Here is a 67624-nt window from a genome sequence, read left to right on the forward strand (position 1 = left end):
CCATGGTGTAGGGGGGCTGGATCTCCCTCCTCCCAATTCCCTGGACCGCTGAGGTCTACCCAGCAGAATGACAACTCCTCGAGGGCAGGGCCTGTCCTGTTGTTGCCATATCCCTGGGGCCATTTTGTATTTTCCCTGTTTTTGTGGGTTATCAAGAGCTGACCCTGGTGGGTTCCTGGGAGGACAAGAAGGGGACTTGGAGGCCGATAGGTCCCACCCCTTCATTTCGGAGACGAAGAAGCTGAGGTTCAGAGAAGTTAGGGGACTCGTCCAAGGCTTCAGAGATCATGGACGACAGCAACGTCCACAGGTCACTGGGCCACTGCTATGTCTGACCATGCCCCAGGCCAAGCACGTTCCTGGTAGGTTGCTCAGTGGAATGGAATTGGGAGAGGCCCCACACTTCTCCCTTCCTGGCCCGTCTTCCTGCTGCTTGACGTCACTGGGCTTTGAGATGAAGGCAACTAGAACACTCACTTGGGAATCCAAGGCTCTGGGTTCAAATCCTGAGTCTGCTACTTCCTCTTTATGTGATTTTGGGGCTGTTATTACTTCTCTAAAATGAGAGGAAATGGGGCCCAAAGGCTTCTCTTCTAGTGCCTGTGATTATCAGGGATCTGATTAACCCATTATTGCCCACAAGAGAGCCACCATTGGGAGCAGGGAAAGATTATTTTTCCCTCTGGGAAATGGATGGGGGGGGGGGCAAAAGAAAAAGGGGGCTGAACACCTAGAGCCCAGGTGGGTACTCTATGGGCAGACCATGATGGGCGAAGCCCAGAAATGTCATCCCTGGCTATCTTTGACAGCAGGTAGAGAGGGAGCAGGTAGAGAGGGAGCAGGACTGCTTATATACAAACCCCAAAAGGGGAAACTGTTGATTTACATCAGATTTTCACTCCTTTTCAGAAGGAGGGAGCCAGGGCAGGATTTCCTTGAAGAGTGACCATCTTAAGGTCCTTGACTCATACTCTTCTGCCCCATTTCCCAGGATGGATGGATGATCTTTCTCTTAATGAGAGTTCTCAGAGGCAACTAGGGGGTGCCACAGTGAACAGAATGTTGGATCTGGAGTCAGGAAGTCCCGAGTTCAAATCCAGCCTCCCACACTTAATAGTTGTGTGACCCTGTGTATAATTGGAAATCTGCTACCCTAAAAACTACATTTCCCAGGAGCCTACTGACTTCCTGTCATCACGTGCTGGCAGAGACAGGGAGATATATTGGGTGGGGTTCCTGGTCTCTCTCTCTTTGCCTCCTTTTGGCAACTGTGGTGGAGCATGGGGTTTTTGAACAGGTAGATTAGCCATGGGCACGTGGTTTTATTTTGTTACCTTATTATTCCTCTATTTCTAATGATTATTAATAAATCTTATAAAAATATAATGTTTTAAATTATTGTAGATTAATTTAAATTTTTACACCTGGGCAAGTCACTTCATTACCAGTTAATATGACTGACGTACCTACTAATCTGTAGAATGGGGATAATAACAGCATCTACCTCCCAGGGTTGTTTCAAGGATGAAATCAATAATATTTATAAAATGCTTTGCAAACCTTAAAAGGCTCTAATAATGGCAGCTCTTAGCTCAATGCTGCCCAAGATTGTGTTAGCTTTGGTGGCTACCCCCAATGACTCCTTTTTTAAAATCAAAATTTTAAATTTAAAATTTTAAATCTTTACCTTCTGCTTTAGAATCAATTCTTTGTATTGGTTCCAAGGCAGAAGAGCGGTAAGGGCTGGGCAATGGGTGTTAAATGACTTGCCCAGGGTCACCCAGCTAGGAAGTTTCTGAGGTCAGATTTGATCCCTTCTCCACCATGTTCTAAGTGTTAAACATGGTTAGTGGTTAGTGATTTTAAAAAACAAAGCTTCCAAGCATGAGAAAACATTTCTCTCTACTGAACTTCATCTTATTAAATTTGGCCTTAGATTCTAGTCTGAAGGTCTTCTCTATATTGGGAGTCCGTCCTGGCCCTTTCTCTCCTCTCCTCAAATGTGTCAAGCAAGCCATGTGTTGCAAGTTATAGATCAAACAGAAGATGGCTAAGGACAGATTCCTGAGACCTTCAAAGCTGACATCCTGTAATTGATGCTATTCCCAGTGCCTTGTTCAATGCCTGACAGGTACTAACTGGGTGCTTCATAAATGACTTGTTGACTGATTCATTTGGGTTCAACCATTCAGTGAATTCCAAATCCACTTCACTCTACTGTCTCACATGCTGTTCTGTCTGCAAGAATTTTAGGAGAAACCAAGTTGAATCCTTTCCTTGAATCCAAGCATAATCTCTAAGTGTCCTCCTCATCTGGTCTAGCCATACTGGACAGTGAAGTCCTACCGGCTCCTTGAAGTAACCGCTGCTGCTTTTCTAAATGCTCACTAGCCGTCCCTTTACTATTGTGCTCCAAAGCCTTGTCAGAAATTGAAGACAAGTTGGCCAGACTAGGATGTCGCTGTCAGACTCACTCTGTTCTCATTTTTGAAAACCAGGACAACCCCCTCATCTTGTTGGCTCCCATGCTACCAAGCCCTGGCTGTGCCCTGTATTGGAAAGAGCTAGTGAGACAGCTTGGCATCAGGCCTGGTTCTACCCCTGGTTTGCTGCATGAGGAGGCCTTTTTGCTTTCTGGGTTTTGTTTTTCCACTCTCTTTTGGGGCCTGAAGTCAGCATTGCTTTACCTGGCCCTCAAGAAGGCCTGGTTGGGTGCAGCAGGTGGGGAGTGGGGGTGGGAGCTGCTATAGGGAGAAGGTTCAGCTTCTGGGGAGGAATGCTGCCCGTTGGTGCCAGCTTGATGCAGCAGCTGAGTGAAGTTGTTTGTCACTGCAGACATCCTGAGTTGGCACGAGTTGCTTCCTTTCCTACTCAGAGCTATGCCTGGGGGAGCTCCTTTGAGGGTCCCAGATTCAAAATTCCAGAAGCAAGAACAGGAGCCTCACAGGCTTCCTGGCTTCCTCCTCCCATTCCTGCTCCTCTCTCTCCTTTCCCCACAAGACTTCCTTTTAGCTTCTCTTTCCTCTTTTGTTCTCTTTTTCTCTTTATTCCTGCCCTTTCTCTTCTTTCCTATTCATTTCTCTGTTGCTCTCTCTCCTACCCTTCCTTCCCTTTTCAGCCCCCTTCTACCCTCCTTTCTTTTTATCTCCTGTCTGTCTCTCTCCTGCTCTGTCCTTTCTCTTTTCCCCATCTCCCACTCATCCTCTTTCTCTCTCTCTTTCTCTCTCCCCTTCCTCTCTCTCTCCCCTTCCCCTGTCTCTCTCTCTCCCTTTCTCTTTCCCCCTCCTCTCTGTCTCTTTCTCTTTCTCTCCCTTTCTCTGTCTCTCTCCTCTTCCTCCCTCCCTCTTCTTCTTTCTCCCTCCTTCCCTCTCTCTCCCTTCCCCTCTCTCTGTCTTTGTATCTCCCTCTCTTCTCTCTCTCCCCCTCCCTCTCTCTTTCTTTCTCTTTCTCCCTCCTGTCTCTCTCTCCCTTTCTCTCTTTCCCCCTCTTCTCTGTCTCTTTCTCTCCCTTTCTCTCTCTACTCTTCCTCCCTCCTTCTTCTTCCTCCCTCCTTCCCTCTCCCCCCTCTCTGTCTTTGTCTCTCCCTCTCTTCTCTCTCTCCCCCTCCCTCCCTCTCTCTCTCTTTCTTCCTCCCACCTTTCCTTCCCTTTCCAGCCCCCTCTTACCCTCCTTTCTTCTTATCTCCTGTCTGTCTCTCTCCTGCTCTGTCCTTTCACTTTCCCCCATTTCCCACTCACCCTCTTTCTTTCTCTCTCCCCCTCCTCTCACTGTCTCTCTCCCTTTCTGTCTCTTCCCCCCCTCTCTGTCTTTCTCTCCTTCCCTCTCCCTCCCTCCCTCTCTCACTGTCTCTCTCTCTTCTCCCTTCCTCCCCCTCTCTTCCTCTCCCCCCTTTTTCTTCTTCCCTCCCTCCAGTTCACTATCCTTCTCTCTAGCCCTCTTGCCTGCTCTTCTCTCTGCCCTGTCTCCCTTTTCCTTCTCTTCCTTTCCTCCCCTCCCTTGTGGGCTTTCCTTCTCCCTCTCCCTTCTCCTCCTCCTCCTCCCCCTTTTGCTCTCCAGCTCTCATCCTGCTCATGTCTCCAGGGGCCGGGTTTGATTTACTCCACACTTGTTCTTCCCTGGCAGTGACAGAGTGGGCCAGGTGCCAAGGGCTTCCAGCTCTGCCCTCCTGGTGTCTGGGTTCCCACTGGTTTCACAGGCTGGGGGAATCCTGGTCCCAGATCTCTGCCTGAAGTGAGTGACTGAGTGTGGGGAGGAGACAAGGGACCTTCCCCTCTCCCTCCTGGGCCTCAGTCTGGCCCATCTCCCTGGTCCACCCTCAGAGGGTACCAGCTACACCGCTTTAACTCCCTCTCTTCCCTCAACCTGCACATCCTCAATGCAAGGCTCGGCTTAGGTACCCGTCCTCCCTTTTGGGTTCTGGATGCTCTGAACTCCCTCAGCCTCGATTCGCCCTAGAGCCTCTCCTGCTTCATGTGTTTGCTCAGGGCCCCAGCCAGAGCGGCAGCTCCCCAAGGGCCCTGCCTCAGCTTCTCCTCTCGTCTCGGGGTCCCTCAAAGCCCTCCTCTGGCTGCCAGGGTCTGAGGAGAAGTGGTACTGTCATTCAATGCCCAATTGTCCAAGTTCCTTGAGGAGTGACCTCCTCGGTGCCTTCTCCCAGTGCAGAGGACTACCCAGGCTTTGGGAGAAGCATCCCCTGCAGTCTCGGAAGAAATTTCTGAGTTTCTGGGAAGAGACTTTAGAAATGGGCTCTTGCAACACTATTTCACTCAAAGACTTTCACTTTACCAAGAGGCCCCAGCTCAAAGGCTATCCCAGTCCCCCTCCCCCTTAATGCCAGGGCCTTCCCATGGTCGATTCTCCCCTATTTATCCTAAATGGGGCTCACTTGTACAGAGTCTTCCCCCATGCTTGGGAGCTCCCAGAAGGCAGGGGCTCTTTTGCTTCTCTTTGTATCTCTAGCACTTAGCACCATGCCAGGCACTTAGTAGGTGATTAACAAATGATCATGGCTTCCTGACTGACTGTGAGACCTTGGTTAAAGTCACCTCCCTCTTTAGGCCTTGTTTCCTTTTTTATAAATCTCAGCCCTAGATCCCAGAATGCCTCGTGATCATGTGGTGAACTCATCCAGAGTCACAGAACTAGTAAGTGGTGGAGACTGGATTTGAACTCAAGCCAGCCCAACTCCAAGACCCACCCTCTGTCCATCTAGGCTCCCTAACTGCTTACCTGACCTTCACAGAGTATGATCTCAAGTCTCCTTATCATCCTAGCCATATTCCTCTGGACCCTCTTCAGTTTACCAACCTCCTGTCCAAAATATGGCGCCCAGAAAGAAATAGCCTAGTCTAGACTGATTGGAGGATAGCAGCTTTCTCACCTCCTTGGTCCTAGACCAGCAGCACAGGCCTTTGGGGCCACCACAGCAATAGGATTTTTGGCCCATTATTATCGTTGAGTCAATCTCCAAGTAGACTTGTCCAGCCATGCCTCCGCCATCTTGTAACTGAGAAATAACCAGGTTTGTTTTTTTTTTTATCCAGGGGTGAAACTTTCTCCCTTTTAAATTTGATCTAATTAGATTTGATCCAGTGCTTTACCCCATCAAAATCTTTTTGGATCTGGATGCCGCTAACCAATAGATATTTTTTAAATCTTTATCTTCTATCTTTAGAATCAATAATGTAAATTGGTTCCAAGGCAGAAGAGCCATCAGGGCTAGGCAATGGGGGTTCAGTGACTTGCCCAGGGTCACCCAGCTAGGAAGCATCCCCTCTTCAGACCTGGCTCTAACCATTTAGCCACCCAGCTTCCCCTGGTCAGTGTATTCTTGACCCCCTCAAGCTGCATTCCATTTGTAAATCTGATACGTAGGCTATCTGTGGTTTTACTGAAGGCACTGATAAGAAATATTAAACAGTATGCGGCCAAGGGCACTCCACTAGAGACGTTAAAAAAACTCATCCCAAACCCTTTGGGTGTCTAGTGAAGCCCCTGGACCCACCTTTTCTCAGAAGCCCATTTTCAAATCTATAAGATAAACTACAAAGGGAACTCATGAACTGGAAATAGAATTATCAAACCCTAACAGCATGTTCAGGCCCCCAGGTTCACTCTAGCGACTAGATGCGCTCTAGCCCTCCCTGGGTGCGCTCCATCCCTGGCCACAAGCCTGGAAACCCAAGAATTGTGCTCAGACGCCAGCCCTAACCAGCCCTTCATTTCCCAGATCTGCCTTTCTCACCCAAAGACCCTCCCGGCGTCCACCAGGAGCCACGGTGAAGAAGCCGCCTGCGGTCCTCGGTCCACAGTTCCTTGTTGGCACAGCTGCCCAGGTTCCTGCTGGCAGCGGCCTGGCTCGTGGGACCAGGTGGTGGTCAGCGGGTTTCAGTGTTAGCCCCACAAGCCAGGAGACCTTTCTTGGGGAGGCCAGCCAAACAGGAAACCATCTTGTGATGTCTTTGGATTGCTATTTCTCTCTGTCCTCTGACCTCACCTGGATGGTCCAAGGGGCAGTTATGAAGGCAAAGCTTCCTCCTCTGGAGGGCAAATAACTTTCCCCCAAAGGTCCTATCCTGGCATTAAGTCGTGGTCAGGGCTCCTGCCTGGGAGTCAGGAAGACCTGGCTTTTAATCTGGCCTCGGTCATTTTCTAGCTGTATGACCCTGGACAAGTCACTTCTTGCCTTAGTTTCCTCTTTGTAAAAAGAGGAGCTTAGGTTTGATGGCCCCTGGTGGCCCTTCCAGGTCTAGATCCCTATTGCCAGCATCCTTTCTCTTCAGAGAAAAGAGTCTTCTACGAGTTAGATGTCTACAGCTGATTTTAGACCTCTTGGGAGAGGACTTTGGGTTGTAGCTGGAGCAGGAGAGATCCTCCTTCCAGCTCTGAACTCTGGGATTCCTGGGCCCAGTCCTGACCCAGCGGGATGCTACGCTAGATTGTTTCCCAAAGAGCCACAGAAACGCTATGGATGTCCTGGAGAAAGGAAGGGGACGGAGGAGGCCCCCTCCAACCACTGCCCCCTCCTTCTGGGAGCTTCCTCCTGGGCAGTCTTTGGGCACCGGGTGCAGCACGAGGAGCTACAGGGGAGGAAGGGAGACCATGACCGGCAAGCAGGATCAATCGACCCCTGTGAGTCGAAATGAAGCAAAGACCAAGGTTTGTCCCGGAGCGAATAAATGCTGGTATGGACCAGAAGCCAAGCCCAGAGTCGGTCAATGAGTCTGGGTCACCGGCCGGGAATGAGGTGAAGCCTGCTGGGGCTCCTCCTGGAGCCAATAGACCCAAAGGTCAGGCCATAGGGCTGGCTCGCTCTCAGCGGACACCCCGGCATTCCCGGAGCCTCTGCGGAGAGGCGCGTGTGGGGTGTCACAGACCCAGGCTAGGCCCAGGAAGGCAGAAACGACGGCCACCTCCTTGTCTCTGGGGCTACTGAAGCCATATAGAAAGTCCATCTTTATTGAGATTGAACACCCCCAAACGGACAGGAACAAGGTGATGCTACATACAGGCTAGAGAACCAGCAATCACATCAGGACACAGACACACAGGAAGAAGGGGCGGGGACAAGACGGGGAAAGGGGCCTTTCTCCCCCAGAATCCCCCAGCCTCAACGGCTTGCCTCCTCCCCTGGAGAAGTGGAATGGAGGTGGGTGACTGGCTTCAGGGCCCTCCTGGGTGGTCACACCCAACCCCGTTCAGCCTCTCCAGTAGAGCGCCCACTGACCTCCCCACACCGAGCCCATTCCCTGAGAGGGTCCGTCTACCCATCTGCCTTCTCTGAGCCCTTTCCCTGGGTCCTCTTAGCAGGGCCTGGGAGGAGGGCCGGAGCCTCTGGCCAGCGCCAGAGTGAGTGTCTGCCTCTAGCCGTCATCCTCGGTCCATGCAAGGCCCATGGGTGAAAGAAGGGAAGGGAAGGGAGAGGAGGAAAAGGGATGGGAAGGGAAGGGAAGGGAAGGGAAGGGAAGGAAAGGGAAGGGAAGGGAAGGGAAGGGAAGGGAAGGGAAGGGAAGGGAAGGGAAGGGAAGGGAAGGGAAGGGAAGGGAAGGGAAGGGAAAGGAAGGGAAGGGAAGGGAGAGGAAAGGAGAAAAAGGGATGGGAAGGGAAGGGAAGGGATGGAAAGGGAAGGGAAGGGAAGGGAAGGGATGGGAAGGGAGAGGAGAAAAAGGGAAGGGAAAGGAAGGGAAGGGAGAAGAGGAAAAGGGATGGGAAGGGAAGGGAAGGGAAGGGAAGGGAAGGGAAGGGAAGGGAAGGGAAGGGAAGGGAAGGGATGGGAAGGGAGAGGAGAAAAAGGGAAGGGAAAGGAAGGGAAGGGAGAAGAGGAAAAGGGATGGGAAGGGAAGGGAAGGGAAGGGAAGGGAAGGGAAGGGAAGGGAAGGGAAGGGAAGGGAAGGGAAGGGAAGGGAAGGGAAGGGAAGGGAAGGGAAGGAAAGGGAAGGAAAGGGAAGGGAAGGGAAGGGAAGGGAAGGGAAGGGAAAGGAAGGGGGCTTGTATTGCTTCACAGATGGTTTTGGTGTTTTCTTTATCATAAATAGATATATAGAGAGATTATATTTTATGGTAGAATATATCCTATTGGCACACAGGATTGCATCACTCAGAGTTACACCGGGGAGGGGCCCCCCCATGCACTGACATGCGCTGGGCACCACAGCCATGCGTGGTAGGCCAGGGCCACATGCTCTGGCCAGCCATGGCCCTGGGCAGCCCCACGCACCGTCCTGTCCCAGGGGCCCGGCAGAAGGCCCCGGCCACTGTGCAGCTGGCTGGGCAGGGGGTCGGGGAGCGTGGCTGAGTCAGCCCCCCAGTCCCCCAGCCGTCAGCTACTTCATGCCGCTGCGCAGGACCTGGTTGGCCGCGATCAGCATGACGCTGATGATGAAGGCGATGGCGAAGGCGCAGATGAGACTCTTCCTGACGCACGTCTGGCGGATCTGCTGGTTGGAGCAGGCTGGTAGCCAGGCAGAGGATGGGCAGCAGCCAGGCACAGGACAGGAGGCAGAGAGGAAAAAGAAGAACAGAATGTCAGGGGGAAAAGCAGCCATGAGGGCCCCCCTGGCCCTTCTCCCCCGGGAGCGGCATCCCTCCACCCACCCCCAGCAAGGACTCGGTCTCTGAGTGGGGGTCCCCGGGAGCCCTTTCCTAAGCTGTTGGGGTAACCCAGAGGCCTCACTCCTGGCCTGGACATCCACAAGGGAGGGGGATTCCAGGCACCCTCTGGTGCCCATGCTAGCCCCTGGCCCCGGGACCTGGCTCTCGGCTGCCCTGCCCACGGGCACGGGGGACGCTCACTCTCCACTTCGACGGGACACTCCTCGGGAGTGCCCAGGTGACTCTCCTCCTCCGTCATGATGATATTTTCGATGTCCTTCATGGACAGGTGCTCACAGAAGGTGTCGTAGAGCAGACGTTTCAGCTCGTCCACGGTCAGCTTCTGCATATCACACTGTGGGGCCAGGCCCGGGGTCAGCCCAGCAAGGTCACCTGCTGGCTGCCCAGAGACCTGGGTTTCCCCTGAGGCCAAAGCCCTTATGGGCAGTGGGAGATTCCCCTGGAGAATCATCAGAGTGTTACAGGGCTTTCCCAGGGGGAGCTGGCCCATCACCAATGGCCCCCAAGGACCCTGCGTTTGGAGGAGTCTAGGAAGCTTTGCACAAGCTGGGCCAGCTTCCCTCAGCTTGCTGAGCCCACGGTCCGGGACTTGGATCCTGGGTCTGCTTGCCCCCCTTGGGAAAAGGACACATAGCTCCAAAAAGTCAACAGAAGAAGTGGGGTGGGAGGATCCTCCTTAGCCTCCTCCGTCCCCTGGCCCTGGGCCACAAGGGCTGGCCGCGCCAAGTTCTACACTGAGCCCTGGGATTACTGGGTGAACAGCCCTACTGACAAGGGAAGCTCCCCCTCACTCGTCTCTAACTCCCAACGTCTCCAGCCCAGTTCAGGGCCTGCTCTAGACTTCCCACAGGCCCGATCCCCCCTCCAAAGGCCAGAGAAGGTAGGGGGGGCTATAGAGTCCTACCTTCCAGAATACCGTGTCAAAGTCCGTCCCATGGAACTTTTCAGGAATCCCCGAGGTGGACAGCTTGGGCCCCAGTAAGGTCACAAATTCCTCAAAGTCCACTTGGCCATCACCTAGCCACACAGAACAGGGAGTCGGCAACAGCTCCAGCTGGGCCCAAAGTGGAAGGTCATCAAGGGGGAGGGGAGAGCAGGAAGATCTGAGTTCTACTCTTGCCTCTGTCAAACTTGGCCAAGTGGCTTCCCCTCTTTAGGCCCCAGTGTCTGCCATCTATAAAAGGGGCCTACAACACCACCAGATTGCCCCTAGCATTACATGAGATAATAGATGGGATTAAAAGTTTTGAATGAAAAAGCCAGAGAATTGAATGTGGGGCCGTGTACACAATAGGGGCTCAATATTTGTTGGATGAATGGATGGATGAATGGATGGCTAGATGAATGAACAGATATATAAATGGATGGATGGATGGATGGATGGATGAATAAATGAAGGGATAGATGGATAAATGAGGGGATAGATGGATGGATGGTTGAATAGATGGATGGATGGATGGATGGATGGATGGATGGATGGATGGATGGATGGATGGATAAATGAAGGGATGGATGGATATATGGTTGAATAAAGGGATGGATGGATGGATAAATGGGTGGCTGGATGAATGGATAGATACATAAATGGATAGATGGATATATAAATGGATAGATGGATGGATGGATGGTTGAATAGATGGATGGATAAATGAAGGGATGGAGAGATGGATGGTTGAATAAATGGATGGCTGGATGAATGGATAGATATATAAATGGATAGATGAATGGATGGATGGATGAATAAATGAAGGGATGATGGATATATAAATGGATAGATGGATGGATGAGTAAATGAAGGGATGGATAGATGGGTGAATGGACGGATAGATAAATGAAGGGATGGAGAGATGGGTGGTTGAATAAATGGATGGATGGGGAGAAGGAGGGAAGGGGGGTCAGGAGCCAGATACCCTCGCTTTCAGATATCAGGGATCTCAATTTGTCCAACAAATGAAGCTCTATCCAGGAAGGGCCTAGTTCCCTCCCAAGGCCTATATCTACTTTCCAAACTTTCAAGTGTTTTTTAAGTCAGTCAACAAGCGTTTATTAGATGTTTGCTATATGCTAGGCCCTATACTAAGCTGTGGGGGTACAAATACAAATGAAAAGGAAGCCAGTTCCCACCCTTAAGGAGCTTACTTACATTCTAATGGGGGAAGACAGTAAATATGAGGGGAAAAGGGTTTGGTGGTGAATCCAGGGGAGTCAGAAGCAGAGCCAGAGCTAGAGGAGTGAAGGCTGGAGGCCCTGGGGGGAACTCGCCCAGAGGAGATGGACTTAAAGTCCCTAAAAGGTGGGTGATTATGGTTATTCTCTCCTAACCCAAGCATGACCCTATTCTCCCAGGACCTGCAAATGCTCTCCCTCTCCCCTGCCTCTACCTCTTAGATCCCCTACAAAGCTCAGCTCCAGCTACTTCCTCCTTGATGGCTTCCCTGATTCTCACCCTCCCACAAAGTATTGGGTTCAGGAACAAAAAAGAATGTAAACTCCTTGAGGGCAGGGCCTACTGCCTTTTTGTCTTGACTTTCCAACACCCAGCACTTGGTAATGGTTGGTGATTGCTGTTTTCACCATCTAAAGAGCAAAGCCAGAGTTTGCTCTGAATTGCCACTGAGGCCACACTAACCTGGGCCATTTATTCTGAGACCTTGGCCTCAGTTTCCCCATCTATAAAGAGACAGTGTGGGATTAGATCATGTCTACAGCCATCTCTAAAGCCAGCTTTAAGTCCTTTGATCCTTTCCTCCTTCCCCAGTAAAATGGCTGCTTCATTTTACCACCAATGGAAGGGAAGAGAGTCAGAACCAGCCTCAGAGGATTGTCCAATCCAACTGTGAGCCTCTGACTCCAATGTGGCAGCACTTCCCAAGAGCTCCAAGCAGGAGGCTGGGCGGGCAGGGTGGGGGTAGGAACTGGCCAGGTTTCCCCAGGGGATGGCACACAAAAAGGATTCTGGGTCCCTGTTGGGGATCAAGCACTGCTGAGTCTGGGGGAGGGGATGAAGCACAATCCTAGCCCTTGGGAGTCCTACTGTGGGGAGGCGGGAAGACAGAGGCAGTGCTGCCTATGCTGGGTAGCCTTCAGGCAGCCCCGAGTGAGGCATGGGGACAACCGGGGCTCCGGGAGCTAAATGGGCTACGAAGATGCATCAAGGCCTAGAGAAGCCCAGAAGATTTAGAAAAGTGAGGAGGAAGGCAGAGCTGGCTCTCCCCAATGGAGTGGGAGCTCCCCGAGGGCAAGGGCCCCCAGCTTGTTTCTTATCTTGATAACTTCTGGCCTGAGACTGAGAAGGAACCTAGTAAATGTTCCTGGAGTGACTGAACGAGGGGGCTGAGATTTAGAGCTGGACGGGGCCTAATGGGGCCACTGAGTCCAACTTCCTCATTCTACAAAGAGCTAGGAAGTAATTTGCTGATGGGTCACCCAGCTAGCAAGAGTCAGTCAGGATTCAAACCCAAGGCTTCTAGTTCTAAACCCAGCACTTTTCCCAGAAAGCCCTTTGCAGTTCAGATGAGAAAACTAACTCTGGGAATTCTGGGGGATGGACCCCATGACTCCCAGGGGCTCCTCCTGCCCTACAATCACGCTTCATGCCTGTTCTAATATTTCTTCCTGGTTCTCAGACACTTATAGGCCTTAAGCTGCCCAGTCTGTCAATCTGGTTTGTCCTTTCCTCCTTTTTTATCATCTTTTCCCCTTTCTCCCTCCTTCATTCCTCTCTTCCTTCCTTCCTTCCTTCCTTCTCTCCTCCCTCCCTTCCTCCCTTCCTTCATTCCTTTTTTCCTTCCTTTGTTCCTTCTTTCCTTCCTTCCTCCCTCCTTCCCTTTCTTCCTTCCTTTTCTCCTCCCTCCCTTCCTTCCCTCCTTCTTCCCTCCCTCCCCCTTCCTTCCTTCTCTCCTCCCTTCCTCCCTCCCTCCTTCCTTTCCTCCTTTCCTTCCTTCTCTCCTCCCTCCCTTCCTTCCTTCCTGCCTCCCTTCATTCCCTCCTTTCATTCCTTCCTTCTCTCCTCCCTTCCTCTCTCCCTCCTTTCCTCCCTCCCTCCCTTCCTTCTCTTCTCCTTCTCTCCTGCCTCCCTTCCTTCCTTCTCCTGGGCCCATCCACCTGCCCAGTGCCTTGCACACGTTCCTTTAGTTTCTCCAAGTCCTCCTCCCCTCCTGACCCTCCATACCCCACCCCAGGGCAGGCAGGGTGATGAGCACCTCATTACGGGGCACTAGGGCTCTCTGGGGCTCAGTGTAATCTTCCTTGTGCCAGGGGGCTCCTCAGCAAACAGCGGGCAGGAGGCAGCCACGTTAATGATGAGGCATATTAATGAGCCCTGGTGGGCCATCCGGGCGGCCCAGACGCCCTACCACCCAATTACCATACGCTGCCTTCTCTGGGCAGCCTCAGCGGGCAGGGGAGGGGGACGAGGCGCCAAGGGGGAAGGGAGGAGGAGGAGGCCCAAGCAGAGGGAGGAGATGAAGGAGTCCTGAGTCTGAGCAGAGTCCTGGGCCATGGCAGGTCATCGGGCACGTGGCAAGAGCCAGAACCGCCCGCGGAGAGAAGCTGCACCCGAGAACCAGCCTCAGTTTCTGGCAATAAAAAACATTTTCACGCCCTCACATGGGGACGGTGAAGATCAAGAAAGATAAAATCTGTAAAATGCTTTGGGAGCCATAAAGCGATACACAAATGGAGGCAGCTGGGTGGTTCAGCAGACAGAAAGCCAGGCCTAGAGACGGGAGGTCCTGGGTTCCAATGTGGCCTCAGACACTTCCCAGCTGTGTGACCCTGGACAAGTCACTTGACCCCCATTGCCTAGCCCTAACCACTCTTTTGCCTTGGAGCCAATACACAGTATTGATGCTAAGATGGAAGGTGAGGGTTTAAAAAAGTGATATAGATGTATGTGTGTGTACGAATATTCATTACTGTAATTAAGTTCCGATGGAGGGAGGGGTCTGAAGGGAGTGAAACAGAAAAGGAAAGAGACGGAGATAAATGAGGAGGAAGCCTGAGAACGAGAGAAGCAGAAGGGAAGGGACTGGCCCAGGGCCAGGCAGGGGGCGAGATCAGAGCAAGGATTGGACCCCCCTCCCCGGCCCAGAGCTGCTGTGCTTTCCACAAGGGAGGAGAGACAGACAGACAGACAGATGGGGGGGCGCCTGGGGCAGGTAGGAAGGCTTGGCTTCCTGGGAGAGACAGACAGACAGACAGAGAGACAAAGACAGAGACAGAGACATAGACAGACAGAGACAGACAGATAGACAGAGACAGAGAGACAGAGACATAGAAAGAGATAGACAGACAGAGGGAGTGAGAGAGACAGACAGACAGACAGACAGACAGATGGGGGGCAGGGGCAGGTAGGAAGGTCTAGCTTCCTTAGAGAGACAGAGAGAGACAGACAGAGAGAGAGACAGACAGAGAAACAGAAAGGCAGAGAGAGACAGACAGACAGAGAGACAGACAGACAGACAGACAGAGAGACAGACAGAGAGACAGAAAGGCAGACAGAGAGAGAGACAGACAGACAGAGAGAGAGACAGACAGACAGAGAGAGAGACAGACAGAGAGAGAGACAGACAGAGAGACAGAAAGGCAGACAGAGAGAGAGACAGACAGACAGAGAGAGAGACAGACAGACAGAGAGAGAGACAGACAGACAGAGAGAGAGACAGACAGAGAGAGAGACAGACAGAGAGACAGAAAGGCAGACAGAGAGAGAGACAGACAGAGAGACAGACAGACAGACAGACAGAGAGACAGACAGAGAGACAGAGAGAGACAGACAGACAGACAGACAGAGAGAGACAGACAGAGAGACAGACAGACAGAGAGAGAGACAGACAGACAGACAGAGACAGACAGACAGACAGACAGACAGACAGACAGAGAGACAGACAGAGAGACAGACAGAGAGAGAGACAGACAGAGAGACAGACAGACAGACAGAGACAGACAGACAGAGACAGAGAGACAGACAGACAGAGAGAGAGACAGACAGAGAGACAGACAGACAGAGAGACAGACAGACAGACAGAGACAGACAGACAGAGACAGAGAGAGAGACAGACAGAGAGACAGACAGACAGAGAGAGAGACAGACAGACAGACAGACAGACGGGGAGTGGGCGGTAGGAAGGTCTGGCTTCCGGGCAAGGCTCCGGGGAAGGAGTTACCGTCCATGTCCAGCCGCTGGATGATGACCTCCAGCTCCACCTCGTTGGGCATGTACCCCAGGGAGCGCATGGCGGTGCCCAGCTCCTGCTTGGAGATGAAGCCGTTGCCGTCTCTGTCGAACACCTTGAAGGCCTCACGGATTTCTGTGGGGAGAAGCAGCCCGACTCGCCGAGGCCCAGAGGGCCGGCCGTGCCCCCTCCCCGGCCCGCAGCCTTCTCTGCCCGGAGGGAGCGGCAGGCCAGCCTCGTCCCGGCTGCCAAGGCCTGGGCAGCAGGGCAGCCGCAGCCGCTCGCTCTCCGCACGGCAGAAGGCCCGGGATCCAGCAAGCAGCCTGAGGCGGCGATGGCTTGGCCACATAGTAGGAGGTCCTCCCTGAAGCCAGAATTGGAACCCAGGGCCCGGGGCCCCCTCTTCCGGCTGCCCCTCCTGCAGGGCTTCCAGCCCCTTCTGGACCTTGGTGGACAGGCTGGGCGCAGCCTCGCAAGAAGCTCCTCTGCGCATGGCTGGTCTGGTCTGCAGGTGGCAGAACTAGACTGAGGGGGCTGGAAGGGGATTCAGGAGCCACAGTCATCCTCAGAGCAGAGTCCTTCACACACCCCCTCTCACTGGACCCCCACAACAGCCCTGTGACCGGCGGGGAGCTCACCCCCATTTTACAGATGAAAAACGGAGGCCAACAGAGTGACTCGCACAAGGTTGCACAGCTAGTGCATGTCTGAGGCTGGATTTGAACTCAGGTCCTCTTGGCTTCTCATCCGGCCCAAATCATACACAACACACCTCACAAAGGGCGGTCCAGCCTCTGCTAGGGGAGCTCACCCTGCTCCAGGAAGCCCATTCTCGGGCTAGAAAGTGTTTCCCCCCAGAGCCTCCACAGCCCCGTCCATCCATTGTTCTTGGCTTTGCCCTTGGAGACCCCGGCAGAGCGAATCCCTCCTCCCCGTGGGAGCCCTCAGATCCTTGCAGACCACCTCCGCGTCCTCCCTGGTCTTCTCAGGCCAGCTCCCTCCAGCGATCCTCCTAAGGCCCTGCGCCATCTTGGATGCCCCCCTGGATACTCTCTGGCTTGTCCATGTCTACGGTGCCCAGAACCAGCCCCAGGACTTCAGATGAGACTCCGACCCTCCAGCAACAGCCAAGATCACCTTAGATTCCATGCCATCCCCGGGGCTTGCCGTCCACTCGCACCCTCAGATCCTTTTCAAAACAACTGCTGTTGATTCAGGCTTTCCCCATCGTCTGTTGGTGGAATCGATTTTTTCAGCCAACGTGGTTTGGTCTCCACCCCTTTTGTTCAACTCTTTTTCAGACTGGGAGCTAGTGGGAACGTTAGAGCTCATTTAGCCCATCTCCTTCATTTTACAGAGGAGGTAAAATGAGGCACGGAGCCCTCAGGTGAGTTGACTTCGGTCTGCCATACAAATAACTGAACCCAGAACCCAGGACTTCCACCCTCCCTTCCACCCAGTTGATATCATTAGTTTGGAGCCTCTCATTCTGTAGATGAGGAAACTGGAGTCCCAAAGCAGGTATAGTTAGTGGTAGAGCTGAGATTCGAACCCAAGTCATGAGAAGAAGGAGACATGACATAGAAGCAAGAGCCTGGGATTGAGGGGAGGTGTTGGAGGACCCCAAAGTCTTGGTTTGTTTTATCTTACTTGAGCGAGCTTGGGCAAGCCTCTGGGCCTCAGTTTCCCCATCTGTCAAATCAGAGGTTTGACTTGATGATATTTGAGATCCCTTCCAGATGGCACCCCAGTAATCTGACGTCAGGTCAGAGCAACCTCCACATAATCCAAGGAGTCGGTGTGGGGAAAGTTCTTTGGAAGCCTGACAGCCATAAAACAGCAGCCAGCCATTTGTCTCGGGTCACTTCTCTGGGGACAAATGGCTTCCCTGAGCGGATTTCAGCTCCTCTAGGGTAAAGACTGTCTCACTTTTGTCTTTGAAACCCCAGCTCCCAGCACAGAGTTGTTGTTGAGTCATTTCTGACTCTTTGTGACTCCATGTTGGGATTTTCTTGGCAAAGATACTGGAGTGGTTGGCCATTTCTACAGATGGGGAAACTGAGACCAACAGGGTCACACAGCTAAGAAGTTTCTGAGGCTAGAGTTGAACCCAGGAAGATGAGAAGATTATTACCTCTCAGATCAAACATAAAAATAGTGACGCTAGTCTCTTTATTATCCTTCACACAATCACTCCATCTCCTGATGCCAGACATATTCCATGGCTGTGCCCCCTGCCAGGGATGCTCTTCTTCATCCCCACCTCCTGGCTTCCCTGGTTTCCTTCAAGTCTCAGTCTAAACCTCACTTTTCTTGATCCTTTCTGATAGTTTATGCCACCAAAATACCTTTCTTTCTCCCCCATCATCTCACTGCCTGTCTCCTCCTGGAGGTAGTCAGCTATAGCACAGAGGCACAGACCACACCGTCTGGGGAAGGAACAAGCCCTTCCTTCCCTAGGGAGATTGCTCCCACACAGGATGGGAGCACTGTTCATCACCTACCTCCTCTGCCCTCAAATGAACTTGCCCTGGGTGTTAGAATTGATATTGAAGATTCTAAGTCAGGGTCAGAGGAAGGCCTGGAACCCAGGCCTCCTACCTCCTTCCGAGAGATTCTGTTCATGGTCCTATCATACTGCCTGTCTTCTCTCTACTCCTTCCCTCCCTCCCTCCTCTCTTCCTTTGCCCTTGGTTTTAAGTGCCTAGTGAACACCTAATTGCTAGAGGGAGAGCTTTCTGCTCTAGAAACACTAAGCAGGCTCAGGGGACTGATGTTCTCCATCAACAAGGGTCCCTTTAACCACCTTACTTCCTCTCCAGATTCTAAATCAGGAACCCAAACATGGCATCCCCAGAAAAGGGAGAAGAGTTCCAGCAGAGATGCCCAGGAATCTCAGAGAAGACCAGGCTTGAGGGACCACTTCCTGCTGGGTCATAGCAACAGGGGAAGTTCCATTAAGCTAACAAGTAAGACAAGGCATTGCCCCAATTTCTAGGGTATTTGAAGGTTTACATAGAAAAATCATTGCTGTAGGCAGTGGCAAAGAATGCCCAGGGGGGAGAGTCTAGAATCTTGGATGTTTTGAGAGCATGAAGAAGGCAAAAAGAAGAGAAAAACAGGCTCTTATAGGAGTTATGAATTAGAAAATGAGGGTCTAGATGGAGCAGAAAGAGAAGATGGACAATGAAGAGAGTCAGGGAAATCCTTTCTGGAAAGAAGTACAAAGAGAATGAAATGGAAAGAATGAGGAGGAAAGGATGGGGGAATATTGAAAAGAAGAGGGGATCAGGGTGAGGGAAAGAGAGCTGGGGGAAAGGGACCACCCTTAAACAAAGACTGAAGTAGTGGAAGGACCCTAAGACTGTGGCCATAGCGGAAGACGGAACTTGAACCTGAAAAGCTTCTGCCCAGACATTAATGAAAATAAGAAGGGAAATAGTCAAATGGGAAAAAAACTTGTTATAGTTAATAAAAACATATAAAACTAATAACTATTCCCCAATGGTCAAAGGATATAAACAAACGATTCTCAAAAAAATGCAAAGTATTCACAACCACATGAAAAATGCTCCAAATCACTAATAATAAGAGAAATTAAAATTTGAAAAATCTGCAGACTTAACCTCACACACAGATAACTGGCAAAGATGACCCCAAAATGGCAACATTCAATGTTGGCGGGGCTGGGGAAGAACAGGTACACCACTACATTATTGGTGAAGCTGTGGAATGATGCAAATAAAGGGACTAAAATGTTTAGACACTTTGAACTAGACTCTTTATTACTGAACTTATATCAATAAGAAAAAATGTCCCCATGTACTCCAAAAAGTTTCTATTGGTCCTTTTTGTGATAGTTAAGAATTGGAAACAGAGTAGATGCCCGAGTGTAGCCACCTATAAGAAACAATGTGTGTGATGAATACAGAGAACCTTGGGAAGAGCTATGTGAACTGAAACACGGGAGTCAGCAGGGTCAAGGAAACAATGCACATAGTCGGCAACAATGTAAATGGACAGAACAATGACCCACGGAATGACCAGAAGTCAAGGTAACAATGTTATACAGATCAAAGAGGACTTGAATGAAGAGAGAAGAGAAGATGCTCCCACCCTAACCCTTTATGGAGGAAGGAGGTCAGCTGTTACACAAAGCATAGATTTTTGGACTTTCTTAATTCTTTGTGCTGACTTTTTTTCCTCTCCAGAAAATACTATTTGGATACATAAGATACTAAGTAATGTAAGAAACAGAAAATAACAATAGTAACTTTAAATTTTTAAAAATTTCAATTAATTTATTTTTCTAACCCTTCCCTAATTGTCTTTGTATCAATTCTAAGATAGAAGAGTAGCAAGGGCTAAGCAATTGGGGTTAAATGACTTGCCCAGGGTCACACAGATAGGAAGTGCCTGAGGCAAAACTTTTAAAAAAATTTAACTTATTTATTAATCATTTACTATGAGCCAAGCACCATGCTACTGTGTTTATAAAATGTTTCTAAGAATACTGGCAAGGAGAGAGGGGAAGAATTATTTTCTCCATTTCACTGAAAAGGAAATTGAGTCATTGAGATGGGAAATCATTTTCACGGGGTTCATATGACAAGGGAAAATCTGAGGTAGGATTCGAACTCAGGTCTTATGACTCAAATTGGCTCACTTCCCCCTTGTGCCTCCTATGTGTTTGGTCCTGCTGGGTGGGGTGAAGGAGATGTGAGTGAAGGATGATGGGGTGAAGTCTCTTCACTCAGTTTAGCTGGGGTGCCAGGGCTCACATGGGCAAATCATTTGGCATAAGGAAGGAGAGAGAGAGGCAGAGACAGAGAGAGGAAGAGAGACAGAGACAGCTCTAGAGAGCATAGTTGACATGCTCAAATGTTGAGTACTGACCTCAGAGGCTCAGAAAGGGAGAGACTTTGAGAGAGGGAAGGCTTCATGTAGGAGGGGTACTCAAAATGAGAGGATTGGGGTCAAGTAGAGAAGAGGGAGGGAGATATTCTGGAGGACAAGAAAAGTCTGAGGCATGAACGGGCATGGCCTACATGTTTGTATGGAGATAAGGGTGGAGGAATGACAGTGAGGACACTAGCCTGTTTAGGCTAGGATCTCTCCAATAATCAAGTCAATGAGTCTGGGTTAGATGGATGGTGAAGAAACAAGTGTACAAAGGACAGAAGAGTTCATAGAAATCCTAGGTCTTTGAGCTAGAAGAGATCTCAACAGCTGAACCTCACTCCTCCCAGAACTGGTCATGCCAGACTAACCTTATTTCCTTTGTTTGATAGGATTACTAGGCTGGTCTATCAGGGTGCAAAACATGTATAATTTCCCTAGATCTTTGCAAAGTATATTAGATAAAGTAGTTCATGCATGCTTATGAAGAAGTTGGAGAGGTGGGAACTGGACAATATAATTATCTCCTTCCCAAATTAACGAAACTCAAATAACATGTCAGTTAGATAGGAGGTCTCCAATGAAGGGTCCTTAGGATCCTTTCTTGGCTCTGTGTTATCTGACGTTTTGATAAATTATTTAGATAAAGGCTTAAGTGATATAACAAAACACTAAAAGGGGTCATTAATGCTGACAGGATCCAAAAAAGATTTTGATAGGCTAGAATATTAGACTGAATTTAGTAAGAGGAAATCCAGTAGGGATAAATTGTAAAGCCTTACATTTTGGCTAAAAACAAAACAAAACAAAATAATATAGGGAAGGCAAGGTTAGACAATAGGATAAGGAGATCTAGGGGTCTTGGTGGACTGCAAGCTCAGAAAATGTCAAAGTCCAGGCAAACTCATGTATGGTTAAATCATCTATGCAAGTATTATGTTCAGGTTGGGGCCCTCCAATTAAGAAGGACTTTGAGGGGCAGCCAGATGGCTCAGTGGATAGAGAGTCAGGACTGGGCACTGGAGGACCTGGGTTCAAATCTGACCTCAGATCCTTCCTAGTTGTGTGACCCTGGGCAAGTCACCTAACTCCCATTGCCTACACCTTACAATCTAATTGATCTAATGCTAATATGATTAATTCTAATACAGAGGTTAAAGGTTAAAAAAAAAAAGGACATTGAGAGTGGGTGAACAACTACAATACAACCAGAAGGGCAAATGACTTTGAGTTTATACCACATGTAACTGAAACAACGGGGATGGGGGGTGGAGAAGCCATTTAAGTCTGGAGAGAGAAGACTCAGGGGGATTTACTAACTGTATCTAAATAGCCATCTGATGGTGTCCCAAAGTGGCATAGATTGCCTCCAGGGTCAGTGGGCTCCCTGCCAAGATGCCTACTTATTAGGTCTGTGGTCATGGAGATTCCTTCTTGGGTGTGGGCAGCACCAGCTGGCCCCTAGATCCCTATGATTCTGTGATCAGGTCAAATCCTGCCTTGAGGCATTCATTGATTTGATCATATCCTTTCCACAAATGAAACAACAGAGGTCCATAGAAGGGGATTAATTTGCCCTAGGTCACATGTTCATTAGATTACAGAGACCTGACAAATTTATTGTGTGATCTTGTACAGGTTACTTTCTCCTTCTGTAAAAGAAAGTGTTGGACTAGGTGGTGTCTAAGGTCCTTTCCAATTTTAAGTTGAGAATCCTCTAGAACATAAGCACATTGAGGGTAAGGACTCTCTCCCTTTTGTCTCTGCAGTCTGGATGCCTAGCTTGTGGCACATAGCAGGTGATTCATGAATGCCTGTTGAATCAAACTGAATGTTGTAGGTCTCAATAGAATGCAATTTCTCTGAGGGCAAAGACTCTCATTTTTGCCTGGCACATAGTAGGCACTTACCAAATGCCCATTGAATCAAACTGGTCCCAAGAGAATAAAACTCCAAAGGCAGGGATAGTTTCACTTCTGTCTTTATGTCTCCAGTACCTGGCACACTGTAGGTGATTTATGGGCAGGTTTAAGAACAACAACAACAACATACACACAGTTTACCTAAGTATTCATGTATTGTGATTTAACCTGGATCTGTCACTAACTTTGCTATGTGACCATGGACAAATCCTCTCCTGTCTCTGTACCTCAGTTTCCCAATCTGTAAAGCTAAGAAATTGCATGAGATGACCACCAAGACCCCTTCTAGCTTCCTTGCCTAGCACTGAATGGCCAGTATCTCAGTCTTAAGTAAGACTTGAATTCTTATCCATGCCTGGACGAGAGCATGTGACCCCCAAAGTCCCTCTGCCTGAATCCCCTCACATGGGTCCTTGGTGGATGACTCAGTTTGCCATCCCCTGAGCTTTCACACAGAGTGAACCCTGTGCCCTCTCACATCCCCACACGATACTCATCAGAGCCCAAGAAGAAAAGGGAGGAGGCATGATGGGCCCCTTTAATCCCTCCATTTTGCAGTTGAGATCCCCGAGGCCCAGAGAAAGGAAATCTCTTGTCCTAGATCACAGAGCACATTGGTTAGCAGAGACTTCAGGTTTCCAAACTTCCCGGCCAGGGTTCTGTCTGGCCCAAGATGCTTCCTCCCTGATATTGGACCCGAGGCATGGATGGCTGCCTCCAAAGAAGAGGTGTAGACGGTGTCCCTGTAGTCTTGTCCCCCAGCCAGCCTCCTTCTCTCTTCCCTCCTATCCCTCCATCCAACAGGATGTAATCACTTTAAGTGACTCTCTTTGGGGGAAGGGGGGCGGCTGGCCCTGAAGAGATGGTCTCCCCGCCTGACAGCTGTCCATAGATCATCTTTCTGAGCCAACTCTGGATGCTCAAGGACTGAGAATCCTTCCAAGAGTGGCCTCGGGTCTGGCACAAGAAACACAATTAGCCACCCTGCCCATCCTCCCTCAGAGAGCCAGAGAATGGCCGAACCCCTTTTTCTATAGAGAAGAAACTAAGACGCAGAGAGGAGGAGGCATACCAAGCGCGGTAAGCTGCAGAGCTGGGGGGGCCGGAACCCCAACTCCATGCTCTTCCCATTTCCCCATGAGCTACCACCGAGAAGCCTAGTAAGGAGAAGATTCGCCCCAGGTCCTCTGGTTAGCTCTAGGCAGAGTGTGGCTGAGCCCAGCCATAGCTGGGGGTGGGGGACGTAGGCCGATGTCTTCTGCCCCTCAGTCTCCTTCCAGTGCCGGCTCAGAGGATGATGGGCTGTCTGGTCTCCAGCTCCTCTTTCCAAGGGCACTGCCAGCCTCAGGGCTCCCCCTCCCCCAGCCTCAAAGAGCTGGCAGATGAGGGTTTGCTTGGCCAGCCCTGGCCATAATTCCCCCCAACGACCGCTTCCATCACCGTAAATGTCGACACTAAGAATTGTCCACGAGCTTTCTGGGAAGAGGCTCCTCCAAATGGCTTCCCCAGCAAGGTCTTTCCCGTAACCTCTGTGCTGCAGAGTGAATTCCCCATTCCCCATGACCACCCTCTCTCATGCCACCCTGAGCCCTTGGCTTTCAGCTCCCAGTTCCCGAGTCGCTGGGGCAAGGGTACTTCCCTCAGGCCACTGAAGGCTCCCCAAGCCCATGGGGAAAGATGTCTCCCCCCCATTTCTGCCCTCAAGAAGAGCCTCCCTGAGACCCAGAGAGCCTGAGGACCCTTGGGTTCCAGCTCCCCTCCCTGAACCTCAGGCCTGAATGGGGATCATCTCTCCCCTCCATGCCTTCCATTTAAATTGGCGGGACAGGACGAGGAGGTTTCAATGAATATGAGGCTGTCACCATGTTCCTGGGAAGTCCTCACCACCCAAAAGCTCTCCTTTCCAGACACCAGTGGTGTCTCCCTACATGGATCCCTTTTTAAAAACCCTTTCTCAGTAACAACTCTAAGACAGAAGAGCAAGGGCTAGGCAATTAAGGGTAAGTGACTTGTCCAGGGTCACACAGCTAGGAAATTGAACCCAGGTCTTCCCAACTTCAAGCCTGCTGCTCTATCTATTGAACCACCTTGATGCCCCAATGGATCCAACCACCTTGATCCCCCGATGGATCTAACACCTGCCCTCTGCAATGGGATGTAAGGTTCTTGAGGGTAGGGATCATCTTACTTTTGTCTCTGTACACCAGTGTCTGACTGCCCCACCCCTCTCAGAAGCCCAGGCCGACCAGTGATAGCCTTTAGAAGCTGTGGAGTCCAACCTACATTGTGCAGTTGAGGAATCTCAGGAATGCAGGGAAGTTAAGAGACTTGCCTAAGGTCACTCAGGCAGAAAGCCTCAGAGGATGGTCCTTGATCTTTCTACTGTACCCAAGAAGAGGTCAGTCTAGAGCTGGAGGGGAATCCTGGAGAATGGGATGATCCTAGTCCTGTGTGGCCTAATATTCTAAACTGGTCTTCACTATCTTCCTCTGTCAAATGGGTACAAGAGGAAGAATTGGTCCTAACTGGAGGCTAATGTCAGTAAACTATCCTGGCAGCTAGGGAAGCCCCTCAGTGCATGGAGTGCTGGATTCTGGAGTCAGGAAGACCTGAGTTCAAATTCAGCCTCCAGTGCTAACTTGCTATGTAACTCTGGGCAAGTCACTTCACTGCTCTCTACCTCAGTTTCTTCAACTGCAAAGTAGGAATAATAAAAGCATCTAATTCATAGTCATCAGGATTAAACGAGATAACATATGTAAACCTTATATATAAATATATATATGTAAACATATTGCAAACCTTAAAGTGTTATATAAATGTTAGTCATCACCAGCACCACCACCACCACAGCTGACAAACTAAGAAGCCAAGACTCTTGGGAGTTAGTCTCTACTTTGCTACTTCCCTTGCTGGGTGACCCTGGGAAAGTCACTTAATGTTAGTGGGCCTCAGTTTCTCTACCCACAAAGAGAGTTGGATGTGACTCGAGTGGCCAAGCCTCTCATTTTACAGAGGAGGAAACTGAGGTCCGGCAAGATGAAGTGCCACACCTTTGGGTGGGCAGGGGCAGTTGTAGGACTTGATTTTAGATCCCCTTTCCATAAACCCAGGGCACTTTCCACCCCATCCAAATTCTCTTCCTCCTCCCTCTCTAGCAGTGGCAATGGGCGAGGGAGGGCAGGTGGGCTCAGGCTCCTGTTTCCCCTCTTAATACCATAAACAGTGTTCCCAACCAGACGGCTCACCAGCCTTGTGCCCACATTGGATAGGTTGGATCCTGCCCTTTCCCCGCTGCTGATTTGCACCCTTTTTCTCTTCCTGTAGTGGACCCTGGACTCACCCAGATGACTAATGTTCCCCTTCTTGTCACTGACAGCCTCATCAGCCTAGCCCTGATGAAAGAGATCCATTTCCTTCCAGCCTGGGCGGGTGTATGTGTGTGTGGGTGTAAATGGTCCAGTGAATTCTTACTAGCTTGGGCAGATGAGCCCAGGAACTAGAGCCTGAATCCTACACTTGAAGTCATGGACCTCTAGGTTCAAATCTTGCCTCTGACACTGTGACCTTGGACGACTCTTTGCTGACTTGTTGACTTGACTTTGCCTTCGTGGGTCTCCATCTTCTCTGTAAAATGGGGAGAGGGTTTGGACACCATGGCTTCCGAGGCCCTTTGTAGCTCTATGTGTTCTCTTTTATGACCCATGATTCTATGGGCAGTGGCGTTGGGCTGGCCAGAGGAGAGTGACAGACAGACGTGCAGATGGACAGCAGGACAGCCAAGGTGTGGTTTAAGGAGGCTTAAATCTGGAATCAGAGGGCCCAGGCTAGAATCCCAGACCTGCCCCTTGCCATCTCCCTGGGAAACTCAGTTTACCCATCTGTAAAACAAGAGGGTAAGGTATTCTCCAAGGTCCCTTCTAGCTAGAAAATCCCATGATCCTGAGTCCTTCTCAGCCTCTTGTGTCTCAGCAAGAGTCAAGGAAGGAGGGGAATGATGCTGAGGGAGTCCCTGAGAGGCCAGAGGAGCCTGGGGCCTTGGGAAGGGTCAGCCCGGTGCTAAATGGGGCATGGGGAAGGAGAGTGGCCTGCAGTAGCTCCTGTGCGTGAGGAACCATAGAAGGAAGGAAGTGAACCTTTGCTGGTTGGCCTCTGCTTTGGGAGGGGGAGCCCATTCCTTTTGTTTGTCTAATCCCTCACCTTCTGTCTTGGAATCAAGACTGTGTATCAGTTCTAAAGCAGAAGAACAGTAAAGGCTGAGCAATGGGGATTAAGTGATTGGCCCAGGCTCACACAGCTAGGATTTGAACCCAGGACCTCCCATCTCTAGCCCTGGTTCTCAGTCCACTAAGCCACCTAGATGCCCCTTTAGTATCAATTCTAAGATAGAAGAGTGGCAAAAGCTGGTTCAGAGTCATACAGCTAAGAAGTATCTAAGGGGGACAGCTGGATGGCTCAGTGGATTGAGAGCCAGGCCTAGAGATGAGAGGTCCTGGGTTCAAATCTGGCCTCAGACACTTCCTAGGCAAGTCACTTAACCCCCATTGCCTAGCCCTTACTGCTTTTCTATCTTGGAACTAATACACAGTGTTGATTCCTGGGTGGAAGGTAAAGGCTTTAAAAAATAAAAAATGAAAAATTGGCTGAGGTTGGATTTGAATCCAGGGTCTCCTGACTCCAGGTCTGGTGTTCTGTCCACCTACCTAGCTGCCTTGGGGACCCATTCTGATTCTCCCAGCTAGCAGGCAGGTAGAGGGAAGCAGTTCACACAGAGGGTAAGGGACTTGCCCAAGGTCACACGGCAGAAGTCCAGAATCCACTGTGACTCTCATTGCAGGCTCCCCATAGTGCCCTCTCTCCCTGGCTTCTAGGAAGTGGGAACAGGCTGAGCATTGGACAACATTGTCTTAACTTTACCTCAGTTTCTTCCGTGGTAAAATGTGGAGAGAGGTTGGAAACAGAGAAGAAAAACTAAGGCCTGAGGAGGGCAAGTGATGTGACCAAGATCATTGGTCAGAGGTAGGATCCGAACCCAGGTCTTCTGACCTCAGACACTGTACTGTAGAGTACTTCCCCATCAGATCTCCCAACCATAGAAAACTGAAGCCAAAGAAGGAAGCGATTTGCCTAAAGTCACACAGGCAGCTAGCAGGGCTCCTGAGTTCAAATCCTGAGCTCTCTCCCCAATATTTGACCGCCATATTTGGAAGGAAGATGCCCGAGTCTCCCTCTCATGGGCCAGGCTCCCACTCTGTACTTCTTTGTCTGAATCCATGTATCCTCCAATAGAATGGAAGTATCCCGAGGTCAGGTTCTGGTACACTTTGCTACATGTGTGGTCACTTCCTCTCTCTTGGCCTCAGTATTCCCTATCTGCAAGAGGGGAACAAGAGTCTTATCCTTCCTAGGAGAGCGCTGGAAAGAGGGATTGGGGGAGCAGTCAATGGACAAACGTTTGATGCTAGTCACAGTCCATTGTGCTAGGGATGCCAAGCCAAAAAGGGAACCAGGCCCTGCCCTCAAAGAGCTTCCAGTCTCCTGGGAGGGAAGACCATGGACAAACTCAACCTCCCAGAGCCCTGTTTACAGATGGCCATTCATTCCCATTTTACAGATGGGAAAACTGAGTTTCAGAGAGATTAAATGACTTACTCGGGAAAGGATAAGTACAGAGAAAATTAGTTTAATGACTTTTCCCTTTTGAACTTGAGTCGTTTGGGCATAGAGGCTGGGCTTATGCAGGGTTCTCCACTTCCTAGCTGGGCCTCAGTTTCCACAACTGTCAGAGGAGGATCCTAATGGTGCCTGCCTCCCCAGGCTGTTGTGAGGATGAAATGAGATATTAGAGGAGTGCTGCGTGAAGAGTATCAGTGGTTGTTGCCATGGAGAGAATAGTGTTTGGAGGGAGGAGTCCTGGGTTCAAATCCTGGTTCTGCCACGATGTCCTGGGTGACCTTGGGTAAAGGGCTCCCTTATCTATAAAACAAGGGTCTGGAACAGGAGGATCTTTAAGGGACCATCTGCTTCTCCGGCCCATGATCCTTCCGTCCCATCTCCTTTCCTGCACCCTCTCCAAGGCTCACCCATCCTTTAAGTCTGAGCTCGGCTCCTCCGTCCCCTGGTCTTTGAAAGCCCCTCAGCATCTGTCTGTGGATCAGTTCCAGGGCAGAGGAGCGGCGAGGGCTAGGCCCTGGGGTCAAGTGACTTGTCCAGGGTCACCCAGCTAGGGAGCGGCACCTGGGACCCCCAGCTCAAGGCTTGACTCTCCATCCACTAAGGCACTGAGCCGACTCCTTTACTGGTACCAGGAGCGTCTCAGCTTAGTCTCCTCTTTGCAGGAAGCCTCCCCCAGCCTCCCGCCGGGACTAGCTCTGACCACCCAGCATTTGTCCAGAGCCCGCTCGACTGGGGGCTCCTCAAGGGTACCAGCTCTCTGGCCTTTCTCTGTATCCCCGGCACAGCAAGCCCTGCATGGGTGCTTGTCGGACTGGACCAAAGATGCTGGCCTCTGCTTTTGTTTCTGTCCCACTCTGCTGTGTGACCCTGGGCAAATCGGTCAACCACTCTGTGCTGGGCTGTTCTCATGGGCACAGAGGGGCAGGCTTTGTCCCAGGCTTGGGGGGGGCCTGCAATGCCCTCAGATGTGGGGGGCCCAAGCCTGGGGCTCCGAGGGGGGATCCCCCAGCCACCCCCAGCCATGCCCTCTGCTGACACAGCATCCCTGGGTCTCACTCAGAGGGGTTTCCCTCAAGGAGAACTTAGACTATTGAGTTCCTGTCAGCTGTCTTAGAGCTGTTTTCTCTCCCTCCCTTCTCCCCCAACCCCGTCTCTCTGTCTCTCCTCTCTGTCTGCCTGTCTCTCTCTCCTCTCTCTGTCTCTGCCTTTTTCCTCTTTCTGTCTCGGTGTCTCTGTCTCTGTCTCTGTTTATCTCTGTATCTGTATCTCCCTGTCTCTCTGTCTATCACTCCCTGTCTCTCTGTCTCCCCCTTCTCTCTTTGTCTCTATCTCTGTCTCTTTGTCTCCGTTTATCTCTCTGTCTCTCTCTTTCTGTCTCTGTTTCTCTCTCTCTGTCTCTCTCTGCCTCTCTGTCTCTGTCTCTCTTTCTCTCTCTCCCTCCCTTTCTCTCTCTCTCTCTCTCTCTGTCTCTCTCTCTGTCTCTGTCTCTCTCTGTCTCTCCCTCCCTTTCTCTCTCTCTCTCTCTCTCTGTCTCTCTCTGTCTCTCCCTCCCTTTCTCTCTCTCTCTCTCTCTGTCTCTCTCTCTGTCTCTGTCTCTCTGTCTCTCCCTCCCTTTCTCTCTCTCTCTCTCTCTCTCTCTCTCTCTCTCTCTCTCTCTCTCTGTCTCTCTCTCCCTCCCTCCCTCTCTCTCTCTCTCTGTCTCTCTCTGTCTCTCCCTCCCTTTCTCTCTCTCTCTCTCTCTCTCTCTCTCTCTCTCTCTCTCTGTCTCTCTCTCTCTCTCTGTCTCTCTCTCTCTCTCCCTCCCTCCCTCTCTCTGTCTCTCTCTGTCTCTGTCTCTCTCCCTCTCTCTTTCTCTGTCTCTCTCTGTCTCTGTCTGTCTGTCTCTCTCTCCCCCAGAGGTGACCTGGTCAGGGAGAGGATTGTCTGGACAAAGGCTGTGCCCGGGGCTGGGCCGGGTCACTTGGAGATGCTGCACATCCATCTGACCCCCAAAATCTCCAATGGGGTCCACTGCCTGGCAGATCTGAGTCTTGAGGGAATTCTGAATGGCTGCAGCCAGGCCCAGGCTCCGGCCCTACTGATACATGCTGGTCTCTCTTGTTCTCTCTCTGTCTCTGCTTCTCTTTCCCATGAATTCAAGTATGCACATATGCACACATGCACACGTGCTCACACACATGCACACACACAGTTTCATGAAAGCTCCACATACTGGAAAAGAACTCAAGAAGAGGAACAAAGAGACCCGAGTTCAAATCCCAGCCTTGTGCTGGAGTGCGTCGGGGGCTTGGGCACAGCCCCCCTCGGTCTCCTCTCTGGCTCTGCAGGGAGGCCGCCGACTCCCCCTCTTTTCCCCGAAAGCCCAGCTTCCCCAGAAGTCCCGGGGCAGAAGGCTGCCCGCTGTCTTGGCATCTGGAGAAGGGCCTGGCCCCGAGCACCGGGCTGGCAAGGCTGGCTCGCCAAAAGAGCCTCGAGGGCCCGCACGCTCTCCCGCCCTGGCCGCGGGGAACCTCTGCCTCTGTAGGACCCGATTCCTTCTCTTTCACCGAAGAGGGGTCCGGAGAGGGCAGAGCCCTGGCCGAGGTCAGCGAGCCGAGCTGAACTGGAACCCGGGGCCGCCCGGCTGAGACTCTTCCCCGGCTGCCTTTCTCTGCCTTCTTTCTCCCTGGGCTGGGCACATGGCTGGGGATGCTAGAGGGAGGCCAGAGGAGGCAGGAAGAGCAGCCTGGGACAAAGGGCTGAGCCCTCCCCTGCCCGCCCGGTGCTGACTCCTTGGCGTCCGGAGCTTTGGGTCCCCTCGCCGGCTGCCATCCCCTCCCCAGCCCAGAGACAGGCCGGTCTCGGCCAGGACCCTCCAGGAGGCCTGGGAGGGGCTGAGACCGGCTCACGGCCCCGGAGCTGTCTAGGCTGCTCCGTGCAGCTCCTGGGGTACTGGTGGAGGCCAGCAGGAGCCCCCCGTCGGCCACCCCCCAGATCCCTCTCCTGGCAGCTCCCTGTGCCTGGGGCGGAGCCCCCCTCCCCTGGGAGTCCTCTCGGGGCCAGGTGGGGGACCCAGGCCGGCCTTTCGGCCTCCTGCACTCCTTGGGTGACCTTGGAAAAGAGCCTTGCCTGTCTCCCTCCTCTGCACGATGGGAGGGGCCTGGGGATGGAGGCAGCACGGGGTGAGCGCACTGGACAAGAACGGACATCATAGGGTCTGGGTTCGAATCCAGCCAACGCTAGGCCATTCACCAGCCTCCCTTTGCTTACTGGAACCAGAGAGGGTCAGCCAAAATAGCCTCTGAGGTCTCACCGGCAGCTAGGTGGCGCCACAGTGCCTTGAGAGCTGGGCTCGGAGTCTGAAGGACTCCCCTTCCTGAGTTCAAATCCAGTCTCAGACAAGTCCTGGCTGGGTGATCCTGGGTGAGGTCCTCCCCCACCCCCAGCCTGTATGCCTCAGTTTCCTCATCTGTAAAAGGAGCCAGGGAAGCAAATGGAGAACCACTCCAGGAACCTTGCCAAGAAAACCCCAAATTGGGTCAGGAGGAAGGGGACACGATGGAAAACAACAAGGTTCTGAACAGGCCCAAAGAAATGGCTCCTCCTCCCCTCCAGCTTCTCCCTGCCTCAGAACCGAAGAGAGGAGAGTCGGCCACCTTCTCGGAGCCCCTCTCTAGACCCCCAGCCAGACCTTTGCTTTGGGCTCTGACTTCCACCGACCCAACTTCTGCCCTGTGACGCCCGCGAGGAGGGCGACCTCAGGCACCTCACGCAGCTGAACTTCGGTTTTTCGCTCTGTGACAAAGCGGCGATCCTGAGGACTCGTTGTAGCCCTTCAAGGCTCTGTCTGAGCCGCCCCAGAGGGCCGAGGCTGCTGGCCTGACCAGGAGGGAGCTTGGAGAACACACGTGGGTCATCTCAGAAAGCAGCTCGAGGCACCAGCCCTTCGTATTTGACAGAGGGGGAAACTGAGGCCTGGAGAAGAAGGGAAGCCCGCGGCCCCTCGTGCAGCCGGCTCTCCAGCACGGCCACCGGTCCTTCCAGCCTCCTCCCTGGCCATCCCCTTCTTAATGGCGGAGGCTGAGTTCTCTTCCTTTTCTGGGAAGGAAGATTTTGCTTCCTTTGTGGCGCCTGGAGACCCGGTGGGGCAGCAGCTCACCCCGAGAGGCTAGAGGAGATCTCAGAGTGCACTCCCTCCCTCCCTCCCCTTGCTTGGCCACCAGAAAAGGCGGCTGAGGTCCGGCACCCATCCAGGACCTCATTCTGAGTCCGAGTCAGCCCTCTCTGCCCCCCCATGTCACGCAGGAAGTCTCTGGAGAGGAGAGTCTTGGGCTCCAACGTGGGGAGCAGGGGCTGAGGGCAGAAAGTGGCTCTCCCCACCCTTCCTGGGGTGGGAGAAGTCCTAGCGTCCCCAGGACAGCACCCCTGTGCCAAGACAGGGTTCTTGGGGTAGGGAATGGCAGCAGAGGGCTGAGCGGTGTATGGAGAACGACATCTCGGTGTCCCAGGCTCTGCGGTTCCAGGTCTTCTCCCTCGTGGAGGATCGGCAAAAGGAACCCAGAAGCCTGGACGCCCCTGGGCCATTTTGGAGGTTCCACCTTCCTCCTGTGGGTTCCAGAAGGCCCCCACTGCTCTACCTGGCCTGGCGCTGCCCTTCACATGCCCCAGACACCTCCTGAGTTGAGGAGAGGGAAAGGGGGGCGGGAGACAAACAGAGCCAATGACTAATACAGCTTTGGTCTGTCGCCAGCCTGGCCACAGAGGGACAGAACCCCTCTCTGCAGCCGCTGAGCCTGGGGAAAGGGGGTGCAGGTTCCCTTTGCCTTCCCAGAATCTCTAGCCGCGAGGCTCTGTGGGGACCCGTCCCCATCTGCAGAGTCCCCTACATCCAGCCCATCCCTGCCTCTCAGCTTCCTACGCCCCAAGCCAAGTCACCTGCCTTTGGGAGAGGAGAAGGGGAAAACAAGGGAGAAAGGAGCCCCCCCCCATCCTGGCAAGAAGCAGGCAAAAGCCAGAGGAGGCCGGCCAGGCCAGGCTGGGGGGGGCTGCATTTGATGTCACTTGGTGGGGAAACTGAGGCTTTGGGATCATTTGGGCCAGCTTCGGGAGCAAAGTAGAAGAGTACAGAGGAGAGAGAGGATGGGGAGGGGACCCTGCTTGGGGTGGGCTACTGGGTCCTGAAGCAAGGGCAGATGGGAAGGGTCCTTTTTGCTGCCAGTTGCAGAAATATTGGCAGAAGTAGGGACTGCCAGGCTGGCAAAAACAGAGAAGATGGGGGGCTGGTAATAGAATGTGGAAAGGAGAGAGGATGTGAGGGGAGGGGAGGAGAGAAGATGGGGAAGAAGGGAAAGGAGAGGAGGGGAGGGCAAGGGAGAGGAGAGAGACAGAGAAGGATGGGGCATGGACAGTCTCAGTCAAGGAGAGGGAAGAGGACAGGAAGGAAAGTCCCCTTTTGTTTTCTCCTAGGGAGCCCTAGACCTTTAACCTTTCTCCCTCTTCCATCTAATCTCTCCTGTCCTTGCCCCATCACTATCTCCTCCATGCCCCCCATCCCCATCCATTCCCCTGCCTTCCCCACCACTTCCCTCTCACCCTGGCAGAGTGCTGCCTGTGTGTGTGTGTGTGTGTGTGTGTGTGTGTGTGTGTGTGTGTGTACATCCCATTCCCTCCCTCTCTCTCCCTCTCTCTCTGTCTCTCTCTCTCTTTCTGTCTCTTTCTCCCCCCCTCTCCCTCTCTCTCTCTCTGTCTCTCTGTGTCTGTCTCTCTCTGCCTCTCTCTCTGTCTCTCTGTCTCTGTCTCTCTCTCTGTCTCTCTCTGTCTCTCTCTGTCTCTCTGTCTCTCTCTCCCTCTCTCTCTCTCCCTTTCTCTCTCTTCCTCTCTCTCTCTCATACCAGGCCAGGAGCTGAGAAGGGCTTTAGGTCCTGTTAGGGGTTTAGAAGGGCTTCATTCAGCCTTTGGTACAAGGGAGGAATCAAGAAAGAGCCTGAAATGGGCAAAGACAAGGGATTGTCCTGGTGGAGGTTGGAGGCCCAGGAAAGAGACAGACAGAGAGAGAGAGAGAGAGAGAGAGAGAGAGAGAGAGAGAGAGACAGAGAGAGAGAGAGAGAGAGACAGAGAGAGAGAGAGAGAGAGACAGAGACAGAGACAGAGAGACAGAGAGACAGAGAGACAGAGAGAGACAGAGAGAGACAGAGACATAGACAGAGAGAGGGAGAGACAGAGATAGAGACAGAGACAGAGAGAAAGAGACAGACAGACAGACAGAGAGAGAGGCAGAGAGACAGAGAAAGATAGAGAGAAAAAGAAAGGAGGGGAGGGAGGGGAGGGAAGGAAGGGAGGGAAGAGAGAGACCGACAGACAGACAGAGAGAGACAGAGAGCACACTGCCTTTGGAGTCAGAGGTCCTGGGTCCAAATCCTTTCTCTCTGCAAACCTTCAATTGCCAGGTATCTCTGTACACCACTTAACTGCTGGCCCCCCAAAATAATCTGGCCTCTCAAGGCATTGTGGCAAGTGAAGGGGTGAAGGTGTCCCACCGGTAGGGAGAGCCACGAAGGGGACCCTCTGACTGGCTCCCACTAGCCTTACTACAGATCCAGAGCAGTTCTAGCACCCTGAGCCTCCCCCCAGAGGCAAAGCCAGAAGGCCTATTTGTCCAGACTCCTACTTTTCCCAGCTTCCCCTGCCCCCAAAGAGCCTGGATGGAGTTCTCCTCATCACCAGCACCCCCAATCTCCCAGCTGTTCAGAACATACGCAGATCCTAGCCCGGCCAGCTGCAGCTTGCACCCCCTCTGCAGCAAAGAGCTCCCCTCTCCTCTGTCGCCCTCTGATGACATGGGACACACAGCTATGGGTCATCCCCCCCACCTGGTCAGTCACTGCATTCTTCTCGTGATCTCAAAGCACCTGACCTCCCCACTCTAAGGGCCCAGTGTTCGTCTTTGCCATTTCCCAGTTGGGAGAGGTCAGGGGACTTGTCTGCTCCTGGTAGCCAGGGAGGGCAAAGTCTGCACCGAGCCCTGCTCCTCTCCAGCCCCGGCGCTGTCCAGGGTAGTTTTCCTTGGCTTCTGCCAGGACTCAGGTTTAGGATGCCTTAAGGGGGAGCTGCCCGAGCCTCTCCCGTGGTCTCTTCTGCCTCCCCTGGCCTCTGGCAGCACAAGGACCGTCTCGTCTCCCCTGCAGCTTGGCACAGCCTCCCTGCCCACCCTGCCAGCTTCCTCCACCTGTCCCCTAGCGATCCCCAAGGCAGAGCAGGAGGGAAAGGACATTGCAGAGGGGTTCTGGGGCAGGGAGCCCGCTCCTGCTCCTCAGCCTCTGCCCATTCCCCAGAGCAACAGCTAGTTCGTAGAGAGGCCAGGGCGCCTGCCGGGGGGAGTGGGCCAGGCCTTGCCTTAGCACTGCAGCACTTTGGGGGCACCCTATTTAGGCCACAGTCCCCAGCACCCTGGTTCCCTCTCCCCCTGCTTAGGGAAGGGGGGGGCTTCCTTGTCCTGAGAAGCCCAGGGTGGCCAGGGTGGCCTGCGGACTGGAGGAGCTAAAGTTGGGCTCAGCAGCTACCTGGTGCCCCCACTTGAAGGATGAACCCAGAGGAGACAGGCTGGCGTCCCAGAGGACCTCGGTGTCTGGGGGCTGGCGCTTTGGGCAGCCCGGGGATGCAGAGGCGTCAAGGGGGTGGGGGGAGGGGGCGCGGGTACGGATTCGGGGCTGCACGGGGAGCCCGGGAGGATGGAGAGGAATGGGGGCCCGGCCATGGGGAGAGAGGGGTCATCGGACACTTAGCTTCTGCCACCCCCACCCCCACCCCATCCACTTGTTGTGTCGCTCCGGGGAGCGGCTCTGCCTTCCCCGGGAGGGGGCCGACCCAGCGGGCCGAGGGGAGGGGGCCTTCTGCAGGAGTGGGCATGGGGGGGATCACCGCGGCCATCTCTGTCCCCCTGTCCCCTCCTCTCCCAGCCCAAACAGATTGGATTTTTAAAGCGACACGTCTGGAATGTCAATTCCAGTCCAGAACCAGCTAGCCCCAGCCAGGAGCGCAGAGGGGGACTGGGGAAGGGGTTCTGGGCCGGGGGCTCTCCCCCTCCCCGGGGCCCCGCCCCCTGCCCGAGCCGCAGCCGCCCCAGCCCATTTCCGCACTGTCACCGTGGGAACGCTGACCCCACGACCCTGTCCCCTCCTGGGGGAGGGGGAGGGGGAGCAAGTTTGCAGAGCTGGTGCCCGCAGCATCTGCTAGTTCTGTCCCCTGCTCCGGGTGCTCACCCAGCCGCGTCCCCTCCCCCTGCCACCTCGGATCGCTGAGACCCTAGCCTGAGGCGTGTGTGTGGGCGGGCGGGGGGGGGCGAGGAGGGCTTTCCTGGCACCCCTTCCCCGCCAGGAGCCTGGCCCGCGCCTCCTCCCCCGGAGCCCCCCACCTGTTCTTAGGGGCCCGCTGCCACCTGTCTCCAGGCACCTGCAGACCCTCCCCCCCCGCGAGCTGGTCGCCGAGTGCTCGCCCGGGGCGGGGGCAGGTCCGGCTGGCGCGCGGCGGCAAACAGGTAGGGAGGGCTGCCCGGCGGGGCCGCACTCACCCTCTAGCTCGTCCTCGGGGATGTCCACGGGCCGCTGCTCGGACAGGAGGTTGGGCACGGTGTAGATGCCCCGGTACATCAACGCCGCGGTCACCGGGTGGAACGGCATCGTGGGCACTGCCGCGCCGAGCGCAAACTTTAATCCCGAATCGCATGGACTGCGCGGGCCGGGCCGCCCCCGGGGGGCAGCGGCGGGGGCAGCGGCGGGGCACGACCACGGCCACGGCCACGGGCGGCGGCCGCTCGCGCTCACTAGGAGCCTTCCGGGAGGCTGTCCGAACCCGGAGTGGCGGCGGCAGCAGCAGTGGCGGCAGCAGCAGCAGCCCGCCCGCCCGCGCACCTAGCCGGCTGCCCAGGGACAGGGACGGCCGCGGCCGCGCCTCCGGCTCCGGCTCCTCGGGCTCTGGGCTCTGGGCTCTGGGCTCCGCTCCCACCCCTCCCTCCCTCCCCTCCCCCCGCTCTCGGGGGCTGGGGGAGGGGGGAGGGGGAAGAGGACCGGGAGGGAGGGAGGCAGGCACGGGGGGAGGGAGGCACGGGGGGGGGGGGGAGGGGAGGGACGGCCGCGGCCCGCGGTGGCGGCTGGCTACTGCCCGCTGGAGCCCCGCGCCCCTGGGCGCCGGGCCATGCCTGCCCCCGCCTGCCTCCGCCTCCGCCCCCGCCCCCGCCTCCGCCTCCTGCGCGCCTCCGGCCGCCCGCCTGGCCGCCCGGGCACTCAGCCCCCTCCCGAGGGCTGCCAGCGGCTGCTCAGAGGCTCCCGCTGCCCCCAGCCGGGGCTGCCCGGGGGCCCCGCCCCGAGGGCCGCATGGCGCCCTCCGGGGGCAGCCGGCCCTGGGCCGCAGCTGCCGCCCCCTCCCGGCCCAAGTTTCCCCGGCCCACTCTGCGCCCTCCGGGACGGTGCGCTGCGGCGCGGCGCGGCGCGGCGCGGTACGGCGTGGTGCGGTGCGCTGCGGAGCGCTGTGCTGCGCCCGGCTGCCCTGCTGGCAGGCTCGCGAGCCGGCTCCCTGTGGCCCAGCGCCGGCGCTCCCTTGCTCTCGGGGCCGTCCTCCCTCCCAGTATCTCTGATTTCTCCCGTGTGTGCGCGCGTGTGCGCGTGTGTGTGTGCGCGCGTATGTGTGTGTATGTGTGTGTGCCGGCGCTCTCCCCTCTCCCCTCTGGGCGCTCTCCCCCGACTCCTCCACGCTCTCTCACGTACAATCCCCGCGCCCCCTCCCCCCCCCATGCCCGGCCCCTGGCTCTCCCGGCGAGGGACCGAAAAGAACCTGGAAAAGTACCCTGGAAAGGGGCGTCCCCAGGCCCCCTTCCCCCCCTGCCAGGCGCAAAGAGCTGAGGACCCTCTGCCGCGGGGGCATCTCCATGCCCAGCTAGTCCTGCCCGGAGAAGACTGACAGCGCCACTCCCCAGGGCCCTCTAAGCGCCTTCCACCTGAGGGCCACCCCCCTGGGAAGGGAAACAGGCAAGGAATGGAGGGGCAGGCTGGGATGCCGACTCCGGCACAGGGGCCTCGCTTTTTGCCCTTGCTGAGAGTCGAAACGCTTTTCTTTGCCCTTTGGCTCAACGTTTGGTCTCTGGGGCCTCGTGGGGAGGAAGTCAGCCTTTTGGGAGCCCGGCGAGGGGGCCACGAACCCAAGGAGCCCCCGCTCATCTGGTGTCCCACTCCCTTTGGTTGGTGCTGGGATGGAGACTGTGCTGGGGGCTCGGGTCTCGGGGCCTGCCGCGGCTCCCCTCGTCTGCCCCACTCCGACTCTGCTAGTCCTCCCTGAGAGTTATGTGAGGAAGGCCCCGCAGCTATCCCCCCTCGCCCTGCCGTGCCCCTTCTTGATTCTTCCTGGGTGCCGGGTGCCCCCCCGCCCCGCCCCCAGCTAGAGGAGGAAACAAGAACGGGAAGCAAGTAGAAGAGAGCCCGCGCCTTCCCCGGCCACAACTGCAAAGAGACCCGCAGAGGGGGAGGGGGAGCCCGCCATTCCCGCCCTTCTCCACAGAATCTGCGACGGAAGCACCCCACAGGCAGGGAGACACGGGCTGGCAGAGGTGGCTCCCCCAGTTCCCCTGCTCCTCCTTGGGGAAACTCCTCCTGCACCCCAGCGGCCAGAGCCAAGCTCGCTTTCCTAAGGAGGAAAGATGGGAGGGGGGGGGGCGATGCGTAAGAAGGCAGCAGCCTCGGAAGTTAAGGCGGAGGTGAGCACACGTCGCCAGAGCTCCTAGCATGTGCCAGGCGCTGTGTCAGACAAACATTATCTCGTTTGAGCCTCCTAACGTGCCCAGACAAGGAGAGTGTCTGAGACTGGTTGGAACTCGAGCTTCGTCCATCCCAGCCAGGCTCAGCTCTCTTAACTGGTGTTCCAGAAAACCGAGGAGGTTGGGCGGGGTGGCCTTCAGGGCCCCTGGGCGCTCTCCTCTAAATGCCCGAGGATGGATTTGAACTCCGGGCTTCCTAGCTCTACTTCGGCACTCAAGCCCTCGATCCTGAGCTAGGAGAGAGCCAAGTGCGGATTCCGATCCTGACTTGCAGCCTCGTCCCCTTTCCATCACGCTTTGCGCTTTACGTGCATGTCTTTACGCTGGCATTAATGGAGCCCTCGGGAGTTTGCAGGGGACAAGAAAACCCGAGAGTCTGGTGGGGGGCCCTCCCAGGGCGCACTGTCCCTCCGCTAAAGCAGCCAGCCAGCCGGATGGAAGGAAAGCCCGAGGAGCTCCCTGGGGCTCGCAGTTAAATGACTGCCTGCCCCGGGTTCGAAAGGCGGCACTTAACCCCTCAGGTCTCCCCCCGCGCCGGGCCGGCCCTGCTCTCGTCCATCTCCATGTATGTATGGACGTTTGTATGCAGAGAGCTACGTCTGGGTGACTGTGGCCCCAAGGACACCGTCGAGCTCCCGGCCTCCGCGGCCTCATCCGGAGGCTCCGCCCCCTCCAAGCCCATCTCCCCCGCCCCCAGCCTTTGGGGGAAATCAGTTTCCAATAGCCCTCGGCCGGGACAGGCGCTGATTAAAGTGCTCTGAACTCCGAAGCGCTTCTCCAATCACCGCGTCCCTTTCCCTCGCTGATTACAGTTCTCCGCTTCTTTTCAGCCTTGTCACTGATTAATCGCGGCTCCACCCGGGAACCGGGAGGCCTTCGAGGGAAGGGAGGAGGGCCTGGAGGAAGATCCCAGGACGAAGGGGGGGGGAGGAGGAAAAGGAGGAAGAGGAGGAGGAGGAGGAGGAGGAGGAGGAGGAGGAGGAGGAGGAGGAGGAGGAGGAGGAGGAGGAGGAGGAGGAGGAGGAAGAGGAGGAGGAGGAAGAGGAGGAGGAGGATGGATGGATGGAAAGCGAGGCCAAGGGGAGCCGGCAGCAAATCTGAGCCTGATTGCCAGTCAGGAACAGTCGTTCACGTTGGCTAAATGCTGGGGATGCTCAGAGGCCATTGGCAAACCACTTGATCCCTGCTCTTGAGGAGCCAGCCTACCTTCTCATGGGGGAGACAACATGGAAATAAGTAAGTGCCTACAAGATATGGAGAGACTGTAGACCAAAGGCTACCCGAAAGGCGCAGCTCCAGCGGGGAGGGAGGGACTCATTTGAACTTGGCTTGGAAAGCCCAGGAAGCCAGGAGGAGGAGGTGAGGAAGGGGGGCATTCCAGGTGTGAGGTTCAGCCAGTGCAAAGGCATGGAGGTGGGATACAAGGTGTCATGTTTGAGGATCCATAAGTAGACCAATGAAGCTGGATTATAGAGTATGTTGAGGAGAGGAAAGGTGGAAAGATAACAAGTTATGAAGCGTTTTCAATGCCAAATGTAGGAGTTGAGATTTGATTCTTGGGTTCCTACCTTCCACCTCCAATCTCCATACTTTTGTCCACTCTGCCCCCCCCCTCCCCGCCTGGAATCCAAGCCCTTTAGCCCTAGCTTCCTTCAAAGCCTATATTCTTCCATGGATTGTGGGAAAGCGCTTATTTTGTAGACACTGCTACAGTGAGTATGTGTCATTTTTTCCTAGTAGAATGGCAGCTTCTTGAAGGCAGAGACTGTTTCATTAGGATCTTTGTATCCTCAGAATTTAGCAGAGTGGAGGAGCAGCTGGGTAGCTCAGTGGATTGAGAGCCAGGCCTAGAGATGGGAGGTCCTGGGTTCCAATCTGGCCTCAGACACTTCCCAGCTGTGTGACCCTGGACAAGTCACTTAACCCCCATTGCTAGCCCTTACCACTCTTCTGCCTTGGAACCAATACATAGTATTGATTCTAAGATGGAAGATAAAGGTTTTTAAAAAAAAAATAATTTAGCAGAGTGCTTTGCACATGTTGTTGTCCAGCCATTTTCAGTTGGGACTGATTATGACTCCATTTGGAATTTTCTTGGAAAATATACTGCATTTGCTTTTCCAGACTTGTTCAGGGTTAGACAGCTTGTAAGTGTCTAAGGCTGGATTTGAACTCATGAAGATGGATCTTCCTGACTCCAGGCCCAGCATTCAATACAAAGGGCCACCTAGTTGCCTGCTGTGCACATATGGACACTTAATAAATACTTTTTGAATTATGATAAAGTCCCAGAGCTGAACCATGTTGAGTAGGATAGGGCTAAATGAGAAGGAATCACAGAGACCTTAGAGCAGTGATGGCAAACCTTTTCTTTTTCTTTTTCTAGAAAATTTTATTTATCTAGAATTTTATTTAGAACATTATTCCTTGGTTACAAGAAACATATTCTTTCCCTCCCCTCCTCCCCACCCTTCCCATAGCTGCTGCGAAATTCCACTGGGTTTTACATGTGTCCTTGATCAGAGCTTATTTCCATGTTGTTGATGGCAAACCTTTTAGAGACTAAATGCCCAAACGTCATGTGACCCTCCCCCACCTTACCCCAGACTGGGGAGGGAGGAAGTGCTCCCATTGGGCTGCTGAGTAGAGGGGCTAGTCATGTGAGGAAAGTCCTCAGGCACTGTGAAGAGGGGGAGGGGAGCAGCAACCCCTCCAGCATGTCCCAGCACATGTACCATTGGTTCACCAACATGGTCCTAGAGCCTCAAGATCTAATGACTCAAGTCCAAATTCTTTAGCCTGGCATTCAAGGCATTTTACAAGCTAGCTATGCCTTGTTTTTTTTTTTATGCTGTAAAATGAAAGCACTGGAGAAGATCACTAAGGTGCCTATGCCAACCTGCCTGGTCAGTCTCACCACACATTATTTTCTTTCCCTCTAGCCTTAAGCCTTTTCTTCATTCTATTCAATTGTTGTCCTTCAGTCCCCTCTGGCTCTTGGTGATACCACTGACCATTGCTATCCATGAGCTTTTCTTGACAAAGATACTGGCATCCTCTGCTATTTCCTTCTCCAGTGTATTCCCTTTTCAGGCAATCCGAGATTAAGTGACTTGCTCAAGGTCACACAACTAGGAAGTGTCTGAAGCTTTCTGACTCAAGGGCCAGATCTCTTAACCAGTGAGTCACAAATGCCTCTTCTATTCCATTATTTTCAGCAAAGAAGCATTCTAAGTTTTCTGGTGTTCAAGTCCTACCTTTGATGGTCACTTACAAATGAAAGAACTGAGGCTTACAGAAGTGAAGGTCAGTCTGCAAAATGAGGAAGCTGGATCAGAGGATCTCTGAGGACCCTACCAGCTCAGTTCCTTGGACCTTGAAAATGGGACTGTTACTTCTTCAGGCAATGGATGTTTGTGTGTGTGTGTGTGTGTGCGCGCGCGCGCTGCAGATGCACCTAAATAAAATCAGTGTCCAAAGAGATCCAACCCATAGACCAAAGGAAAAGCTAAGGAGGAAGAGATCACTCAAAGCTGTAGTAATCAGGAAAGGCTTCCTGAAGGAGGCAACTGTGTAGAACTTTGAAGGAGATTTGGAAAGGCCGAATTGTGCATCCATTATGGGACAAAGACACAAACTCAGGCAGGAGAGAACCCGAGGAATACAGGGATCAGCTCCAGGCCAGAATGGATGAAGAGGGCTTTAAATGCCAGACAGACCAAAAGCCCCCTCTGCCAAGTGCTGGAAGCCTTCCAAGGAAAGAGAGCACCCCCCCCCCCAGGCAGCTCTCATGGCTAGGAAGATGGTTGGCATCCAGCCTAAATCTGGTGTTACAGCTTCCTCCCATCACTTCCAGTTCTGGCCTCTGGGGCCAAGCAGAGAACAGTCTCATCCCTGTTTTACATGATAGCCCTTCAAATACTTGAACAGAGCTACTACATGCCCCTGCCCCTGACTCTCTTCTCCAGGATAAACCTCTTCAGGCCCTTTAAGTCATCCCCTTATGGCACCATCTGGAGGGCCTTCATCCAAAATATCTTCCCAAGGAAGACTTAAGTAATGCCTACAATTTCACCATTCAAGAGTCAGTCCTTTGGCTTGAAAAGTCCCCTGAAGAAATGCAGTGAGTAAAATAAAACATTTTTAGATATTTAAAAGGTGGGAGCAGTTGAGTGGCTCAGTGGATTGAGAGCTGGGCCTAGAGACAAAAGGTCCTGGGTTCCAGTCTGGCCTCAGACGCTTCCTAGCTGTATGACCCTGGACAAGTCACTTGACCCCCATTGCCTAGCCCTTACTGTTCTTCTGCCTTGGAACCAATACACAGTATTGTCTCTAAGACACAAGGGAAGGGTTTCAAAGACACTCTGTCAGCTGCAAAGGGCTATTGCTGAACAGTAAGAAGAACATGACATCTGGAGTCAGAAAACCTGGGCTGGATTTGGGCTCTAGCTCTGACACTATGTCACCTCTTAAGGTAAGATCACAGAATCCCCTTATTTGGTTATTGTTGTTGTGGAGTTATTTCAGTCATGTCCAACACTTCATGGCCCCATTTGGGCTTTTCTTAGCAAAGATACTAGGGTGCCCCATTTCTTTCTCCAGCTTGTTTGCAGATGAGGAAACAGAAGCAAAGAGAGTTAGGTGACTTGCCCAGGGTCATACAGCTAATAAGTTTCTGAAGTCAGATTTGAAGTCAGGAAGATGAGTCTCCCTGAATTCAGGACTGGCACTCTATCCACTTTCCCACCAACCTGCCCTGCCCCCTTATTTTATAGATGAGGAAGTACAGGTAGTACTCATGAGGGGCAAGATTTGAATGAAGGATCTTTGACTCTAGAGTCAGTTCTCTTGTCACTGTACCACACTGCCTGGTCTGGGTCTCAGTTTTATCATATGTATATTAGGTACAATCAAGTGTATATTGTCAACATGGAATCTAGGAATCCCAAACTCTTCATCTCCAGAAGCCTTTCCCAGTATATCATACCCTCCTTATGAGGATCGAACTCAAGACCTTCAGCTTGTGAGACTGACATGCTGTCTATAGCACCAAAGAGTCACTCAGTTTCACATTGGGCTTGGCTCCCACCTGAAATGTACTGTCTATTCCCCTGAGGGTCTCCCACTCAGTCTGAAACTGCTACCCTGGGATTCCCTTCAGGGTAGATTCCCATGGGAAAAGGGAATGAGTATAAGCTTTGGGGTCTCCAACCTATAAGCTAGTTCTGAAACTTGGGGTTCATCAGACCTCAGTAGGCCACAAGTTTGGGATTTCTAGATTCCATGTTGACAATATGAAGGGAAAGTGTAAAGCTCAATGAGATACTGACCACAGGAAGTATGAGAAAGGAACTTCACCCTGAGACACCATTTTCTCAGCTGAGATGAGGACGTTGGACTAAATTTTTGTCATCCAGTCATGTCCGACTCTTCATGATCCTATTTGGGGTTTTCTTGGCAGAGATGCTGGAGTGGTTTGCCATTGCCTTCTCCAGTTCATTTGACAGATGATGAAACTGAGGCAAACAGGGTGAAGTGACTTGCCCAGGGACACACAACTAGTAAGAGTCAGAGGCCAGATTTGAACTCAGGAAGGTGAGTCTTCCTGGCATTATGTTTTATGGTTCTTTTTCGGCTCCGAAATTCTCTATTATTTACATTAGGGGGTCTCCCATCTCTGAATTCTATATTTTGATTCCATTGTCATTGTACAGAGAAGCCCAAAGAAAGGAAATGACTAGCTCAAGGTCACATAGGTATTAAGATAGTCACACAGTAGCAAAATTGGAAGGGCCCTTAGAAGTAATCTAATCTAGCCTCCATTTGTATGGGAAAGCTTAGGCTCAGAGAGGTTAAGCGATTTGTCTAAGGGCAAACAGGCAGTAAGTTGAATAACTGGGACCTTAGAACATCAAATATCAGAGTTGGAGAGGATCTTAGAACATAAAACATGTATTGTTAGAATTTGGCCCAGCTTTGACATTCTCTATCCCCCACTCTGAAATCCTGTTCTAAGTTCCTCCAACTCTGTCATTCGATGCTTTAAGGTCTTCCAGGCTCTGATATTTTAGTGTCTAAGGTCTGATATTCTGTGTCCAGTGTTCCAGACTCTGGCTCCAGCAGCTCTAGTATTCCGTTCTAGGTTCTGAGGCATCTTCAAGTCCTGATAATTCACATTTTGGGTTTTTAAATCCCTTCCAACTCTGACTTTCTCTATTCCAGGGTCCCAGCCTAGCCACTTCCCAACTGGTGACCTTAGACAAATTGCTGAGCTTTCTCTGGGCCTCAATAATCTCCTAGACAAATAAAGGAGGTTAGACTAGACTAGGGCCCCTTCTGGCTCTGACAGTCTATATTCTAAGGTCTTACCTCTGCCAGCTATGTGACCTTGGGTCAGTTGTTTCCCTTCTCTGGGCCTCCACTTCCTTATCTGTAAAATGACAATGGGGTAGACAGTGGGCTTGAAGGACCCTTTCAGCTCAGACATTCTATGATCCTATAATTCCTCCTGGGGCCCAGCTTCTGCCTTTCGGCTCCACTTCAGCACCAAGGAGAGCGCCCGCCCGAGTACTGGTGATGTGCGCTTAAGGAGCAGGCGGGGCTGGATGTTCAGGAAATGGGGGCTGGGACAGGTTGGATGTAGGCGGCAGCGGCAGCAGCAGTCTGTATCAGCGGCCCTTCATTTCCCCAAATCATCACTTCTAGAAAGTGTCTTCTATGTGAAAGACATTGTATACTTTTCAGAACATCCCATTATCCCAGGGTGCTGCTGGAAGAAACACTGCCCTTGGAGTCAATGGATTCAGGCCGGCTGGCATATATCCAGTCTGGCTGGCTGCCTTTGAGCAAGTCAGAACCTCAGCGGGGCTCAGTTTCCTCACCTATAAAACCAAGAGGCTCGCCACAGTGGTCCTTCGGGGAAGCTCTGAGAGTCTGTGACCTAGCCAGGTTTCTGCCGTTATTTCCATTTCATATAGGATGGACCAGAGACAAGGAGAGAGGAAGTGACTTGTCCAAAGCACACAGCTAGTTTGATTTGGCTCAATAGGGACTCATTAAGCACCTACTATGTGCAAGGTGTTGGGACTTCAGTGACAAAAAGGAAACAAGATCTATCCTTACATTCTTCTGAGGTTAGTGGCAGAGTCAGACCTAGACTTCAGGGGTCCTGACCCCCATCTTAGAGTACTTGGAATGATATCTGATTAGATCTGGAGATGAACACAGTACACAGTACAGGGGCTGACAGAAAAGAGAGAAAGGGAGAAATCTAGTCAGCTTCAAAGAGGGCAGAGAGAAGAGGGGGAAGGAGAGGAATGAGAGGAGGAAGAGAAGGGGTGAGGCATGAGACTCAAGAGTTAATCAGCAAGCATTTATCAATCCTGTACTATGTGCTAAGCTCTGGGGGTACCAAAAAGGCAAAAACTGGTCTCTACCCTTTTAAGGAGCTCAGTATTTAATGAGGGAAACAACATGAAAACAAAGAGGGAAAGGTAGAGAGAGACAAACAGAAAGAGGGGGGAGAGAGGGAAGGAGAGGGAGAGGGAGGGAGAGAGACACAAACAGAAGGAGGGGGAGAGAGGGAAGGAGAGGGAGAGAAGGAGGAGAGAGACACACAGAGAGAGGGGGGGAGAGGAGAGGAGGAAGGGGGAAAGAGAGGAGAAAAGTGGAAGATATGGGGGGACTGGAAGGAGAAACGAAGAAAAGAAGAGGAAGAAAGTGGAGAGAGGACAGAAGAAGAAAGGACATAGACACATAGACAGACTGGCTGGCTGGGAGCTGGAAAGATACTGGACTTGATCCCCTGAGGAGAGAGGAAACAGGTTCCCTGGGGAATTGATTACTCTATCATTAACTTCCTATGTAACCTTGAGTAAGTCAGAAACACAGAAAAAATTGCAGAGGTGGAAGGGACATCATCAGCCTGTAGCCCAGCTCCTGACCTGAACAAAGATCTCTCAGCATCCTCTGCCCACCCCACTTGGTGGTCTTCCAGCCTCAGCTTGAGAACTTCCTCCTAGCTATGCAGCACCCACTATTTCCAAGTTTAAGCCATTCCACTTTTGGACTGAGCAGCTCTCATTGTTAGGAAGTTTGTCCTCACATGAATGCAAAAATCTGCCTCTGCAACTTCCAGCTTATTCTCATAGTCACTGCTTTCTGAGCATGAGTTTCCTTCAGCTGTAGAATCAGAGGAGGGCTTGTCTAGGTGGCCTCCCTGCTCTCTTTCTTCCCATCTCTCATGTTCTCAGCCTGTGCTTTGAGGCGAAGGAAAGGGGATGGGCATTCAATGTCAATGACCCTCATAGGGTCTAGGAGGCAGGGGCAGATCCCAGGAGTCTGTTCTCTCCCTCTCGGGCTTCTTGGCTCAGAGAAAATGTTGTCTCAAGAGCTCATTGGGGACGGTGTCTGGAAATGAATAAAATATTCACTGCCCAGGCACACTCCCTCCTTCATTTGATGAGTAATGGAGTTTACAGATTACTGTCTCCAAATGGAGCAGATGGAAGGAAGGAGCAGGAGCCCTGTCCCCCCTCCCCCATCTCAGCAGGTGTTAAACCCATAGTGCCTCAGCCTCCCCTCCCAAATCTTTCTATCAATTTTCCTTTAAGGGTCTCAAGATACCTAGTTCATTGACCTTGGCTCTTATTAATGAGAGTGAAAGAGACTGAGCCAAGGGGACAGAGAAAACAGCACAAATCTACACAGGACACACATGTGACCATCTTATGGGGAGAGGGAAGGAGACAGGAGGGAAGAGATTCAACATTTATTAAGCACCTACTAAATTCCATGCACTGTCCTAAATGCTTTACAAATATTATCTCATATGACTTTCCCATCAACTCTGCAAAGCAGGTGCTGCTATGAGTTGAGGAAACTGAGGCAGACAGTGATTAAGTGACTTGTCCAAAGTCACACAGCTAGCAAGTGTCTGAAGTGGGATTTGAACTCGGGACTTGCTGCACCACTAGTTGCCTCAAAAATAATTATTTTACTGGAGGATGTCATGGTGGGAGGAACAGAGGTAGTGAATCCAGCAAGTGGCCCAGTATGACTTTAATGTAGAATTTGTGGAGGGTAGCAATATGTGGGAGAAACCTGGAAAAGTAGGAAGAGGTCAGGTGGGGAAGAGCCACTGTCTTCAAGGAGCTCACATTAGAATAGTGGAAACAGCATAACTATAAGTAGGTACATGAAATACACACACACACACACACACACACACACACACACACACACACACACATATATATACACAGAGCAGATAGGGGGCAGTCACAGAGGGGAAGGTACTAGCAGCCAGCAGTGAGGGGATGGAGCAAGACTTTCAGGACTGGGATTTCAGCTGGATCTTTAAGGAATCAAAGATGCACAAGGGAGGGGGATGGGAAAGAGGTCTGGGCATGGGAGTCATACAGTGTAAGGATAGGGAAATCAAAGATAGAAGGTTGGGTTTGAGGATCAGCAAGCAGATTAATATGACTTGAAGGTAGGATTTGTGGAAGGAAGCAATAAGTAAGAAGCTTGGAAAGTAAACTAGGTATAGACCAACATCTCACACCATATCCCAAGAAAAACTCTTAAATTCTTAATGGGTACATGATTTGGGCATAATGGGTGACATAAAATTAATTAAGCATGGGAGATATATGGATCAGGGAAGAATTCATGACCAAATAAGAGATAGAGAAGCTCAGAGGAGGTAAAAGGATAATTTTGATTACATAAAAATGGAAAGATTTTGCACAAACAAAACCAATGCAGCTGAAGTTAGGAGAAAAGTAGGAAGCTGGAAAAAAATATTTCTAGCAAGTTTCTCTGATAAAAGTCTCATTTCTAAAGTATATATGGAATTGAGTCATACTTTCAAGAATAAGAGCCATTCCCCAATTGATAATTGGTCAAAGGACTGAATAGTTTCCAGGGGAAGAAATCCAGGCTATCAATAGCTATAGTAAAAAAAAAAGTATTAAATGACTAATAATTAGTAAAATACAACTTAAAACAATTTTGAGGTACCATTTTACACCCAATGGATTGGTTAAGATGATGGAAAAGGAAAATGACAAATGCTGGAGGGGATATAGGAAAATAGATGTGCTAATATACTGTGGGGGAGCTGTGAACTGGCCCAATCATTCTGGAAAGGAATTGGAACTATGTTCAAGTGGCTATTAGACTGTGAACATTCTTTGATGCATCAATACCACTGCTAGGTCTATCCCCCAAAGAGATCACTGAGTAATCTGCATGAAAATATTTATGTGTGGTGTCAAAGAATTGGCAACTGAGAGGAAGATTCTCAGCAATTGCAGAATGACAGAGCAAGTTATGGTATATGAATGTGATGGAATAATATTGTTCTGTAAGAAATCAGGAAGGAGAGAATTAAAGAAAAACCTGAGAAGACTTATATGAACTGATACAGAGTGAAGTGAGCAGAACCAGGAGAAAGATTTAATAATAACAGCAGTATTGTAAAGATAGTCAAATTCTAAAGGCTTAGGAACTCTGATCAACCCAATGGCCCACCACAAACATACTATCTTCCTCCAGACAGAGACCTGATGAACTCAAAGTACAGACTGAAGTGGATTTTTTTCTTTCTCTCTTTGGCTAATGTGGGGATTTATTTTGTGTGGCTATACATGTTCTTAATGAGTTTTTTCCTATCTTTTCAATGGGTGGGGAGAGGAGAAGAAATTTTGGAACTGAAAATAAAATAGAATTTAAGAATGGGTTCGAACCAAGAACACATGTGATACCCAGTGGAATCATGCGTCGGCTATGGGAGAGGTGGTGGGAAGGCGGGGAGGAAAAGAAAATGATTTTTGTTTCCAACGAATAATGTTTGGAAATGACCAAATAAAATAATGTTTAAAGTGAAAAAAAAATAGAATTTAAGAAAAAAGAAACCTGGAAAAGTAGAAAGGGGCCAGGTTAGGAAGGACTTTAAATATTAAACAAAGGAATTTATATTTGATCCTAAAAGTAATAGGGAGCTACTGGAATTTGTTGAATGGAAGGAGTGTTGACAAGGTCAGATCTACATTTTAGGAAAATCATTTTGGCAGGCAAGTTGAATATGAATTGGAAGAGGGAGAGGCTTGAAATAGGGAACTGAATTAGCAGGCTATTACAATAGTCCAAATGAGAAGTGATGAAGACTTGAGCTTATGTGAGTGAAGAGAAGAGGTTGGAACTGGCAACTGTGGTTGGATATATGAAGTGTGGGAGAATGATGCCAAGTTTATAAATCTGGGAAATGGGATGATTGCTATACCCTCATCAGAAATAGGGTAGTTTGGAATGGATTTGTAGAGGAGGATAATGAGTTCTGTTCCAAACATGCTGACTTGAGATATCTTGGAGCACCTAATTTGAAATGTCCGATAGGCAGCTGGGTGGCTCAGTGGCTTAAGAGCCAGGCCTAGAGATGGGAGGTCCTGGGTTCAAATGTGAACTCAGACAGATTCCAGCTGTGTGACCCTGGGCAAGTCACTTAACCCCCATCACCCAACCCTTACCATTCATTCTGCCTTGGAACCAATTCACAGTATTGATTCCAAGATGGAAGGGTTTTAATTTTTTAAAAATAGATTTCTACATAAGTTTTCTGAAGTTATATGATCCAAATTGTCTCCCTCCCTCTCTTCGTCCCCCCCTCCCAGAGCTGACAAGCAATTCAATCTGGGTTATACCTGTGTCATCACGCAAAACATGTTTCCATGTTTTCCATTTTTATAAGCGAATAATCTTATAAAACCCAAACCCCCAAACCCCAAGTCCAACAGGCAACTGATGATTGTGGCCTGGAGCTCAGGGGACAGACAGACTAGGGCCAGATCTATAGCTCTCCTTCATACCAGAACAGAGATGATCACTGAACTTGTGAGAGCAACATCACCAAATCACCAAAGGAAAAGCTACAAAGAGAAGAGAGGATATCCCAAGGGCAGAGTCTTGGGGGACCTCCACAGTAAGGGGCCATGATGTGCATAAGCCCTGTCCCCCCCAAGGAAACTGACAAGGAGAGGTCAGATAGGTAGGAGAGGAGAGGATCATGAAAACCTGGGGAGGAGAAGGTGATTCATGTGAAATGCGGAGAGACCTAGAAGAAGCCCATGAAAAGGTCTTTAGATGTAAGGAAGCCAGTATGGTACCATGAAAGGGCACTGACTTGGGAATCTGAAGACCTGGTTTCAAATCTTACCTCTGATTCCCACTACCTGTGTGCTTTGGGGCAAATTACTTCTCCTCTCAGACATCAGTTTCCCCATCTGTAAATTGAGGAGCTTGGACCAACTGTCCCCTGAGGTTCTTTCCAGCTCTTTATCTCTGATTCTATGATGTGATTTGGCGATTAAGAGATCGCTGATGATTTTGGAGAGAGCAGTTTCAGTGGAACGATGAGGTCAAAAGCCAGACGACAGTGAGAGGAGGCTAAGTAGATGTTTTGTTTTGTTCGGTTTTCTTCAAGGAATTTAACTGAAAGAAAATGAAAGGGTAGAAGATAATAGCGATTGGGATGCTGGGGTTGAGTGAGAGGTTTTTAAAGATGGAGGAGACATGATCTATAAATAAGTAGCAGGAAGGAACCTGTGTACAGGAAGAGATTGAGGATAGATGAGAATGGGGGTGGGGCAGCTAGGTGACTTGGTGGATTGAGAGCCAGTCCTAGAGATGGGAGGTCCTGAGTTCAAATATGACCTCAGATGCTGTATGACCCTGGGCAAGTCACTTAACTCCCATTGCCTAATTACCGTTCTTCAACCCATACACAGTATTGATTCCAAGACAGAAGGTAAGGGTTTAAAAAAAAAAAAGAAAAAGAGAGAGTGCAGGGAAGAGAGTGAAGATAATAGGCTAGAGTAGACAGGAGGAATCCATCTGGGTTCAAGGTTGAATGCAAATGGGAGGACCTTGGCAAAGATAAATGCTTCCTTTTTGTTGGAGACTGGGGTGAAGGATAAAATAGTGGGGGAAGACAAGCTCATCAAATGACTTCGATTTTTTGGTGAAGCATGAGATCCTTAGCTGTCAAGGTGGGGAATAGGATGTTATAAATGGCTTGAGATGAGAAAAGTAAACTGGGACACTAATACAGTGTTGGTGTATTACACCAATACACAACCCTTCTGGAAAGCAATTTGAAGCCATGCCCAAAGGGTCACAAAAATTATGCATACCCTTTGACCCGTGATGCCACTGCTAGGTCTATGTCCTAAAGAAATGAAAGGAAAAGGACATATATGAGAAGAGAAAAAGGAAGTTTGGAATAGACACTATGGGGAATAGTTTTGAGAATTGATTAGGAAGAATTAGTCATGGCTTACCTTGCTGCAGTGAGTGCCCAAATGAGATTACATGGTATAAACTTGGAGTGGACACCATTTCCTGATTTCCTTTACCTCTGTTCAGCAACATGTGACTAGGAATGAAGGTGAATTATGGGAGCAATCCAAGATTGGGGTAATTACCAGTAGGACAAAGGGTAAGAAGCAGACACTGTTGAGTTGAACTGGCTTGCCTGGGGTCAAGATAGGGAAGGGAGGAGAACATAGGCAGCCTATAGGTGCTGGACTGAAGAGTATTGAGGGATGGAAGGACTGGAGGGTGAGGAGGATGAAAAACAAGACGGTAAGGGTCACAAGGCAGAGGGAAAGATGAAATGATAAAACATTATGACTGGCTAAAGGAATATTGGAGTTCTTGGACGTGGATGATGGTGAGATCAAAGATATGACCTACATGTGGCTATCTGGAGTAGAGTTGAGTAGGCTCAAGGTCTAGTAGACTAGGGTATCTGCATGTATTTTAAAGTTCCTTACTCCCCAAACAGGAGCTGAGAGGAAGAGGGAGACCCTGAGCCTGGCACTGAGCTAATTGAGAAAGACGAGAGAATGTCTTGGGAGTCGATAGTTACTGGCATCAGGATTAGGTTGGTCATAAATGTGAGTGATGGAGGAGAAGATGGTGAATGATGTCAACAGAGAGAGTCTGGAAGTAGCCACAGGAGTAGGTGGGGGAGTATTCTGATGTTCCCACTGGTGAGTCAGGGATAAGACTGAGAGGCCAGTCAGTGCTGGAAAGGGAAGGCCAGTAGTGCCATGTCATGGCTCAGGGAGTGTCAGAAATGAAGGAGAAAAGAAGGTTTAAGATGAGATGGAGTTTGATAAGGACACAAAGGCCACAGTGGGGAGAGGCTTGAGGTGGGTGGGCATAAGGAGGGCCCTACAACTGTGGATGGAGAGCAGAGTTGGTTCTTCAGTAGCCAGAAGACTTGATCTTTCCCTCGAGGGGCCCTGGGTCTCCTTCTCTCCCTTCCCCTCGGAAAACCATTTGCTTTGGCCTTGGAAGACTATGGCTTAAGTCTGGCTGGGTACCATGGAGGGTGGGGAGAGAAGGAAGGAAGGGGAGGAGCAGAGAGGAAGGAGAGGCAGCTTGCCTTTGTTCTCTTCCCTCTGAAAGCTCTGGGGGCTGCGGGAGTGAGGGAAGCCCTCAGGTCATGTTTTGATGTCATAAATAAAGCTGGTTCACTTCTCTGCCCCTGGGAAGGAGACACCCATTCACTCAATAGCTCACATTTACCTACAAAATCATCACTACATGCAAGCACATGCCCTAATGGAGACATGCCCACACATAATCCCCGACAGACCGATGGGGCATCCTTTGACTCTGTTTCTCCCATCTTTCTCCTCTCTCCCTCTTTCCCTGTCTCTCTTTCTATGCTCAGTTTCTGCTTTGGTCAAATGGGGAACAAAACAGCTGCCCCACTTTGTCCAGAGTCCATGTAAGGATTGGGTGGGGGAAATCTCGGTACAAATGGAAGAGATTCTGATTATTATGACCAACAAGTCCTGTCCCCTCGTCTGCTCCTGGCCCCTGATTTCTCCTAAACAGCTGGAGCAGCTGGCCGGCAGAGCTGGCCTTGGGCCAGCTGACTAATTGCTTGGCCTCACTGCCCCATGCCCCAACTTCATCCCAAGCTGTTCCATGATGCTGTCCTGGCTTTGGCTGCTGGGTCTGTCCATGGGGGGACATTGCTGTCTGGACTGAAGGCTGATGGGCATTTCAGGGCTGGGGCTTGGGAGGAAGGTGGTGGGGTAGGGTTAGGGCAAAGCTCTGGCCAGCACGCAAAGCAGGACATTGTCCTTGGAGTGGGCCAGCTCTGCCCATCACCGGCTCCTTTTAGGTCCAGTGGCCTCCTCCGTACCATACTCTTGCTGCCTCATCATGAACAAGAAAGAACTTTCCCCAAAACTGGGTCAGCAGAGCCTAAGGCAGCTGGAGAGAAGGTGGTGGTTTGGAACTGGAGCAGACAAGGAAGTGGTTACTGGAATCAAGATGGCGGGCCTGCCCGTGACCTGGGGCCAGCCTGTAGCCAGAAGAGAGCCAGCCAGACTGCCCAGTTCTTTAGGGCTAGACTGAAGGAGAGCTGAGGACAAGATCCAGCCCAGTCCATTCAATTCCAGCCCATAAACATTTCTGTAAGAGCTGGGAGGGACGTGAATGTCATTCCTGGAGTCTGGATGCTCCAGGCACCAGCTCAGGCACGGACTTTAACCAATATTCAATCGGAGCCTTCATTTGAACAGAGGAAGCTCTGCTCAGGTCTAGCCCTGGAACTCAGTAAACTACTTAAACACTCTGAACCTTTGTTCCCTCTTCTGTATAATGGGCTAATGTGTCACTAGACCAGTATTATATAATATTGTGTGAAGACAGGCACCAAAGTACAGTGGGATGTCCAGAGCTTCTTGGGAAGGTCCAAGCCTAGGATCTCTGAGCCTCAGTTTCCACATCTCTGAACAGGGATCATAGGATGATGGTTTGGTAGCTGGAAGGGACTCCAGGGGTCTTTTAGTCTATTGGCCCTCCTTTTACAGGTAAGGAAACTGAGTCTCAAGAGAGCTAAGAGTTGTCCAAGATCACATAGCTGGTAAACAGTAGATCTGGGAAGCAAATGGAGTTTGCCTGTGTCATGATGAGAATGATCTGGAGACACTGATTTGGGGGTGAGGATATCCGTTTATTGACTGGAGCAGCACCTAACCAATATGGTGACGTAGGGAGATGGTCCTCTGGATGACTGGGAGGCCCCAAGGCTCAGCCAGGCAGCTCAGTAGGTCCACTTTTAGAAGTTCCTGATCAGCCCCTCCCTTGAACACCCCGAGATTTCTCTAATTGGCAGAGATCTAGCTAGGAAGTGGCCCAGCAAGCTCTCCACCCATCCCCAGCTCTGCCACGGGGATCACGTACACAGGAAAAGCTCCCACGTCCCCTTGGTTTATTAACCAAGTTCTGTTCAAAGGAAAGGCATCGCTGGGATTCCTGAGGGCAAAGAACATGCAAGAAGCAGCAGACTGGATGGAATCTCGGACCCAGAACCAGACCCAGCGATCCACAGAAATTCTCCCCAACCCTTATTTGGAAATTAATCTCGTCTATAAGGACGCCAATGGCATATTCTTTCTCCAGAAAGGGTGGCCTCCCTGAGTAGGAACAGCTGAATTTGTTCCCGATTTCCCATCCCTAGGGAGGTCCCAGCTCTGGTGGCCCCGACACCCTGGAGTCTCAACAGGGCTTCTGGAAGTCCAGTCATGGATCTCCGGGATGGCTGGGCAGGGCTTGGGTTGGGGAAAGGGTGTCTAAGAGCCTGCTGTCTGGTCCTTCTGCCCAGAGGGAGCTGCCATCATCGGAGCCCTCGTTCCCCTCCTGCCGAGAACAGCTCGTTCTAATTCATGTGGCTTGGCCAAGATGCCAAGGCAAAGCTGGTGAGGATGGGGGTGGGTGGGGGTGGGAAGCTCCAAATTGAAGCTCTGGCCCGCCTGGGATGTCTTTACCTGCACTCCAATGTAGGCCATCCCCTAAAGCTGTTGTGGGGTAGGAGGAGTAGGTGGGGCCCCTTCTGTGTCTCCTCTGCTACCACCTGTCAGTCCCCAACCTTCGGGGATCCTGACCCCCCTCCCCGAGCACTCCCAGCCCCCATTCTGCTGCCCTACATAGGAGGCTGCCTTCTTTGCCTTGCTGTCTTTACCAAGCCCAGAGATTCAGTTTTTCAGAGGCCATTTACTAGAAACTGAGGGAAAGAATGCAATGGCGAAATGGAAGACCACAGCCTGGGCCTGGCCCTAGATGAGCCCACTCAGGGGTGGAGGATGCTCTTGCCTAATTTCCTGGCTGTGCCACTGGGACAAGGTTCTCCAGCCCTCCTCTCTAGTTCCCCTTTATGTGTTGTCAGTCCTCATTGGAATGTAAGTTCCCTGAGGGTAGGGACTGTGTTCCTTACTTGTATGTGTACCTACAATGCTCAACACAGTGCCTGATACATAGTAATCAATAAATGTCTCATTCATCCATCTCTCCCCCTCTTCCTCTCCCTTTTTCTCTCTCTTGTTCTCTCCCTCTCTCTCTTATTCTCTCTCCTTCCTTCTCTTTTTCCCTCCCCCTTCCCTCCCTCTCCCTCTCCCTCTCCCTCTCTCTCTCTCCCTATGTCTTATTCTCTCTCTCCCTCTCTCTCCCCCTCCCTCCTTCTCCCTCTTCCTCTTCCTCTGTCTCCGTCTCTGTCTCTCTCCCTCTCCCTCTTTCTCTCTTATTCACTGTCTAATCCTTCTGCCAGGGAGCTGCCATCATTAGAGTTCTCTCTCTCTCTCTCTCTCTCTCTCTCTCTCTCTCTCTCTCTCTCTCTCTCTCTCTCTCTCTCTCTCTCTCTCTTTCTCTCTCTCTCTCTCTCTCTCTCTCTCTCTCTCTCTCTCTCTCTCCCCCTCTCTCTCTGTCTCCCTCCCTCTCTCCTCTCTCTTTCTCCCTCTCTCTTTCTCCCTCTCCCTCTCTCTCTCTCTCTCTCTCTTTCCCCCCTCTCTCTCCTCTCTCTCTGTCTCCCCCCCTCTGCCTCCCCCCCTGTCCCTCTCTCTCTCCCTCTCTGTCTCTCTCTCTCTTTCTCTCCCCCCTCCCTCATTCTCCCTCTTCCTCTCTCTCTGTTTCTGTCTCTCTCCCTCTCCCTCTTTCTCTCTCTCTTATTCCCTGTCTAATCCTTCTGCCAGGGAGCTGCCATCATTAGAGTTCTCTCTCTCTCTCTCTCTCTCTCTCTCTCTTCTCTCTCTCTCTCTCTCTCTCTCTCTCTCTCTCTCTCTCTCTCTCTCTTTCTTCCTCTCCCTCTCTCTCTCTACTTCCCCCCCCTCTCTCTGCCTCCCCCCTCTTCCTCTCTCTCTCCCTCTCTGTCTCTCTGTCTCTGTCTCTCTTTCTCTCCCCCTCCCTCATTCTCCCTCTTCCTCTCTCTCTGTTTCTGTCTCTCTCCCTCTCCCTCTTTCTCTCTCTCTTATTCCCTGTCTAATCCTTCTGCCAGGGAGCTGCCATCATCAGAGTTCTCTCTTTCTCTCTCTCTGTCTCTCTCTCTCCCCTCTCCTCCCCTCTCTCCGTCCCTCCCCTCTCCCCCTACATCTCTCTCTCTCTCCCTCCTTCCTTCTCTCTCTCCCCCTACATCTCTCCTCTCTCTCCCTCCCTTCCTCTCTATCTCTTTCTCTTATTCTCCCTCCTTCCTTCCCCTCCCCCTCTCTCCATGTATTCATCTATATATAGATCCATCTAGGAATCTGTCATCCCCGTAGCATCTCTGTATCTGGTAGAGGCAGGATTCGATCCCAGGTGTTCGGGTGCTAGAATCATGAAGCTCTCAAGTTCTTTGTTCTGAGGTCTTTCCTAGTTTTCTGAAGGGCCTCCCAGTTCTCATTCCCTGTGCTAAAGCGCCCCCACCCCACCCCATTCGAAGGTCCTTCGTGGCTGACATTCAGAGTTCTAAGGCCTCTCCTAGCTCTAACATACCCATTTCCTCCATCCTCAGCTCTAGGCCAGTTGAGATGGGATCATAGGTGGAACTTCTCCTCCTCCTCCTCCTACCTCCTCCTCTTCCTCCTCGATAACTCTAGGACAGAAGGGCAAAGGCTAGGCAAAGTGGGGTGAAGTGACTTGCCCAGGGTCACTCACATTTAGGAAGTGTCTGTGGTCACATTTGAACCCAGGGCGTCCCTATCCACCATGCTGCCTAGTTTCCCCCAGGGGGCTCCCTTCTGAGGCCCCCTCCCCTACTCTGGTGTCGTCCCCTTCTCCCTGCTCCTGCACCCCCACCCTTGGGTTTCCTGCCACTCAGTTAATGGTCCCCATTGTCTGTGGGTTCCTCGCTCATGTCGGATGTAAGTGATGATAAAATCGACACCACTTTAATTGGTCATTTTAATCCTGGATAGCGCAGTAAGTGTGTGACTAATTGGATCGTTAGAGCCTTCAGTTTTATGACCATGTAATTAGAGGAGCAGCAGGGGGGGTCCGGGGTGAACTGGGGGTCTTGGGGGGGCCCAGGGCCAAGCAAGGCCATGCCAGCTTCAGGCTGGGCCCCCGGCACTCGGAGGCTCACTGCAGCCCAGGGGCAGGCTGCCGGGCGACCCACATGGCCAGTCTAGCTCTTCCCTCCTCTCCTCTCTTGGCTCTGAGCTCTGACTTCAAGAGGAGGAGGGATCTCAAAGCTGGCTCAGAGCCGGGCCCTGAGCTCTTCTCCCCCAGCCTGCATCCTCTCAGGCATGTGTCTGTGTCTCTGTGGACTTGTTTGTGGGCACGGACACAGGTGGGCACCCCCATCCATCCAAGAGTGCTGACGTCCTGCAACCAGGCACTGCTGAACGGCTTCTAAGTCATATCTCCCTTTAGCCTCAGAACAACCCTACGAGGCAGGAGCTACAGGCACTATCCCCATTTTATGGAAGGGGAAACTGAGGTTCTAGGAGGCAGGAGCTACAGGCATTATCCCCATTTTATGGAAGGGGAAACTGAGGTTCTAGGAGGCAGGAGCTACAGGCATTATCCCCATTTTATGGAAGGGGAAACTGAGGTTCTAGGAGGCAGGAGCTACAGGCATTATCCCCATTTTATGGAAGGGGAAACTGAGGTTCTAGGAGGCAGGAGCTACAGGCATTATCCCCATTTTATGGAAGGGGAAACTGAGGTTCTAGGAGGCAGGAGCTACAGACACTATCCCCATTTTATGGAAGGGGAAACTGAGGCTCTAGGAGGCAGGAGCTACAGGCACTATCCCCATTTTATGGAAGGGGAAACTGAGGCTCTAGGAGGCAGGAGCTACAGGCACTATCCCCATTTTATGGAAGGGGAAACTGAGGTTCTAGGAGGCAGGAGCTACAGGCACTATCCCCATTTTATGGAAGGGGAAACTGAGGCTCTAGGAGGCAGGAGCTACAGACACTATCCCCATTTTATGGAAGGGGAAACTGAGGTTCTAGGAGGCAGGAGCTACAGACACTATCCCCATTTTATGGAAGGGGAAACTGAGGCTCTAGGAGGCAGGAGCTACAGACACTATCCCCATTTTATGGAAGGGGAAACTGAGGTTCTAGGAGGCAGGAGCTACAGACACTATCCCCATTTTATGGAAGGGGAAACTGAGGCTCTAGGAGGCAGGAGCTACAGACACTATCCCCATTTTATGGAAGGGGAAACTGAGGTTCTAGGAGGCAGGAGCTACAGACACTATCCCCATTTTATGGAAGGGGAAACTGAGGTTCTAGGAGGCAGGAGCTACAGACACTATCCCCATTTTATGGAAGGGGAAACTGAGGTTCTAGGAGGCAGGAGCTACAGACACTATCCCCATTTTATGGAAGGGGAAACTGAGGTTCTAGGAGGCAGGAGCTACAGACACTATCCCCATTTTATGGAAGGGGAAACTGAGGTTCTAGGAGGCAGGAGCTACAGACACTATCCCCATTTTATGGAAGGGGAAACTGAGGTTCTAGGAGGCAGGAGCTACAGACACTATCCCCATTTTATGGAAGGGGAAACTGAGGTTCTAGGAGGCAGGAGCTACAGACACTATTCCCATTTTATGGAAGGGGAAACTGAGGTTCTAGGAGGCAGGAGCTACAGACACTATCCCCATTTTATGGAAGGGGAAACTGAGGTTCTAGGAGGCAGGAGCTACAGACACTATCCCCATTTTATGGAAGGGGAAACTGAGGTTCTAGGAGGCAGGAGCTACAGACACTATTCCCATTTTATGGAAGGGGAAACTGAGGTTCTAGGAGGCAGGAGCTACAGACACTATCCCCATTTTATGGAAGGGGAAACTGAGGTTCTAGGAGGCAGGAGCTACAGACACTATCCCCATTTTATGGAAGGGGAAACTGAGGTTCTAGGAGGCAGGAGCTACAGGCACTATCCCCATTTTATGGAAGGGGAAACTGAGGTTCTAGGAGGCAGGAGCTACAGACACTATCCCCATTTTATGGAAGGGGAAACTGAGGTTCTAGGAGGCAGGGGTTACAGACTATCCCCATTTTATGGAAGGGGAAATTCAAGTTCTATGAGACAAGAATTATGGCATTCTGTGGAAGAAAAACGGAGGTTCAGAAAGACAGTCACATAGTTTCCTCTTAAATGTGGGCTTCCAACCCAGTCCACGCCCGACTTTCTAGGAGTTCTGCCTAAGAGGGGCTCCTTGGAAGGGTCTTTAATAGCCGGCCGGCCTGAATAGCTCCACCATTTTCCCAAGGGAAAGGGGGCTGTAGAGGCCCAGGGGAGGGGAGGGACTTGCCCTAGAGGACTTGTGCCCAGATGCCAGGTTCTCTCCACTGTCCAACTGTCAGCCCCCCCTCCCCCCCCCCCCCCCGCCCCACAGGGCACCTGTGTCCATCTAGCCAAAGCCCATTCTCCCAATGGGTTCTCTGGCCCAGGCTCTGCACAGGGCACTGGGGGGCACCACCTGAAGACGCAGGCTGAGCCAGAGCTCTGAGGGGAGGGACAGTGCAGTGCCCAGCTGGGGAGGCAGGAAGGGAGTGCTGGGGCATGTCCTAAAGGAAGAGTCCAGAGAATGTGGGAGGGCGCTCCAGGCAGGGGGGACAGCCCAGGCAAAGGAACAGAGACTGGACGTCATGAGCGAAGAACAGCGAGGAGGCTGGTTTGGCTGGATCACAGGGTTCAAGAGGGGAAGTAATGTTTAATGTGGCTCTAAAGATAGATTCAGGCCAGGTTGTCAAGGGCTTTCAGATGTAAACAGAAGAGTTTCTATTTTATTTTAGAGGCAACAGGGAGCCCGTGGAGTTGACTGAGTAGGAGAGGCATATGGTCAGATTTGGGCTTAAGGAACATCACTGGCAGCTTCCCTGTGTGGGATGGACTGGAGTGGAGAGACACAGGACAGGAAGACTGATCAGGAGGCTGTTGTGATCATCTAGGCAAGAGCGGCAGCTAAGTGGCCCCATGGAGAGAGAGCCAGGCTTAGGAGATGTAAGGTCCTGGGTTCAAATCAGACACCAGATACTTCTTAGTTGTGTGACTCTGGGCAAGTCACTTAACCCCGCTGCCTAGCCCTGACTGATACTTGTATCAGTTCTAAGTCAGAAGGAAAAGGGTTTTTTTTGGGGGGTGGGGGTGGTAAAGATACTTTATTACATGGAGTAACAATCTTCCACCTCAGTTCTCTGAAGTTCTCTGGTCCAAAATGTCTCCTTCCCTTCCTTCCCTCCCGCTCTGGGTTGGTCTGGGTTATACTTGTATTCTCATGCAAAACTCATTTCCATCTTGTTCCCTGTTGTAAGAAAATACTCATAGAAAAACCCCAAACCTCCAAATAAAAATGAAGGTGGTTTTTTAAGCCCTTCTCTTCCTTCTTAGAATCAGTACTGTGGATCCATTCCCAGGCAGAAGAGCTGTAAGGGCTGGGCAATGTGATCAAGTGACTTGTCCAGGGTCACACAGTTAGGAAGTATCTGAGGCCACACTGGAACCCAGGACCTCCCATCTCTAAGCCTCATGTTCTATCCACTGAGCCTCCTAGATGCCCCAACCACATTTTACTTTACAGATGAGGAAACTGAGGTGCAGGAAAGTGTGTCGAGGGAAGTTCATCCTCTCCCCCTCCTGGATTGTTCTTCACATGTCAGTGCTTCATTTGTGAACGTAAATAAAAGGGAATGAGTGGAACCCACCTCGTCTTTGGCATGGAACTTTGACAGGAAGAGGCAGGTGAGGGAGAGATGGGGATTTCTCCAGGAGGGGACTGCATGGGGTCAGACTTAGAGTAAGGAAAAGACTTTAAATCTATGCTTCTCTACCTTTTCTAACTCAAGTGATTATTAATAAACTTTATGGAAAATTGGAACTGGTAAATACTAATTTTAAATATAACAAAAGTGAAATGATTTATCCAGGGTCACATAGCAACTAAGAGTTGGAGACAGGATTTGAACCCATGACTCTTCTGACTGCAAGTCCAGTGTCCAATCCATGATGTCTCATTGCCTCAGCTTCTCCAAAGGAAGAACTATTACAAAAATAACACCTTCAACATCTACCCTCATGCCCAATGCCAGGTTAATCCAAGACTCACATTTTTGTCATTTGCAATGGGGACTGAAGGGTTAAAAATGCTGGTGATGGCCCTTATCCTCAACCTGAGGGTGGGCAGGAGTCTCAGTCTGGTGGCTTCTGGGTAGTGCCCTCACTGGCCAAAGAGAGGGGCAGTTCTTAGGAGAATCCAGGATGGGGATGGGGCAGGTCAACCTTCCTGGACCTCATTTGTCCAAATGAGGGCTACTCCATTGGGAAGACCAGATTTACAGTCATTTTACAAAGATCCAGAGATCCAGAGAGGCTGTGACTGGCTCAAGGTCACACCAGCAAGGAGTGGTCTGGCTGGGATTTGAACCCCAGGATCCTCCAGGACAGTTCTATGCCCCTTGCTGCCCAGTCAGCTGCCCTCCCTCCTTCCCTCTTTGGCTCTACTCCCTCCTGACAAAGGACAAATTGCCCAGTAAATTAGCCAGTTAATGGGGGGATGCTGGCAGGGTTGGGGGGAGATAACATCACCCTCTTCCTGCCAAGGGAAAGCATTGAAATTCCCCCCCTTCCCACTGGCTGGGCATGGGCGCCGCTCCTTCCTGAACTCCATTAAAAATGACCTCCCCTACCCTTCAGGCTTGCTGCCCGTCTGCCTCTCCACGTCCTCTCCAGCGTCTCTCTGGAACAAACACACCTGCTGCTGGACCTCTCTCCAGCACACTCTTCGGGGACCCCCCTTGTCCTTCCGGCACCCCCCACTTACCCAAGATAACCTTTCCCACAGGTGCTGCTGGCTCCAGCCTTTCCCCATCTCCTCCCAGGGGCACTCACAGGCAGAACCCAACTTTGGGAGATGGAAAAAGGAATAAACATTCGTTGGGTGTCTACTATGTGCTGAGCACTCTGCTAAGCACTGTGCAAATAGTGTCTCCTTTGAGTCTCACAACAACCCTGGGAGACAGGTGCTATCACCATTTGTAAAAATGTAAAGCTCCTTTTACAATTGGGGAAACTGAGGCAGGCAGCAAGGAAGTGACTCATCTGGCTAGCCAGGCTAGTCACCTGGGGCTGGATTTGAACTCAGGGTTTCCTGACTCCAGACCTAGAGCTCTGTGCACTGTGGTACCCCCAGGACCCCCTAGGGATTTAATTTCTCTGTGCCTCAGTTTCCTCAAAAGGAAGAGGTGTCAGACTTGACAACCCTCAGGTTCCCTCCAGCTCCATGATGCCATGATCTGAAAACATGGGCTCCACTCTCACCTCTGGGGAAATTGCTTAGTCTCTCCTGGCTTCATCTTCTCTAAAATGAGAGGGTGGGCTTACATGCCCTCTCCGGCCCCTTCCAGCTCTAAATAAAGCTGAGTCTGCTGGGTCTGGAGTTCTACAGGACCTGGGTTCAAATCCAGTACAGTCCACTTTCTTCTCTGGCCCTGTTTCTCCATCTGCAAAATGTTAGCCTGTGAGGACCCTCCTGGCTCTCCGGTAGGACCCAGGACTCTCCTTAACTCCTCAATAAATCCCCCCAAGTGGATGGATTTGCACATCCATTCCACTAGAGCCCTGCTCCCAGGAAGCTTCTATTTGCTCCCCTGCCCCCTCCTGTCCCTCCAGGTGCCCACCTCCCCTCCCCCCATCCTCCCCATTCCCCAGGCCCCCATCCTCCCCCTCCCATCCCCCCAGGGCCCACCTTCCTCCTCTTCTCCATCAAGGGCCCTCCCCCGGCCCCGCTGCCTCCAGGGCCCTTTCCGGGTGATGTATGTCTTTGGTTAACAATGCCAGGAAGTCAAGATGAATGGGGACCATTAAGGGCTGCTGTGCCGGGAGAGGGCCCACCTGTGAGCCCAGCAGCAGCAGGTGCTGTTCAGGCTCTGTTCCAGCCCCTTCCTTCACCGAGGGACCCCGGGGAAAGGCAGGCAAGGGCACCGGCTAAAGAGCTGAAAAGGGGGCAGAGACCCTCTATTGTAGCTGAGTGCAGGAAACTGGGGGCCGCGGGCCAGTGGCTTGGCCAGGGTGCCCCAGGGAGGGGCGGGTGTCAGAGCTGGGGCGCCCCATCTGGATCCAGCAAGCCTGGGGTTCACCATCTCCCAGCAGGCCTTGGCCCTAGCCCCCACGGCTTCCCAGCCCTCTTGGCAGGGGTGATCGGCCCCCCCTTGCCCTTGGGGTCCACTCAGGCCCAGATGCAGGCCCCATCGCCTGTGGTGACCCCCCTTGTTTTGGGGGGGGCTGTGGAGACCCTTGGTGTTCCCCTGGGGACGGGCCCTGCAGGGGGTCCTGGCCTCTGCCGCGCCTGCCCTCCTCTGCCCCTGCCCACCCCCAGGGAAGCTCTCCTCTATCCACCCTCCTGGTGACAGAGGCAGCGGCTCAGGCCCGGAAGGGCAGACTAGGACTGCGGGAGGGGGAGGGGATGAAGAACTGAACCGAGTCCTCCACCAGACAGAAGTGCCAGACGGCTTCCTAGCTGGCTCTGTCTCTGTCCAAGGTGCTCTGGGCAGACGCTCGAGGACGGCCCAGCCCGCCCAGCTGGGGAAGAGGAGTCTGGGGGAGGGGGAGGGGCGGGGGCATGGCAGGGGGGCTGCAGCCCCCCCCCCCACATTGATGTGGACGGACACAGATGGGTCTGTGGACGCAGAGAATGCTCAGGGACTAAGTGTGCAGACGGGGATTACAGTGTTGTGATGATATGATGGGAGGCTTCAGCCAGGGGGAGCTTAGAACAGGGGAGTCAGGGCTGGGAGGGGCTTAGAACAGGGGAGTCAGGGCTGAGAGGGGCTTAGAACAGGGGAGTCGGGGCTGAGAGGGGCTTAGAACAGGGGAGTCAGGGCTGAGAGGGGCTTAGAACAGGGGAGTCAGGGCTGAGAGGGGCTTAGAACAGGGGAGTCAGGGCTGAGAGGGGCTTAGAACAGGGGAGTCAGGGCTGAGAGGGGCTTAGAACAGGGGAGTCGGGGCTGAGAGGGGCTTAGAACAGGGGAGTCGGGGCTGAGAGGGGCTTAGAACAGGGGAGTCAGGGCTGAGAGGGGCTTAGAACAGGGGGAGTCAGGGCTGAGAGGGGCTTAGAACAGGGGAGTCAGGGCTGGGAGGGGCTTAGAACAGGGGAGTCAGGGCTGAGAGGGGCTTAGAACAGGGGAGTCAGGGCTGGGAGGGGCTTAGAACGGGGGAGTCAGGGCTGAGAGGGGCTTAGAACAGGGGAGTCAGGGCTGAGAGGGGCTTAGAACGGGGGAGTCAGGGCTGGGAGGGGCTTAGAACGGGGGAGTCAGGGCTGGGAGGGGCTTAGAACAGGGGAGTCAGGGCTGAGAGGGGCTTAGAACAGGGGAGTCAGGGCTGGGAGGGGCTTAGAACGGGGGAGTCAGGGCTGAGAGGGGCTTAGAACAGGGGAGTCAGGGCTGAGAGGGGCTTAGAACAGGGGAGTCAGGGCTGGGAGGGGCTGAGAACAGGGGAGTCAGGGCTGAGAGGGGCTTAGAACAGGGGAGTCAGGGCTGAGAACAGGGGAGTCAGGGCTGAGAGGGGCTTAGAACAGGGGGAGTCGGGGCTGAGAGGGGCTTAGAACAGGGGGAGTCAGAGCTGGAGGGGGCTTAGAACAGGGGAGTCAGGGCTGAGAGGGGCTTAGAACAGGGGAGTCAGGGCTGGGAGGGGCTTAGAACGGGGGAGTCAGGGCTGGGAGGGGCTTAGAACAGGGGAGTCAGGGCTGAGAGGGGCTTAGAACAGGGGAGTCAGGGCTGGGAGGGGCTTAGAACGGGGGAGTCAGGGCTGGGAGGGGCTTAGAACAGGGGAGTCAGGGCTGAGAGGGGCTTAGAACAGGGGAGTCAGGGCTGGGAGGGGCTTAGAACAGGGGAGTCAGGGCTGGGAGGGGCTTAGAACGGGGGAGTCAGGGCTGGGAGGGGCTTAGAACAGGGGAGTCAGGGCTGAGAGGGGCTTAGAACAGGGGAGTCAGGGCTGGGAGGGGCTTAGAACGGGGGAGTCAGGGCTGAGAGGGGCTTAGAACAGGGGAGTCAGAGCTGGAGGGGGCTTAGAACAGGGGGAGTCAGGGCTGAGAGGGGCTTAGAACAGGGGGAGTCGGGGCTGAGAGGGGCTTAGAACAGGGGGAGTCGGGGCTGGGAGGGGCTTAGAACAGGGGAGTCAGGGCTGGGAGGGGCTTAGAACAGGGGAGTCAGGGCTGGGAGGGGCTTAGAACAGGGGGAGTCGGGGCTGGGAGAGGCTTAGAACGGGGGAGTCAGAGCCGGGAGCTGCTCTGGACCTCCTGAAGGCCAGTCCCTCTTTTTTCTCATGGAGCTGCCCCTGGGGCTGGAGCGAGGTGTGGCCTCTGCCTTCCTCCTCCATCCCAATGAAGAGCTGGGCAGCTCCTGCCAGGGCGTCCATGGCCACACAGACAGCTTGTCCCGGAGTGTTGGCACACACATGAATGGCACAGAAGCTCGATTCCATCCCAAGTGGCTCTGAGGGACCAGACGGGGGTGATGCCGATGCACCTCCCTGTCCTACCCAGAAATTGAAGGGTTGGAAATTGCTTTATTGCCAGAATCTTGCTGGAGCCTCTGAGGCAGCCCCTCCTGGTATTATCCAGTTTACAGACAAGGAAACTGAGGCTGAGAGGTACTTTCCTGGGGTCACTCGGCTGCCTGGTGTCCCAGCCTAGGTTTGATCACAGTCCCCTTCTGAGGGCAGGCTCAGGGCTGTGTCTGCTAAGCCCCAAGACATCTGGTGAAAGGGGGTGGCGAGGAGCCCCTTCCCACAAACCTAGGGCTGAGCCACGGCTGGAAGGGCCCCTCCGGCCTGGGCTGCTCAGCCCTCCTGGGGTTGGGGCTTTGGCACGCCATCCAAAAGTGGAAAGAATCCCAGCGAGGGCTCGGGGCCTTCAGGAGGAGTTAAGGCGAGGATTTATCATTTTAATGATGCGATTTCTCCCCCAGGAGTCTGGGTGGTGGCGGGGCTGCTGCCTCCATGAACGAGGAGGCTGGGGAGAAGGTGCCCTTGGATCCTTGGTGCCCAAGAGCCCTGCATAGGGGCGCCTCAGACTCCAGGCCAGCCAAAGCAGCACAGCATCCCCTGTGCCCCACCCTGCCCCCGAGGCCTTAGGGAGCCAGGTAATAGGGGACAGATTGTGCCATGGGGTGGGGGCACTTCCAGGCTGGGCACCCGCTCTTGACCCTATCACTAAACTGTCACGGAATCTACCCACTCTTCTATTCACATTCATCATTCCCAGGTCTTGTTCCCATTGGGGTCCCTGGATCATGGTGGGGGCACCTCAGATTTGGGGTCCCTCTTCTGAGCCCCTGAACTTGGATCTCATCCAAGCCAAGGAAACCAAGAGCCTCCAAGTTCAATGATTTACCCAAGGTCACAAAGACAGCGAGCAGAAGAGACAGGAGTCGAACTCGGCTCCTCTGCCTGGAGATCCAAGCCCACTTGGCACCTTTTCACAGGAGGAAACTACAGAGCTGGAATCTGAACTTGGGTCCTGGGACTCCAATAGCTGGGCTCTTCCCACTGCCTGGTGCTGCCTCACCAGCACTTGCCCAGAACCCAGCAGCAGCTGCTTGCCTTTCGCTCTTTCCTCCTCTCATCCGTCCTTGCAATCTTCCCACAGCCTTACTGAACCACAGATGGAGAAACTGAGGCTCTGAGAGGCAGAGGACCCATCCCCAAGGTCACACAGGACGGGAGTCTTGAAGGAAGCTCCCTCGGACCCGGGGAGGGGAAGCAGAGACGGTGCT

General features: G+C 52.4%; 1 protein-coding gene across 2 annotated transcripts; it reads right to left on the minus strand.

Moving 5' to 3' along the window:
- Window positions 1-7423: 7423 nt before the first annotated feature.
- On the minus strand, window positions 7424-36741 carry CABP7 (calcium binding protein 7). 2 transcript variants are annotated; one of them, XM_056821532.1, is made up of 5 exons: window positions 36330-36741; window positions 15279-15422; window positions 10016-10128; window positions 9292-9445; window positions 7424-8950 (listed from the first exon to the last, which is right to left on the minus strand). In XM_056821532.1, the coding sequence occupies exons 1-5, from the start codon at window positions 36436-36438 to the stop codon at window positions 8823-8825; spliced, it is 648 nt and encodes a 215-aa protein (XP_056677510.1). In that variant the 5' UTR covers window positions 36439-36741; the 3' UTR covers window positions 7424-8822. The 2 variants fall into 2 exon arrangements, with proteins under 2 accessions (XP_056677510.1, XP_056677509.1); XM_056821531.1 differs by having other exon boundaries at window positions 9292-9550.
- Between the last annotated feature and the right edge of the window lie 30883 nt (window positions 36742-67624).

This window comes from Monodelphis domestica, chromosome 3 (genome assembly GCF_027887165.1).
Source record: "Monodelphis domestica isolate mMonDom1 chromosome 3, mMonDom1.pri, whole genome shotgun sequence".
Taxonomy (NCBI): Eukaryota; Metazoa; Chordata; class Mammalia; order Didelphimorphia; family Didelphidae; genus Monodelphis; species Monodelphis domestica.

Coding starts and splice junctions, on each gene's coding strand:
- CABP7 (XM_056821531.1), bottom strand. CDS start 36,438: ATGCCGTTCCACCCGGTGACCGCGGCGTTGATGTACCGGGGCATCTAC. Junction 15,423..36,329: donor CCCCGAGGACGAGCTAGAGG/GTGAGTGCGGCC, acceptor TTCTCCCCACAG/AAATCCGTGAGGCCTTCAAG. Junction 10,129..15,278: donor CCAGCGGCTGGACATGGACG/GTAACTCCTTCC, acceptor CTGTGTGGCTAG/GTGATGGCCAAGTGGACTTT.